Below are 72089 nucleotides of genomic sequence, written 5' to 3'. Positions count from 1 at the left end.
CTATAATTGGAGATATAATACAATAATGTGGCATAAAGTATACCTTAGAGATGTCATGGGGAAGGTTTTTGGACATTTGTCAGAGAACAATAGCTCTATATTGGATAATGATGTGGCTTGATACCACCAAGTGGGTGATAGAGTGAGAGCTATTGACATATTGGATAGACTTCATACATCATCAATTCTCGATGGAAGTTTAATCATTCTTATATCTAAATTACTGTGTAGTATCAAGTGAATATAATAGCAGGATAGAGCCTGTTTTAGAAGGTAATTACACAGGGGCTCGTGGCAATTTTTCCCTGCACCACCCCCCATCCCCAAGAACCCCTGAAAAACTTTTAAAAAAGAGCCCATGAAATTCCCCTAGGCTCCAATTTTAACTGTAAATACCATGTAGCAAATATCAGCAGTTCATTAGCACAAGTAGTCCCAAAGTATTTTTTATTTCTACTGGATAGAAGTTGAAGAGTATTGATATTGTTCAAGAAAGAAACCAAAATGGCATAAATTGGTGTCAGCTTTCTGCTTCTGCAGTATACACACCAAAGATATTCAACACTGCACAAAGGGAAACTTGTAACATGTAGATGAATTTGGACAGTTTTTTATAGCTGCTATGTATAAATCAGTTTTGCAGTGGGTTTTAATAAATGCGGCATCAGTCATGTCAGTCTAATTGAGAACATTAAATTTTAAACGAGCATGACTGATTAGAAAAGGACAATGGCCTTCATAAAACCTCATCTACTCCTCACAAATTGTGCGCATGCATCCATGAACAGAATTTATGATCGATATCCACACTCAAGAGAAAATTTCACACTGGAAAGCATATTGGTAACCCAGGGGAGGGGGGGGCACTCAAATTATTTTTTTATGGGATAGTGCCTCACGGAACTCTGAAATGGGGGTCTAAGGAACCGACTAAAAGGGTAAAGTACGGGGACTTGGGAACTAAATATATACCACGCGGTGTGAAAAACCGGGTCTACGGAAAGGGATCGCGGCACTGCAGGTATGTTGCACTAAAGCGCTGTGCATGGAGCAGCTACTACTAGGGAGTTGCGAAGCCATACATGCATCTCTCGCATGCAGTGCTCGTGATTGACAATTTCTGCAGGGCTGGGGAACTTAGATGTCTCATAACAGGGGTCTTGCAAGCGGGGCCGGGTGGCTTCTGAACTGAACTTTTGTCATTCGGAGTATCTAGAGAACTGAATATTAGGTCTGAAAAGGGGGGGTCATCCAAACGGTATGTCCCCGTACCACCAATATATGTGAGTGCTCCCCCCCCCCCTGGTAAGCTAGGGTATACCACTTTCACAGAATAATGACCTTGGAGGACTATTATTAAATTACACAGCTTATGCCTATGGTTAATGCCTGTATAATGATGACCATTCTAAGAATCACATACTATGTCACCATCAAATACACATGTAGCAGAGAAGAAACAAGAAGTTCTTCTAGAGTGCCTTAACCCTTTTTTTATGATCCGCGATATTCATCATACTCAATGAAATGCCTCTACTCTATAAGATTTAAAGAGAAGTGTCATGTTCCATTCTCTTGCCAATAATTAAGAATACTCCCAAAAGGTCTTCACTTTATAATGATTTCAGGAGAAAAAAAATCACGTTCCCTTCTTTTGCCGACAATAGTATTAATCAAGAATACTCCTGGAATGCCTCCACTTTCAAGGAGAAAAAATTCTGTTCCATCCTCCTACCAACAATATTATTAATCAAGAACACCACTGAAATGCCTCAAATTCATTAAAAGTAAGGAGAAAACATAAGTTCGATCTTGCCAACAATATTATTTAATCAAGTATACTCCTGATAATGTGAGAAAATAAATCTCATTCACATGCCAGTCAGGCATCAAGTATACCTCCTTGAATTGCAGGAGAAAAAAATGCAGAGAATCCAAACGTGACAATCTATGAAAACAAGACTCATTCAGACACAAAGAGAAACCATAAGAGCATGAAATGATGCAAAAGCCCATGCAGGTACAGAGAAACGTGTAGAACTCCATAATACATTAGCGTTTCCATGGAGATGACAGTAATCATAAAAAACAGGCAGCACGTCTTTTGCATGTATTTGTGATTTTGACGGAATTCAAACATTCTTGACTTTTATTTTGTTACTTGAATGATGAACATTTTGAGGGGAACGCTTAAATGACACACCACACATACTTCTAAGGATTACCCTTTTCCTTGTAATAAAATTACTTTTATTTCCAACTGATCATCAAAATTTGTCGCATATAAAAAGCTTTAGAACCTGCATACAGCTAACAGAATATAGGGAAAGCAGTTTGACTTACACACATACAGGCAAAAGTGAGAAAAGGTAAGACAAAAACCTGAAACTGTAATCTGACGTAGCCAGCAAAATCGGGATCCCGTTGCATAAAAGTTACTATTCTGGTAACTTTGCCAAGCAATGATAACTACCATGAAATCCTTGATTTTGATTGGCTGTTGCGCATTGTTACCACAGTAGTTACAATTGGATGGCAAAGATACCAGAAAAGTAACTTTTTATGCAACAAGGTCCAGAACTGCAGAAGTGACGAGGAAAGCTCTTTTTTGAGCAAAAAAATTTTTTTATAGAATCTTTTTCATTTGTATACCTTTTATTTTAAGAAAAATAATAAAAGGGAAACATGCAAGCAATGTGACAAACTGAAATGCTTACCCAGCTTATAATTACGCACATGCGCCAAACGCCATTCTTTAATACTTGACGTACATATTAACCCTCTTCCATCACTTAGAAAAAAATCAATTGGGGGCCCCCTGTAGCTTGACTTCACCTTCATGAACAAACTCTACATACAGGCCTAACAATATGATAACATTTATCTACTTGTTACATCATCTCTGCAGGGGACTTACAACCTTTAAAGGCTCCCCTGAACCTTGTCTTATAGCGTTACATTTCATTAACCATCCAGGAGTGTTCTCTCCCCTCTCTCTGTTTTTCTATGCCACTTCTTTAATAAACCATGAAATTGAACCACTGTTGTTCCGTTCCGCACATTACCGTGACCCTAATTTCATTGGCATTATTTTTCTGACATCCATCCACACAGGTGATATATAAATCAGAAAGGTATCTGCTCAAAACTACACGTACACTGCAGTTACAGCGAGGCAATTTAACACAAATACAATCCGCACAATCCAAAGCAGTGAGAGCTTTATTAATATCAATATGAAACAAAACAACAACAAAAAATCTTTGTGATGACATGTTGGGCCCATGTGCAAAATCCTTCACTCAGGAAAAGTGGTCTGAATATATGCAACCTAAAATCCATGGCAGTGATTTGGGCACAGAACTGGTCCCTCTCATTCTGAAATAAAACAGCAAGTTGCATATGGGCTACTGCTAGTCTTGTTGTGCAAAGGCCTACTTGTTGATCAAAGTTTAAATTATGGTCTGAGCCTGCAGACAAAGCATAGGGCCCCACATGTAGGCCTCTATGCAAAACTGCAATATGACTAAGCCTTGCTTGGAAAAATCTACATTGCTAATCAAAATGGTGGATTGGACAATCATGAAATTGTGTAAGATCATCTGACATATCAATCATGATTTTTTTTGTTTATTTAATGGGGGGGGGGGGTGTTTTCACGTTATTTCTCATAATGTATGTACAATATGTACATGTATGCTCAACAATTAATTTTGACTTTCAGTTGACGCCAAAAGTTTGACCTGGCTAAATCCCTCTGCCCTTCGGTCAATCCCTGCAAGCAAAGGGGACTCTCACCGACTCAAGGACAAATTTGTTATTGTCTCTCTTTAGCCACTTATCTGATTATCATTCAGCTAGATGATCAAAATGAATTCATTAACTTCACAGCATTTAAGTCCATGTTTAATTAAGACTTGTTTTAACACTACAATCACACTTTTCAAAGATGTTTAATTCAAATCACCATTGCATGTAATCATTTTTTTCATTGGTCATAAAATAAACATCCAAGGAAATAATATCACGCACCTAAATTCTAAACTTTCAAATATTTGACTTCTGTGACCTCTACATGTTGATCCTGTGACCAAAACCAAAATAATCTGATCCTAAGTCATGAACCAGGTTTAAAATTGATTTGAAAATGAGACAAATAAATAGATAGATGGAAGGAAAGCCCAAAATCATAATGCCTCTCACAATCATGCATGGTAGACAGATACCCCATTCATAAACCCAATTATGCAGCTAATAGCAGCATAATTTGGTCGTAAAATTGGAGGAGGACCAGAGTTATCCGCATTATTTTTATGCTGCTATTATCCGCATAATAGCAGCATCAGGACAAGATTTTGAGTTTATGAACGCATTTCCAAATAATGCGGATAATTGCCATGGTGCGGTCACAATGTCACCCTTTTCCAACACAACCGCATCGGAGGGGGCGTGTCCAGTTGTCATGACGATTATCCGCCTTTTTCAGGACGCGTGCTCGTAAAAATAATGCGGCTTATTTTTCGGAGTTTGTGAACGCAATTTTTATTGAATTATCCGCATTACTCTTAGGCGGCTAATTGGAGGATGGGTTTATGAAAAGGGTATTAGACATGAACATTGGAAGATAAAAGGTAAAAGAAGACAAAGTTGTCAGTTATCATTCCTCTACCTCTCTTTTTCTTTCTTTTCATTAGGGCATGCATTGCCTTCTAATCGAATTAATGGTGAAAAGTAATTATGACAATGCCCTTTATTAAAGTACATGTTCAAACATGGATGGAGCTTTGTCTTCTCCTGCACTGGCATTATATTACTGATTGGAAAGTGAATAATTTGATAGCAATAAATGTCCATGGCAGCTAGAGAGGAAATATAAAGCCAATGAAATATATCTTGTATTCAGATGTGACCTTCAAATCTTCCCATTCTTTATTCTCCTCCCTGCATCATGTCCACTGCTATAACCTTCACTATGGCAATGACAATTATCCGTAAAATATATTGACTTGACAATATATGTATTGACAAAAATCAACTTGCATAAAACATTAATTTGTAATGGTTATCTTTCAGTGCATGGCCATTATCATTTAGGGCGCATGGAGGTATCCTCCCTGTATATCATGGAGCTAATTAGAATTAGTGGCTTATGACCGCGGATGCTTTGCCAATTTCCGCCGATTACTCTCCAACGCCCTACACCCAAGGACGAATGATAGATATATCTGCATACGTGATGACCATGACTTACGACCCACCTTCCCCCATACATCAAAGCATCAGCCTCCTAATCACCGGCTTTCATATTTTATTATGGTGAAAAATAAACTTGAATGAATGAAAAGTTTAGTTTACACACGTTTCCATCATAGTCAGAGCTTTGAAAGAGAGAAACGGTGAACTTGGGCTTTGAATAGCTTGGTGGGGGAGATCTGAGGTTAGGTTATATTGTCAGATATGACGATCAGGGCTATTAGTGGATGGTTGGTTGGTTTAATACCAAAGTGAAATAGTAACTTCAAATTAAAGAAATATTGTCAATAAAAAGATATTGAAGCATGCACAAAGCACTTTAACAGTTTTAATTACTTATACAATCATGCACCATTTAAAAAAAATAACTTTTTGTTACAAAACTAAGATGAAATTGAAAAAAATTGTTTTCTCTGCGATTTTCTTTCATGAAAAATAATAAGCAAAGTTGTGGAATACACATGTACCGTACTTTTGATTGACAGGAAGCATTAAAATTAACAAGAAAATTCAGTTGCTCTCTACCCAGGGAAGGCAATAAATGGAAGAAAAATCACCTGTAAGCACAATCATTCCTGCACTGTATAAAATATGGTGGCAATACTAAGAGCAGTTGGTGTCCCAACAGGGTCAGCCTTGAGATGTTTTGAATTACACCCTAGAGACTGAACATAACACCAAAGGGTTACAACCAAAGGTGTTGTAATAAAACTGATGGATAGTGCACTAACACCACATATTGAACGCTAGAGTGAAGTGTCGGCGGGAGTGTCGGGTACGGACTTGAAGATACACCAGTCAACCCCAGTTTTTGTTGTGTGTGTCTCATGCTTGCAAGTGACTGTGCAAAATCCATTGAGGAGCATTGTACCATTCAGGTGTGGTCAATAAGTAATTGGTAACTAACAAGTCATTGATATCAGCGGTTATCCTATACAGTGCATATGCTTCTACTACTAACAATTCTGATCAGCCATAGTCGGCAGAGGCGCCAAAGACAATAAAATATGCATGTCTACGCTATTGTGGAATTAATAATTATTAACTCCAAGACAAAAAGGCAGGCATGTCTACAGTGGTATTTAATTATAAAGAGTTCTCATCTCAAAACTAATTTTAAAAATGAAGATAGTGTGAATGCGCCCTTTACAGAAATCCATGGAGCATTTTTCTGAGGTAGAAGATGAAAGAGAATTTTCAGTAAAATTTATGAGCAACGGACCCCACCCTTTAAACTAGTGAAAATGGGGTGCATTGTGCCATCAGAGTCAGTGACTTGTACACTTGACCTACAGCGGTATACTAATATGGGTTGACGAGCTTGTGAGGTTATGGAAATTGTGCCAAAGAAATTTGGTTTTCAATACACATGGACATGTCAGTGATGATGGATCTTCCAGTACTGTATCATACTATGCATCCCAATTCAATGAAGGGTCTATTACTAAGTTTTATGCTATAAACAGCACCATTCTTAATGAAGAGATAATTAATGACTTGAGCTGATCATATATAAATAAGTGGTTTATTTCATTTCACAAAAAAACACTAAAAATCCAGCAAAGTTTATCATACCGGTACTTTAGAAATATTGTAGTGATATATTGAAGCATACAGTAGTTTTGTGAACATAAATTTGTGTATTATAAGAACAATAAAGCTTCAAAAGTTAGGGGGTTTCGAGGGGGGGGTATTTGGAATTTAATTCCAGTCACGAACATCCCATTACTAAATATTAAACTAACGTGTCTGTGTTCCAAGTAGTTACCAATTGTTTCCAGTAGACTTACATTTTTACACAAGAGGGACTTCCTCCAATGCGAATACAATTTCCAATGTTGCTATGCCAACAACATATCTGTAGAAGCATATCTAATATTCATGAAAAGACTACAAATAAAATATCGACTATATGCACTTAATTCACTGTATAATGATACATACATTGTTGTAGTGCTGTTGTCGATAGGCCTCATATCGACATTGATGTCGACATACAAAGGATTTTCAATGTTTCCGACATGTCGACATGCACGCACCCACATCGACATGCAAACATAAAATAAAAAGGGGTCTAGCCTAAAGTCACGAGTCTAAAGCTTAGCTGAAAAGTTAGAAGCTTTTATCCACAGTAATTGGCGCGATTAAAAGGTTTATTCAGCTATAAAAGGGCACATTAAATGAAAAAAGAATACCTGCGAGCTGCGCGGCAGCAGAAATACGTCAGTGCCTGAGTGTGGGCCGGCCTGCCCGATCGAGCTGTCCCTCGACGATCGCTCTAGATCTAGCTAGCGCGCGTATAGCGTAGTGGCATTCACCGTACCCATCGCTATTCACCGTGCTTGATAATACGTTGCTCCTCAATGCATTACTTTTCACATAAACGTTTTTGTCAAAGTTGTGACCACCGCAATTGAACGCTTATTTCAAATCACGAAGTCACAGAAAACTTCACTTCCTTCATTTGGAGATCATTACACGGATCGCCGCGGCAGTAATACTGAAATTATCGGTCGATTTTCATTATTTTTTACTGTCAATTTGAGGAGCTTGCGTTTGCAGCACGTGTACCAGCGTATAATACGCAATGATCACTATTGTAATTGGTGATTCTCAAATTGGCTCAGAGTGTTATTGCGCAATGCTTTCGAGACCGGATCGGGTACAAAACTTGGGAATGATTCTCCAGAAAAAGATGTGGATTAAATCAGTGATTTTGAAAGTGAATTCACTCTAGCTTAGTGAAAATATGTTTTCCCGAACTGAGCCTGTATTATATAGATCTAGATCTAGTGTGGGGATATCACTCGTGTCAAGGTGAATACATTTGATTGAGAGTGTTATGTTCCACGATCGAATGATTTTTTTTGTTAGGGAGACTAGGCTAAATTACGGTCCCTTTTTCATGTCGACATTGTCGATGTCGGGATTAATTTTTAAGCGGCATGTCGACATGGATTTTTGTTCCCGACAACAGCACTACATTGTTGAGTATAATTCATGGTTGAAACATGAGTCTCGTCTCAGGTAAGCAGAGGAAAATAATGTCTACAATTTCTCAAGAAAATTTAAATGTATATTTTCTTTTACATATTTATTTAAACATATATAGTAGACTCTGAATTGGCTGGTTGGCAATATACACAGCAATAATTGTGGTGTTGATTGGTTTCGATTGATGTACATTGAGAACCACATCAGTCATTTGAATCCCGTGTTAAATTTTGGGTGCCAGTTCAACACCTGCAGGTGTAATTACAACACCTTTGTTGTTACTTTTTCTCTCTTTGGTGTTATATGTTCAATCTACATGCATAGGATGTAATACATGTATCAACACATCAGGGTGTGGTCTTCAATAGACACCAACTGGTGTCAGTTTAAACACCCCAGATTTTACAGTGTTCTGTATGCAATATTTTGCCAAGACACTCACAATCGATCTTGAGCAAAAATTATTTTGTTGTACTTCAACACATACAATATGTAAAAATCCTCTTCGTATCTTTGCCTCTTCATATTTTACTCAGTGGTTCTTATTTCTTCCTCGCTAGACCTCTGTTGTGAAGCTTGTGGGCCAGTGCAGAACAATGCTTTTGAAGTGTTGTGCCAAAATTATAGAGTTCATTAAAATTTGGCATGACAAATTATGGGGACAATTTCTGTTGTGAACTATTCATAAACTGTTCGCGACTTCATTGGAAGTAAAAAAAAAATTGTACAGGTTTCACAGTGCATACTCTTGTCTGCTTTGATCGAAACATGTAGCATCCTGCCCAATCGTTAATGTCTGCGGGTCAAATATAGGTGGTTTCAGACCGCCTCGAAGTTCGTCAGTTCCAGGTATTCTCTGATCAGGAAATTTACCCCGATCAGAAAATACCAGGTATTTTGGTAATGTGAAAGCAAACTACGCGTAATTTCCCCGAAAGAAAATAACCGCTAAATAGTAGGTACTTGGCGAAATTACGAGAACTTTCGCAGGGATTTTTCCAAGGTCGCAGGTATTTTGGCGATGTGAAAGCAAATTACGGGAACTTTTAGCCCAGCGTGTCGTTGGGCGCGGCGGCGTGGGTGGCTGATGGGCTAGTGATTTTGAATCTCGCGCCTTGCCTGCTTATCAGACCATACTACATGTATGCTCATTCTCGTAACTTCAGGAACTTATCCCGAAGGGTATGTTTCGGGGTGGTGTGAATGCAGGAATAATTAATGGGTATTTTTTTAGCCGAAAACAGTTCCCGTAATTTAACCAGGATTCTTGTGATCGAGGCGGTTTGAAACCACCTTATGAAAACAAAAAACACCCCAAAAGAGATGGAATGTCAAGATAAAACTGGCAATGATAGGCATATTCACACCCGTCAGATCAAGAAAGTCACTTTAAGCAGCAACATGGAAATATTGACATGAATTGGATGAATCGCATTGATCCAAAACAGTGATAGCTTCCTATCACGATTCATAACAATAATGTTAGTTTCTGGGGTAAAGATATCAGACCTTATACTTCTTCCCATAAAAACACCTTCTATACAAACACCGCTACTGCACCAGACTGCATCGATCGAAATAGCACTACCACAACTTCAGCAAATACTCGATTTAATAACTACTTCAAACACCGCTATGTTTGGGAAGCAGAAGTTGAATAGGGGTGGATGGAGACAAAACACCATGACAAGCTTAAAACCCTAAGATATCCCCTTCCATAACAACTGAAGATTACAGAAACTGGAACTAACATTCACAGTAACCTGTATCTATCGTTGACATGTTAAAGTAAATTCATGAGATGAATACATGGTTACAGTTTCCTATCATTTTGTTTGCTGTAGCTCCTCTTTTTTGTTGATGTCAGAGAGCATTGTTTGCATTGAGAGAAAACTATAACACTAAACTCTGTTGTATGATTTTAATGAAGTCCATTTCGGGCAAATAAAAGGACACAATTTTATCATTTATATCATCTTCTCTTTGGGGGTGGTTTGGTAGTAGAATGTCCATTTCATGAACGGAAGGCTGCAGGCTCAATTTTTACGATTGATTGTACATAGTAGTCAATGGAATCAATCGTAGAAAAATATCATTGCTAAAGCTTTGTGTTACTGGCCCAAGATCATACTTAAAACTTCTTTTGTATTTCATTATAAGAAAAATTCTAATTTTCTCCTCATTGTCATGTGAAAACAATTTTTTTCCTCCCTGAACATGTGGAATTACCATTATTTTAAAGTTTATGGTGAAGTCAAGTTGGTCTCTATTGCCAAATCTGTATAAAATTGAAATATTGTTAAATGCAAAAAATAAAAACAAAAGAGATAGTGAGTGAGGAATATCATCGACTCTCATTTGCATCACTGAGTTTAGCATATTAATTTACATTTTTCGTAATATGTAAATTAGTCATTGATTTCACCAAATTGCTATTACAGGAAGAATCCAACCTTATCCTCTCATTGTATTACACAGACACTCTTGTCAGTTTTTTTCTTTGTGTAAACACACCTTACAGACTGCTAAATGTTAATTGATGTTGACCATGCACTAGAGATGTGTTTACACTATGCTTGGAACAGTCTGCTGGATGGTATGATTACTACAGAAAAGAAACATGTACAGACTACAAATAAAATAATCCCTGACCAAATAAAGATGGAAAAGATTTGAAGATCTAAGGAAACTATAATCCTATACTAAATATAGACAAGAAAGACCTGGTGTTTCTTAAACTGAATTTCTCAACTAAGGTATCAAAAAATACAAGGATATTAGTCTAAGCTATTAACTAATATTTCTTTTCATAAATATTCTTGCCTTAATCTTTTTTTAAAGTAGCATTTTTTTCTACAGTGGTCCCTTCAAATATGTTCTATTAAAAGTGAAGTTAATTAGTTAAGTTCAGAATTCTCACTTAAACCTAAAATGCACTACACATAACAGAATTCAGAATTGGCAGCAACCCTTTATCAAAGTCTCTCCAGACTTTAAATGAAAAAGAAAAAATCCCACAAGACATAAAGAATAAACTGATTTGGGGATATATAAACTATAAAACTACAATAAATATTTATGGAAACCAGACTTGTCTCTGTTTCATTGTTAATTTTTCAAATTTACAATTTATAAAGAAATCCTTTCAAGATGAATGAAGTTTCTTTTCATTAATAATTCTTGCTTATATCTTTACATTTAAGATATATGCAGAATAGTTTCGTACATATAATGGAATTCAGCCAATAATTAAAGAGAGCAGGAACAAATTTTGTACATGTATATCTTCAGTCACTAATGGAGTTTTTCCCCGAGTTTTAAAAAAATATAATGCTTTTGCTATAAACCATTCAACTCTAAATCACATACACAGCAAATCTGATGTTAATGAATGATTGTAAACAATTCCTGCAACTTATACATTTTAAGGAATTATATAAAAAAGCAAGAGCACAGCCCTGCAGTTTTCCATTAACAATTTCTGGGTATATTACAATAAGGGAGCATTGGTAAAAATTCTTTTTGTCATGACAGATTTTGATGTTGCAGCACTTGTGAACATGTGTGTAACATTATTGCACTTCTGTTTCTTCGTTTTCATTAATATTCACAGTACACCAATACAAATAAGTTGAATGCTTTTGTACACCCTTTTAATATTGATTCCCCCTTTCTGGCATGATTACTATTAGGGGTATAGCAAAAGTGAATCTTTAACATTAATTTCCCTTTTCTTTTGGTGTGACATCACTAAAATTCTAACACTAGAAAGTCATTTTGTCTATTAAAGCTGCCAAGAACAATTTAAAGTGATCTAAGTTAAGTGAATTACTGGTAGAGTACACTCTGTTAAAACTGATACCAGTTGGTGTCGCTATAGAAGGCCACACCCTGAGGTGTTAAGGGTGAGGTGTTAGCATTTATCTTCATCATCTTGAACCAGCACTTACTCTGGAAGAAAAAATACACCATACAGATTGAATATAACACCAAAGAGGGTAAAAATGGCGTTGATTCTGCTTTTGTGGAAAATTTGACCTACCTTTGCTTCTGGATGAGACCGGGTGACCCTATTGTCTTTGGGGTTGTAAGGGGGAGGGAGGGTGATCCCGGCTCTACCCGCAGTCACCCCTCCCCCTCCGTGCGCCAAACGGCCAGGCATGAAGTCAGTTCCTGGCCCCTGCACGGGCTGTGCAAACACCCGCAACTTTTTACTCATTGCAGAAGTGGTTTGCACGATATATCGTCATTGCAGACCTCTGAAAATGTACGTTCTCAATCCCAATTACCAATTTCGAAATCATCTTGCTGATTAGTGATGTCTCTTGATGGCCAATGTCATCATACATGACAAGGTAAAGGACATTAAAATTCAGTATTAAAGGTTAATTTCTGTCTAATTAATTAGAAGTTCTTGTCACCATGTGACCATCATCCATGGATGAATGGAATATTTGATGAAATATCCATAAAGCCTAAGTAATTCTTTGAACTTCAAATCAATGATGACCCTATAAAAAATGTACATCCTTGTCAGAAATCCAAGGTCTTAGAACATGCAGTGCAGGTTATTGATTGAACGTGAGTAATGATGCATCATTGTGATTGAGACAAATCAAAGTCCTCTCAGAAAGACAGAAACAAATCACACTGTGATAAATGTCACAACCCCAATCCAGTGATATTCAGTTGAAACTCTAATACAAATATGAATAAATTAATTCCATTTGATATCTAGAGATTTGATGAATGCACGATCATATAGCTGAATATCCACTTTCCTCAACCCGAAGGTCAACAGATGATTTTTTTTTTTCAATCCAAAATATGAACGCTCTTTCATACTCCCCAGAAAACTATATCCTGAAAAATTCAATATTTGTTCCTGGAATCATCAAGTCATGGTTGAGTTGAGAGGAAAACAATTTTCGTTTCCAAAATAGCACTGCTTAAAAATCACAGCTTCGATGAAAGCACTGATGAATCCATCACTTGATCATCTGATGAGATATATGGCACACAAGGAGGAGCCGAGGAAAATGATACTTCCAGACAATTGAAATATAACTTAGCCAGCAGATCAGGGAGAGAGAGACCGAGGGAAGGTGTACGGACTGCCAGTGAAGCATGCAAGCGGACTGTATCGCAGTGGACTCGGAGCATTGATCACGTCCTGGTGAATGAATGGTTGGATTGAAGGAATGAATGGAGGAGGGATGGGTGAATTGTCTCCCAGTCCTGGCATGCACTGTGTGGATGTGAATGGATGCCGTGAATGCAACCAGGCTTAGCAGCCCATCTCATTGGTTGAGTGAACTCAAGCCAAAGCTTTCTTTCTTCCCTCCGCTTTAATAGGTCGTCATCAGCAACCAGATAGTTTACAGTAGCTTAGTCTATTCATGCCAGGCTTTGGAATTTCAGCTTGCCATGGTCAGTGGGAGGGATAAGATAGCAAATTGGGAAAATACCGATTACAAGGATTGCTGGTTCTTCTCTTTCTCTCTCTCTCCCTCTCTCTGAGAACCCAAATCCTCTACCAAGTTCAAAAATCAGTTGCAGAAATTTACAAATTCAGTACAACATACGTTACAAACATTTCAATAGAATACACAATGAGTCAGTTCCAAAACTGAAATATCAGATCCAAACATTAACTCTCATATCATTCATTATTAGTTTTATGTTTTCTGCTGAAGTCCCCCAAAGCATTTTAAATTTCTTTACATAAATGCTATCTCTTTTCTTCCCTCTCTTGATATCTTAATTTTTTGTTCCTCGGTCATAGTATAATGTGGAAAAGTGATCATTCAAAAAATACAACAACTCTGATATCCCAAGGAATATACAAAATCATAATTTGATTATCATACAGTCAATTTCATGAAATCACCTTCCCAGAAAGTGACAATACCATAATATCATAAAGCACCTAGATCTACAGGTACATGTAGCTGCATTGGCAGTGCTTCATTTACCAGCCATTTTTCATTCTCTTTTAGCTGAGTTCTGAGAATACAAGAGTCATATATTGTGGATGACGTCACACGCAATGCAAACCATTGCATCCTTTACATTCATTGTCGTCCCCTTTACACGGAATTCCAGAGAATAATAATACAGTACTCATTAATGACCTTTTTGTTTGTTAATCTCTTGCCTATTCAAGTAAATAATTAGTGCAAGGATGTGGACCACTATGTCAGGTTATAATCATCATGATTACATGTATGGCACTGCCCACAAAATCAGTCAAAAGCTGGAGAATTCATATCATTACTCGCTGGTATTACGGCACATGTTTCAAATGTCACAGTATAGTATATGAATTTTAGAATTAAATTCATTCACTCATTTCTCCACCTAGCTACCACTGTATTATCATTATTTGAAACATGAACTGACATTAATTTCATAAAAGATAAAAAAGAATTGTAACAATTTTGTACCTTTTAGGCATCCAACTTTCAAACAAAAGATAACCACAACCAGCAAAATTATTTTATTTTCGGGGGATACTTTTCACATTCTACTCAGTAAATCTGCAACATTGGATAAGCTTTAACTTTGCAGTAAATTGGGATTTTTGAGGGCTCTTTTGAGCCCCCATGTTATTTTTCCCTGACCACTATGTAAGAGAAATGTACATCATGACCCTTTCATACTCCCTCTACAGTAACCACCATCACCAACAAAAAATATTGATTTTTCGCACATACAACCAGCCCACCCATTTTCCAATCATAATCGCCATTACCCACACAGAATTAACTGTCCATGTAATGCTACATGTAACAGGACACCAACAATGTGTTACCCATGTGATAGAAAAAAAATGCTGCCTTTCTGGTTCTGAGGCTGATGTCAAATTAAAAGTGGATTACTGGGAGTCATTGACATTGGAGCCCACTGTTTCTGGTGAAAAAGAAACAAAGGAGGATATAAGAAGATTTATGAGGAATCCATTGATTTCTTTGCTTGGGTTGGTGTATTGATCCAGAACAACAGGTTGGAAAGAATATCTTGCATTCAGTGTCTTTTAGTTCACAAAAGTGGCAGACTAATCAATAAAGACCAATATGTGGACATGGTCAGAGATCCTGCTTAGCCTAACACTTCAGACTATATAAGGACGAGCACTTGAAAGTCAAGATGGGTGACAGAGATAGAGAGGATACTCTGTATATAAAGGAGGATGGTACACCAGAAATGCCCTTTTTACACAGGATTTTCTTAACCCCGGACTATCGCTAACCCCGTACTATCCTTAACCCCGTACTATTTTTTTTCCTTTTCACACATGCCAAATTGTTATTGCTAACCCCGGATAAGGAATGCTTGCTTTTTACACACGAAACTCGCTAACCCCGGACTAGTGGTTTTTGTCGATCATTCGTAGTACAAGTGCTTCACTCGCAATTTCCTTAACCCCGTACTATTTAAGCTTAGCCCACTTTCGTTTTACACATGCGATCTTAACCCTGTACTATTGCTCTTAGCACCGCAATTGGTGGGATAACCCTGCTTTTTTGCAGGGCCAAATAATCCCGTACTATAGGTGGGGTTAGCCCACTTTGCAAAAACGCTGTGTAAAACGAAAGTGGGCTAAGCTTAACCCCGTACTATAGGTGGGGCTAAATTGCCATTTAGCCCCACCAATAGTACGGGGTTAAGGAAATTTTAGCCTGTCTAAAAAGGGTATTATATGCTTTTCACATTGCTTTTCCTTAACCCCATACTATCCTTAACCCCGGACTATCCTTAACCCATACTATCTGCTCAACCGTGGTTAATGCCCTAACCCCGGACTATCCCTCAGCTCATGAATATTGATGATTTTAGCATACAGAGCGTGATTAATGTGCAATTCGACTTCTGTGATTGGCTAATGCTTAGCCCCACTTTCCTTAGCCCTGTTTCGTTTTCACACTGCATCTCTTAGCACCAGAATTTTGGTGCTAGCACCACAATAAGCCGGCTAACCCTGCTTTTTTGCAGGGCCAGATAGTACCGTACTATTTACCGTGCTAGCCCACTTTGCTAAAACGTAGTGTGAAAACGAAGTAGGCTATAACCCGGGAAATTGGTGGGGCTAAGACCCCCCTTAGCCCCACCAATTTAGGACAAAAAGTGCAGTGTGAAAAGCATATTAGTGTCCCAACAGGACCAAACCCTGAGGTGTTAAAATTAAACCCAAGATTTTGAACAGAACTAATAACTGTGCAAAAGAAACTACCAAAAGTGTTCTAATTAAACAGCAAAGAGAAGGTTGTCAAACTTATACCTAAAATTCAACCCTAGAGTAAAATGATTGGTGTGCTCCTCTTTGTACACCAGTTCACACATTTTTTTTTTGCAGAGTAATTACTATTTAGAAAAAAAAAGATGCAGTACTAAACAAGGAATTTAGAAATGGAAAATGAGCAGCCTGTGGAGTTCTTCATGGAAACATGATAATCATGATTTTGACATTTGACAAGAACATTCATACAATCATAGGCAAAGATTAATATTTATCTTGAGTCTGCATAGAAAGACTAGAAAATGGGTGTTGCCCACAGCCTTCATCATACTCACTGAAAAAAAAAGAAGACAAAAATGATGTAAACATAGGAAACGTGTGAAAATGGATGTGACAAAAACCATACCTGACACTTCTGTTATCTAATACTCTGGTACAATAGTTCTATGCTGGTACATCAGTATACATCCTATTAAGTTATCAACAATTTTACAAAGTTCCTTGTTCCTTTTTTTCTGGTATTAAAAAACATTCCAAATTCAACTCTCATGAAGAAAGTGAACTTTACTTGGTAAAGCTTCAGGTTGAATCCCATAACATATACGATTGATGCATTCTGGTATTGATTCAACAATCTCTCTCTCTTTAAAAAAATCACTGTTTAATCTAATTATTTCTACAATGTTCTAAATGGTGTAATCATTTGAAATGTCCAAAATCACATGCATTTCAGCAAACCCGAAAGCTAAAACATTTCAACTCCACCGTACACTTGTTCTCCCCCCTCCCCACATCCCTCAATCTTTGCAAATCTGCTCTGAAAAGGAGTCTAATCAGGATCCATTATCAAATGGCCTTACCTGTAATTGCCCTCTTCTTCAGCACGCCCACACCTTTATTATTTCCTGCATTCAGTCTATCTCTTGCCATTGTTTTATAATTATATGCTATAAAAAGGTAATAAATAAGATCACCACTTTCCGCATGCAAGCTATTCACAAAGCTGCTGGAGGGAACTGGATGGAGCTGAAGATTGAAATGGTGACATAAAGGTCATATAATTGTTTTAATTTCTAATTTAAAGATTACCTGAAATTCACATTTTCTTCATTTGTATCAAGAAGATCTGTTGCTGATGCTAACCAAAAAAAATTTCATTCTGAAAATGCAATTCTACAGTACAGTAATTACAAATCAATTGAATGCAACAGGAATATCAATCATAAATCTATGGCATCATGGTACTGACATTCTCAAAGTTCGCACATGTATGCATTGCACACACAAGCTCAGTCAACCTGTGCAATATGATGTGCAAAGGCTTTAAAAATGTGTTGGTTAAAATTCACTAGAACGTTTTGCCACAGTCACTGCATTTTCTGTTTGCATGTTGATTTGTGATTTTGTGGTAGTGATTTTAGCTTTTTAAAGACCGGCTTAAACACAGGCTTTGGATACAGTGCCATTGACCATTAAACCACTGCAGAATTACTCCCCCCCCCCCTTGGCATGCAAATACCTGTGGAATTAACCACCCAAACAATGAATTTCTTCCTAAATCGTCACAAAAACAATCAATTAAATTTTCTTTTTATAAATCCCCAAAACGAGCTGCAATATTTCACAACTCAGATTTACGAGCTCTCTGCAGGAGGCAGCAAGCCCCTCAAGTTCGCCCCGGTTGACCCCCCTAAAAATGTGGGCCATCTTGACAACATACTTGACATCAGGTCTATCAAGGTGACTGGTACCATACATCATGGAATCGCAACCACATGTGTCCCATACCTCATTCTTCGGGTGTGATAGCAAGGATTTTTCCTCCCTTATGTTTTCATGTTTAAGAAAAAGAAAGGAAAATGCTTAGAGACAAAGTTCTGTCCTTCCACAATAATGCCAAGTAATAAACCTATATGGTACCCCCCCCCCCCCTATCTCCCAGTGAATATCATTATAAATCAAAATGAAAGATATGACATGAAAATGAGTTTTAACTTTTCATTTAGTAATGTTTGTAATTCAACATGAACATGCATATTGATTGGGTGCTTGATCAAAATAAAGTATCCTGATAGTTCTTTTTTTATTATTTTTATAACCACTCACTCAATGCATTTGAAAGGTGCACTGCATGCAATTTCTAAAGTGAAATAAAAATCATTACTGAGAAAGGGCCCCAAATACCTTACAAAATTTTCACAAATAATCAATGGTTGAAAAAATAAGGTTTAACTGACACTACATTTTTTTGCAAGATTGGAATCTTACACACGGTATAATTCAAATTATTGACCTTTTTACCAATTGAATTTGGCAGGCTTTTCAAACAATCTTTTAATCATTTTCTTCTTAAATAACACAGGATCACTTGGAGGACTATTCAAATATTCAAGAATGAGGAAGGAGTTGTCATCATGTTCCAAGAACATTTTGATTTCTTTAAAGCTTTTAGCACAAGGGTGGGTGTCATTCAACACCAGGGATACTCAAAAATCTTGGTTAAGTTTACGAAGTTCTTCTAAAACAACTGAATAACTAGATGAAAATCCAACAAGAAGTGTGCAAGCGTGTTCAAGTATTCAAATATCGTGGGAAATTCCAATTTCAAAACAAATTTCAAGCGAAAAGAGTTCATGGGTTAAAAACTCTGTACTAAACACATAACACAATATGCTCATTTAACACTGTTCCAAATGAAATGAAAGGTTTAAGAAATGCTGCCCTGCCACACCCCCCCTGGCCTTATATAGGGCGCATGTGAACTCAATCCAGGGGGTTAAGGAACGCAGCTGGAAAGATTTTGTGGTTAAAATTCATGTTTTCCATCTTAAGTGCATTCTATTTAAATCTCAGCTTGAAAAGGCTACATAATTGAATGACTAGACAGTCTAAAAACATTCACATTTCATTCAAATATCATTATGCCATTGCTTAATTTTATCACTTTCAAATAAATGTGAAAATGATTTTGAATTGTACAGGCTGCTGTTAATTACTGGTATACGTTTTGTTTTTGTTTTTTCAATTCAATGCATAGTTTGTTGATTTACGATGTTCCAAGGTCTACTTTCAATATTGCTGTATGAATTATTACAACAATAATGATATAGATTTTCAATTCAATTTTTAATGTTTAGCGACAGACATGCATTAAATCTTTGCAAAGTTTTGATAAAGATTATCAAAATATTGGAATAAAATTATTACATTCAATTCTTATAAATGACAGTTGGATCAGTTTGCTTTTTGCTGTTGTTTTTTGCACATTTTTTATTTGACTTTTGGTGGGTTTTTTTGCAAATTTTGAATTTGACCATTAAATCAGTGATCTGTTAATATCAATCTGACCAATTGCTTTATAATAAAGACCCTATGGAGATGTTTCTTCCATCAGGCATAATCATTTGAGATAATAAAATACTGAGGAAAAAACAATTATCGGAGTCTGGTCAGACAATTTTGTACACTTACACTTGGTTTAGTAGACAATTTTGTAAACTCCACCTTTTTTGATTTCACATCAAATCTTATAACACAACCTGCATGTAATGGTATAATCTGACATTGATTTTTAACTCTAGGTTTACCAAAATTGATATGGGCCCTAACTAATAAGCCTACACATTATTAAAGAGATTAATTGCCTCATAAGATGAAAGAAAACAACATTGCAGTATAGTATGTAATAAAACCTTGACATTCAACAGAATTTAAACACACCTCAATATATCATGGCCATTACTAACACCTGTTTCATAGCACTGCAGGGGTCTATATTGCATGTTACACCTCATAATTTTCCAGTCTGTCACAAATGTCTAAAGCTATAACACCATGACGAGTTTAACAAGACACATGGTTCTATGGTGCGGATGCTTCTGAGGGAAAATTTTTAAAAAAGATTATGAGACTGTGGATTTACGCAAAACATGATACCAGAATCATTCTCATTACCTATTCATGAAATCTTTTTTACTGAAATTCAAGCAATTGAAATATCAATTAATTTATTTCTGGTGCAATATACTTTATGCTTATGAAGGGTGGTCATCTTGACAATATCGTCTGGGTTTTTATGACTGCCCAATCAAAAAACTGTGCTATTGTGTTTTTACTATAAGATTGCAATTGTCAATGTCATATGGCAATTGTAATCTTATACTTTATATTGTAAATTGCTCAATTTTACTCCAGTTTTGAGACAAGTGTAGAGTATCTGTATGCTCTTTTTTTTATTGGAATTAAAGTTGAACTGAATTGAAAATAATTTTGGCATAAGGCAATCATGAAACTTTGGTAAATACTGTTTTTACCAATTCTAATTGTGATACTGCATATAGCAGTTGATGATATTGATGCACATTTCTAATTCCTTATTTTTACAGAAACCTGCCCCTGCATATATCAGTTCACCTATTGTATAATCATGAGGGCACAGAATATAATTGTTTTCATAAAATATTCCTAAACTTTAAAGGTCAAGTCCACCTCAGAAAAATGTTGATTTAAATCAATAATGAAAAATCAGACAAGCACAATGCTGAAAATTTCATCAAAATAGGATGTAAGATAAGAAAGTTATGACATTTTAAAGTTTCGCTTATTTTCAACAAAATAGTTATATGAACGAGCCAGTTACATCCAAATGAGAGAGTCGATGACGTCCCTCACTCACTATTTCTTTTGTTTTTTATTGTTTGAATTATACAATATTTCAGTTTTTACGAATTTGATGATTAGGACCTCATTGCCTGAAGCATAAAATGTTAAAATGGAATTCCACGTGTTCATGGAGGAATGAAACTTCATTTCACATGACAATGACGAGAAAATAAAAATATTTCATATAATAAAATGCAAAAGAAATAGTGAGTGAGTGATGTCATCAACTCTCTCATTTGGATGTAACTGGCTCGTTCATATAACTATTTTGTTGAAAATAAGCGAAACTTTAAAATGCCATAACTTTCTTATTTTACATCCGATTTTGATGAAATTTTCAGTGTTATGCTTGTTAAATTTTTCTATTTTTATTCAAATCAAGTTTTTGTTGGGGTGGACTTGTCCTTTAAATTAAATTAAATAACATTTTTTATGTGTTATCATTATTATCATTATTGTTTTCATTCAGATATTTTACTTTCAGTCTGGATTGCCATTTCAAGCTTTCTATTAAAGTGAATGCATGTTTATCCATCATAGAAAAATGCACAGTTCATATAATCATTGCAAAAGTGTAATAAAAAATAATGAAGATAAACTACCTAAACATGAAAGATATACCATAATCTTTTGGATAGCAGCCAAGAAATACCATACCTTCTTGTCAAATTGTTATAAAAAAGCAGCTTTTGATATACAAAACAACTTAATGTTAACTTAATACTTCTAGCTGTTGGTATAATTTTTGTTGTTATTCTGTGTTTTGTATATTTCTTCATGCAAATAATATATAGGTAAGATTTCATGAATAGGTATAGAGTAAAAAGTAAGAATATATTCACTTTCCAGCAGAATAGTGACAAACTTTCATTGACTGCTTCTTGTTTTCGATACCTCATGAATGCACATAACTGGTGCCATCATGCAGTGTCTTTATTACCCCCAATTGTATAAAATATAGACCTACAACAACAAAAAAATCAAACCAAACGTTAGCACAAATTACCTTGTTTTCATTAAACATTTCCACGATTTCATCCCATCAATGAAAACAGACCAACAAAAAGATATATTGGCCTGACTGGGCAGGCTCAATGCAGGGAATCAGAACAAGTCACAATTGGTTTCAATAGGTCTCGCTGGACAATGGGGTAATAAAAATGGATAACCAGTGTCATTTTGGCTGTTTTGGACAGTTATTTCTGGTGGATTCTTTGTTGTTTTGGATAGGAATTTAGCCATGGTTATCCGTAAACAGGTGGCAAACAAATGGGGATTTGGGGAGACATTTTGATGTTTACAAAAATAAATGACTTTATTTCTCACAAATAAATGATTCTTTTTTAAAATTTCTTTTATAGCTATAACATATTATGCAATCAGTTTTGCACTCAACTTGAAAAACTGATGATAATCACGAGTGATATTGTAACAGAATTCACTTTCATAGACCAGGGATATCACCAAGGTTTTAAATATTTTGTGATAAGAATTTTGTATCTGTTTTCAGAGATGTTAATCAGTGATACATCTTTACATCAGTTGGGTTTTAATGACAGTAATCTTTGCATTAAAATTGAAAACACATCTAATTGCATATATTTTAGATGTTTCTTTTCACCTGAACTTTTCTTGACAAGAATAAGCAATGAAAAAAAAGAAGAAAAGTGTATTATAATGAATGATTTGGGATGCCAGCAGCCAATGGTCTAAAAAAATCTTTCATATCTTACATAGACCCCACTATTTACCATGTTATGCAACTTCTACTACAATGGAAAGTTGTAAACATGATTTTCAAGAAAATTGAACAAAGTAATACAATTCACAAATCATTTTGAAGCTACTCTGAGAAGTGCTAAATGGACAATTTTCCAAGAGCTAAAGGCAACCACAGCAATATCCTTATTTGTCACCATTAGGGCTTCTGACACTATATAGAATTTCGATTCTATTTTCTGCTGTTTTGAAATGCCTCTTGACATATTTTCTTCTGTAACAATTAAATTCCTTAGGCATTGTAATGGAAGAAGCCTAAAATATCAATGACCTGATCAAAGAAAATGAATCCTACTTTTGGCAGGCATTTGTTCCTTGAGTTATGAATGGAAATCACTATCCTACTGGAATAAGATCCACCCATGGCAAAACACACTTAACAGTTATCCCATTGGACTGAAACCTACAAAATATTCCTCATTTCAAACACCTTGGAGCATGCATTCAAACAAAGTGATTTAACACCTTACTTATATCACAAGCTTCACAACCCCAATTGGCTGGCTTAATTCTTAACATTAGGATGGAAAGGGTTAAATCAGGAGCATACCTCACTGGACGCTCTCATTTATGATAGGGTAAATGAGAGGTAGACAGTAGGCGGTTTCAAACCGCCTCGATCACAAGAATCCCCGTTAAATTACGAGAACTTTTTAAGGATAAAAAATACCCGTTAATTATTCCTGCATTCACACCGCCCGAAACACATCCTTCGGGATAAGTTCCCGAAGTTATGAGCATGCGCAGTATGGTCTGATAAGCAGGCAAGGCGCGAGATTCAAAATCACTAGCCCAGCAGCCACCCACGCCGCCGCGCCCAACGACACGCTGGGCTAAAAGTTCCCGTAATTTGCTTTCACATCGCCAAAATACCTGCGACCTTGGAAAAATCCCCACGAAAGTTCTCGTAATTTCGCCAAGTACCTACTATTTAACGGGTATTTTCTTTCGGGAAAATTACGCGTAGTTTGCTTTCACATTACCAAAATACCTGGTATTTTCTGATCGGGGTAAATTTCCCGATCAGAGAATACCTGGAACTGGCGAACTTCGAGGCGGTCTGAAACCACCTAGTAGCAGGAGCATACAAAAACAATGAAGACCAAGATAGACAAAGAAGACATGTGAGTGCATCATTTATCAAAAGCATTGGATTGAATGGATCCTTACAAAGCAAGGATATATGTCTATCCAATGACAACCTTTTATAATAACCAACCCAAAAGTTGGTTAAAATATGAAGTATGAAACAACCAACACCATCACATTTCACATCGAATCCTTTTAAAAATGACACCCAAACTTCCTGAAGACAATCATTTCAAACTATTGAAATTTCTTAATTGCTGAGCAACAATGTGGTGATTTTCTTTCTTTAGCATTAGGGGTGGGGGGAGTTCATCTACCTATATGCACAAGCAATTTGAACAAGTCAATACATAGAGGCTCACAAGTGAGATAGGAATATGCTAAAAAGACACAGTATAAAACTGAAGTGCATGCATAACACAATTAAAAACAGTGCTTATCACCCCCAATAAATGCATTTAATTGCCCCACTCTGGAGTTTTATAGTACCATTATGAAGTTGATAATCTTGGGGGAACTCTTCATTTGAATTTACACGTAGCAAACAAATAACTTGTCTTATACATTGAAACTTTTCTGAAGCATTGACTATGAGGCTGTGCTGTACAAAAATCGTGTAGTTATGATTTTTAAAAAATACATATCTAAGAGCTGTCTTTGGACAGCATTCAAATCAAATTGTAAAATCAAATGAAATTCAAACCACATTAGAAACCAAAATGGCATCATATAATCCAGCAAAAATTGTACATAGGATTTGTATAGCGCGCGTATCCACCTTGCTAGGTGCTCCTATATTACCCCGGCTAAGCTAGTCTACCGATTCTGGTGCACACAGCTTTTTGAGGAATTACTCCTGCCGGTACCATTTACCTCACCTGGGTCGAGTGCAGCACAGTGTGGATAAATTTCTTGCTGAAGGAAAACACGCCATGGCTAGGATTTGAACCCACGACCCTCTGTTTTAAAGGCGAGAGTCAGAACTACTAGACCACGACGCGCCCACACATTATATGAATTACAAATGAATGTTCAGTTTTTGAAAAGATTTCAACTAAATATTAAACCACAAATCATTACCCTCACACCCTTCTAAAAACCAATGAAATGCAAAATTTTCTGCCTTTACATTGCTTTGGTACAGATATTTCATTTCTTTGCCATTTAAGTAAAAAATCCAGTAAAAATCAAGGTGACTATGATGATGGAGATGGTGTGATGTTGGTATTGATGATGATGGCGGTGGCAGCGGCGTCGACTTAGGCCGTGTTTATGCTTCCACTTTTCAGGCCAGAATCAGCGTTTCCAAACGTGATTAGTCCAAAACACGGTTGCGTCCATGCTTACTTTCATTTAAACGCCGTTTCAAAACGCCGATCGTAAACTCACAAAAAGGTGCGTTTGTAAACGTCGTTTGACCAGAATCAGGCTTTCTGGGGAAGTATAAACAGAACCATGATCGTAAACGTGTTTAAATGACGTCATTTGGTACATGCTTCCGGTGAGATGAAAATCCGCGGGCAAATACAGTCGTTTAGCTCCATGTTATCTCCACGTAATAACAACAATCGGAAAAAAACTTTCGAAAAAAGGCGCGCCCAATTTGACCTCGCTTTACGATGCGAAGCCAGCTGGAGACCATGATTTGCTCTGAAAAGTTAAGCATAAACAGCACTCCCAGAACCACGTTTACGATCGGCGTTTTGAATCAACGTTTGAAATCGCTGATTCTGTCCTCGCAATGGAAGCATAAACACACCCTAAGACTACTGCTGCTACTACTACTACTCCTGTACTACTGCTAATATTATAATTATTGCTTTTGTAAAATCTAACAAAGTGATTTTTTTTTCCAAAAAGATCAAATATCTGAGAGCTTGTGACGAAAGAGAAAAAGATTTAGAGAAATCAGCTGTCAGTTTTAATACAAGGCATGTCTTTATTAGTACAGAGTATCAGAAAAATAAACATTGTCTAACAATAACAAGTGTTTTGAGTATGTCTTCAGAAGCACTCTTCCCATCTCAAGTGAGACTTGGGATCAACTAATCCACTTGTGAAAGGTGAACCTTTCCACTTGGACCTTTCCTTCAATCTAGACTATTCCTTTGAGGGTCTTCACAGGAATGTGATTTTAAATATATCTAATGAAGATTTAAATGGTGGATAGAGCTGGGAGGATTAAGCCCATTGTATGGTAATCTGTTGCAAAGATTTGTTTTTGAGGCAACAAAACACAACCAAAAAGATTTTAGAGGCTTAAATACCAGAACGATTAAGATGTTAGATATGGACAAGTGTCTTGAAAAAGAACACTGTAAAATTCTGGGGTGTCTAAACTGACACCAGTTGGTGTCCCTAAAGGACACCCTGAGGTGTTGAAATTACACTCTTGGTATTGATTATAACAGAGTAGCTGGTTTCAAACCCGCCTCGATGATTCAAATCCCTGTTAAATTACGAGAACTTTTTTAGGCTAAAAAATATCCATTAATTATTCCTGCATTCACACCGCCCCACAACATACCCTTCGGGATAAATTCCTGAAGTTAGAAGCATGCGCAGTATGGTCTGATAAGCAGGCAAGGTGCGAGATTCAAAACCACTAGCTCAGCAGCCACACATGGCGCCTGGGCCAACTACACGCTAGGCTAAAAGTTCCCGTAAATTGTTTTCACAATGCAAAAATACCTGCGACCTTAGAAAAATCCCTCTGAAAGTTCTCGTAATTTTGCCAAGTACCTACTATTTAGTTGGTATTTTCTTTTGGGATATTATGCGTAATTTGCTTTCACATCACCAATATTACCTGGTATTTTCTGATCAGGTAAATTTCCCGATGTTGGTGATCAGAAATACCCGAAACTGACAAACTTCGAGGCGGCCTTAAACCACCTACTGTTAAAATGACCTAAGGTGTTGTAATAACACCCACAGGCATCTAACTAACACAAAATATTTAACAATGAATTAAAATGGCAAGTGTGGCCCTCTTTGTCTACACCAATCAATGCCACAAGTTTTAGCTATGGAGTGTTTCATTCTTTTTACTCAACATCTCACTAAAAAAGTTGTGTAGTTCCATTATGACGATTGCATTGTCAAGCTAAGAAATATGGGAGAAAAAAAATGGTCAATATACATAAAGTCACATTATCAACTTAGATTTGAAAGGTCATCAAACATAAACAAGTATTTCTGAAAAAGAAAAGAGCAACAAGTAATGTCATTCCCCCCTTATTATTTCCCCTTCAATGATCTTTTGTGTCACAAAAATGTTACAAATTTCCCAAAATAAGAATGTATTGATTAATTAAAAAAAATGTCAACACACAGCATGAACAATAAGCATTGACAGGTGCAACAAATCAAATTTAACAATTGAAATATAGAATTTATTGATTGAATAATACATTGAAGAACACACAATGAAATAATCAATGGCCAGTCACTTTACTGGCTGGAGAGTTTAAAAATCAGGTGCAAACAGTTATTTTTCATCTTTGTATCTGATCACAAGTTTCTTAAAAGACAGCATATGAAAAATTAACCTTTTTATAAGATTCATCGTAATTATAGTGACTTAAACATAATTTTTAAGATGGATAGCCAAGGATTTTGTTTGTTGAATGGTGTCCTTACTTATTATAGATCTTAATATTCATTGCAAAGCAGGAAAAGAAGAAACAGAATAGTACAAATGCATCTCCATTTTAATTGGATTTCAATACTGATTTATTACACGATTGTCAAATAATTTTGTAGTACGTATTTTACTACCTCTAATAAATTAGCTGTTGAGTTACATGTAATACTTTCAAAGAAATGAATAACATGATTATTGCACATGAATTGTTTTAATCATGACAAATTCTAATGTATGATATGTGTATTTCATCCAACTACACAAAACAACATAGACATGACTTGTATGGATGATTTCAAGATTTTCATCTTTAAAATGTCAGTTTCATAGCTACATCTATGCTCTGAAGAGAAATTAAATGAAAATACAAAAAAAAAACGCAAATAGAAAATAAAGCTCTTCTAAAGTAAGGACAATATTACAGATATAATAGCAAATAGATAATGTGTGAACATAAAATTGTATTATCATTTACTTCTTGGAAGAAAATAAACAAGTTCTGTTCATATAAAAGAGAAACACGATTTCACATACAAACATAAAGATTAGCAGCTAATAAGCTCCTTATTCTCTGACATCATGGATAATATCCTGTATGAATTTTCTCTACATAGGCATTTTCCATTTCATCTTTCTTTAGTCTACATGTATACCTTAACAAGTAAGAAAACTTTGTACTTTTTCACAGCATACTGTCTTTATGTCACCAAAATAGGATATGATAATTTCATAATCATGAACAACCAAAACAATTGTCATAATTGGGTTTTATCATAGGAATGAAACTATTACTATGATTAACAAGTAAGAAAACTTTGCACTTTTTCACAGCATACTGTCTTTATGTCACCAAAATAGGATATGATAATTTCATAATCATGAACAACCAAAACAATTGTCATAATTGGGTTTTATCATAGGAATGAAACTATTACTATGATTTTTGTTTCATCACTTTCATAAAAACTATGTATAATCATGTGCATTTTCTATTACGAACCATACTGTATCTAGTGTGTATAAAATGTTTTACTTTCATTCTGCAAAAATTGAAAACTATCAAACAAGATATTATTACTGTGAAGGAACTTATAGCATGATGCTGCTTTCATACTCATAGATGTGACCTTGTGATGATTCTATAAATAATAAGTTTGGCATATATTTTTTATTCATACATACAAACAATTTGGTGGTAATTTCATTGGATTATGTTCGAACTCATTTTCAGATCGTTACCACAACTCCAAGAAGTGAGACAAACTGCCCTATTGACTATCAGAAAAAGGGTAGGAGTAAAACAAATTTTCATGCAACAGTATTTCAAAGGAGAAATGCATCATCAAAAGAGTTTTTAAAAAATGAATACATTATCTATGTAGAGTCAATCTTAATTAGTAAGTATATAATAGAACATGTCTTCAGAGGTTAAATGTTATCTTCGACAGTCAATCAGAGATCAGTGTTTTTCATGGTGTTTTTTTCAATGTAGCTTCCCTTTTACATTTAGTCTTCTGTTTAATCTTTCATTTGCTGTTGATATAAAAGTGCAACTTGAAAAAAAAAAGAAAATGAGCATGTCTTGATTCATTTGTTGGTTCCAAGCAACTTTTCAAGGTGTACATAATATCAATCATTTGAAATGAATATAAACAATGGGTATTATCCAAATTCAATACTTATATTTTGTTCCCTGTAACATAAAAGATTCAATCGATTCCATTATATCAATCAGTGTGAACTTACTATATGCCTACCACTTTCAAGCCCAGTTCCAAACATGATTGCATTTAAGATCAGAGTTGATCCAAATGACAGTTCCGAGAAAGCATAAATGTAACATCAAGTCCTGATGTCATAATAAATTAACGCATTTCCAGTTCGATCGCAAGAGAACAATATATTTATTCGAAAAGGTGCACACGGTAACTTAAATTCTTGTAGTCACTATTGGTTTACACACAGGACCACAGGAGTTATTTTACTTCGGTATCAAATTTTTAGTATGAGTGCAAAATGTATATGGTGTTACAAGTTTATTTTTAAATGCTAGGGTCTAATTTTCATACCTTTGGGTGTAGGTTTTTCTATGGACATTCACTGGAGTAAATTTCAACAACCCAATTTCCCTGATTGGACATTGCACACATCTAAAAAAAAGGACTCGGTGGAACAGCATTATGAGTATTAAGTGTTTACGAGTATCTAAGACACTTTTTTCTAAAAAAAATTATCCCTTGATTTATTCCCTATTGCCATGACATGTACAGAAAATTACAATCATTATCAATAATCAATGGGGAAAAATGATTGTTATTGTATGTGACATCCAATTCCAAAGACATTATGCCCCAAAGTTGCAATAAAAATTATGATTAAATATATCAAAAGGAGTATGACAAATTTATTTTGAGAGCCAGTAATATTACACACTCAAAATCAAGTACCTGCATATCTTCATGTTCCAAGTGATTTGACTTAATATTCCCAGGGAATTCCTCTTGTAATTGTCAAATTGTCAGCACATTTATCACATTCATGCAGTGCCGGTCCAGGCCATGGAAAACTGTAAATTAAATTTCAGCTCTTGATTTGAAGGATAAGAGAGATGAAATTATTAAAGACAAGAGATACATGTACAAGTAACTCAATGTATTGGGAGACTATCCTTGACATTCAAGGAATGTTCTCTTGAAAAAAAGGCAGTTTTAATAAATATCATAGTAAAAGAGAAGGCATGTCTATAGAATGTGTGAAATAGCCTGCTGATAATGATACATTTGAAAATGGCATGAAAGGCAGTCATAACTATAATTTTATATTTTCATTTATTTATTTTTGATTGATTATTCTTCTCTTCGGTCCTGTATTAATTTATAACATTATGTATCAAAATATGACTGCTGGGATTTCAGATACAAGACTCCCTGAAATCATGAATGAATAATGTGGTCTCTCACATGGTCCTTCAAATTTATGGCAGATAATCTGACACTATTCAATCTGATCAATATTGATTTTACTCACCATATTAAATAAAAGCTTTTACACATTAAAGAGTATGATGCAGGGGAAAGATTACAGTGGGGCTCAGGGCAATTTCACCCTGAAATGTTCAAAAGCTCTGGAGCCTCACAAACGGAAGTTCAAAAACCCTATTCGTTGCAATGTTAAAGCTAATCCACAGCTGCAAACTTGGACAGTAAGTTGTAAAAAGCTGACCCCTGAAATACATTTAAACAAAAGTAATTTTGGCCTTGTATGATATTCAAATCAAATAGAAGAATAGCACGACTTATATTTGTATCAAATTTGAAAATAAAACTGCCTGAAATATTCATTGTAGCCTATCCTTTTCCAAAATTATTTTTCAAATGGACTTTCTCTCTCCCTTACAATCATTTCTTACAATGCATACAGAATTTAATTTTACCAATTTTCATGTGATATGAAAATATTCTACCATCAAAAGGTGAAGGGATTGTCATGGAGAGGTAAATAAAATATCAGTTTTCTGCAAATAATACTCACCTCATTTCCTGTGGATCTATCCTTAGGCTTTTTGAAAACAATAGCATGATCCATTCTACATAAACTTGAATTCCTCCTAATATACATTCCAAATGATCGATTAAAATCGTACCAACACTCTGGTACAACCAATTAATGTAATGATGGTGAGATAGGTCTTTACATTGTCTGTATTCTCAGATAAGACGATAAGCTGCAAGTTTACAAATGATGCCATAAAAATGATCTTGGCGTGGCTCATAAAACTAACTCCATCCAGACTCCTATAGTATAACCTTTGATGGTGGAATTCACATGGTTCCTAGTTCTACTGATATAATCTCGGATCAAAGAAGGAAGTCATATTCTTCAATTAATCTCCATTTGTTCTCAGGAAGTAAGCATGCCAATTTATGTAATCATGATCCAGAATAGCTGACAATTTTGCAAACACCAAAGATATTTATAAAGTAACATGAAAATCCTATTACCCAAACGTAAGATAGACATCGCTTCTATATCAATTGTTCCTCAGCAAGTTCTCATCATGTAGAAGGATCTACATTCAAAATCTATATGCAGAATGGCTTCCAAGCATCTATCAGGAAGAGGAACAATCAAGAGTGAAAAAATCTGCAAATTTAACTCTGGTTCTTGAGTTTTACGACTGGTCCTTTTGTGTCTGTGCATCTAGTGATTCAACAAATTACCCCAAAACAAAACTGCATTTTCTAAAAAAAGAGAGAAAAAAAGATGAAAAACAGTGGTTTACCTGGTGCAGACTGCCACTATTATTGAGAGTAGTGATATAAAATCAACCTAATGCAATGACATATGAGAAAAAAAATGTAATAATATCTTATAATCTTACTTTCCCTATCAACTTTTGCCTGGATATCCCAAATATAGAAGTACAGCAAAGTAGTGGTTTTGATTTTCCAAGTTCTAAGTCACCAAGAAATTTGATAACACAATTTTAACTTGACATGGACAAAGAAAGAATTGCATAATAATATTCCAATTTTAATATCACATCTATATCGATATCACAGCGATATCTTATTTTTTGTTTCAGATAAGGATGAACTGCATGTACAAGAACTATAATCATTAAGATCTGTTGTTCTAACTTATCAAATGTATAGGATAAAAAAACAAATATATAAGGTCTTTTATATTGAAAGTATAGAGAGCATTATTCATCCTCGATTGTACTGAGATAATTACTATTTTAGCCCCTCTGGAAAAATAGTAATGCCAGTCAACATTGGACAAATAATTCCCGCAATACTAAAGCCTGGTAAACTAGTATTTGTACACTATACATGAATAAATCTCATTACAATTTACATTTAGAAAATATATAGGCCTATGAGGATTGCATAATGCACATACCACACTGTCTAGAATATCCTTGCAGGTATCAAGTACGTTTCCAAGCAACGTGTGGGTACATTAGCAATTGCATGATGATTAGTACGGCTTCTCCTTGGATATGAAGAAAACAATAAAGCAGTATGCATGTAGGCATCAAGGTTTGCTTAAAGATGTGGCATACATGTATGTATTTGTGGGACAATGAAATAAGACGAACATTATATAATGAGAGTCAAATCATGGCAAACAAAGACAAAGATGTAGATTATCTAAGGTTTGTGCTCAAGACTAATTGTGCATCCTATTCTTATTAAGTTTAATAATTCATATTGAGCAATGCACTTATGATGGTATCAGGAAATCAGGAATGGTTTTAACACAAGTATCTCACATTTAGGCCCATATTCTAAAAAGAGGTTTACATGTATTTGTATCATGGTACAAAACCGTATACTAAAAGGGAAGTGCACTCAAAAGAGAATCTGCATAAACTATTGTTTTGAAACCTCTTTTTGAGAATATGGTTCACAAGGTTTCATAACACATACATGTATAATTGTACAAACTATAAATCACAATTGGTTTAAAGTAAAATGCTGTAGAAATAAGGTCGTAGATTTTAAAAGGAATGTAGCTCTCACAAATCAAAGGTAAAGTCCCACTCTTCATCAGTGCCCATGATTATGTATTATTGTACATGTAAAATTATGATGTATAATTGTACATAATGAAATGTTATGATTATGGATAAGTTTAATATAATTACACATACATGTCCATAATGTACAAAATTTCATGATCATTGTATGATTACCATTATGTACAATTATATGCATGACAACAGAAATTAAATGTCAAAATCATGGCATTTGATTGCCAGGTAGCAAGTTTGTCTTAAACATGTTAGAAGATTAGTGAAATACATACCCAAGTTAATTTCCAAATATATAATTTCACATCTTATGCTGATATCGAATATCTTTGTATCTGGAGAGTGCTTTAAGCATTATTTGGCGAATAAATGCATCAAAAGAAGTTTTTCAAAATCATCATCATCATTATTTTCACCACCTCCCCCACCAATATCATTATGACCATCATCATCACCACCACCACCTACACCACCATCATTATGATCATTACCATATCACCATCGTCATCATCATCATCCTCCTCATCACCAACAAATCAACATAATCATGACCATCACCAGCACTATCATCACCTTAACCATCACCACCATCACCACCACTATCATCACCATCATCATCACCACTGCTACCACCACCACCACCACTATCATCATCATAATCACCTTCATTACCATCATTATCCTTCAAAACAAATAATGATTTCCTGAAGCCAAACACATGTGTATGGTAATAAATAACATGCTCCAAGTCCAATGACCATCAAAATAATTACGATGACACTGCACACAGCAGACAGCTGAAAGGAAATTAAGGGACAATGCCAGGAAAACGAAAAAAAAACAAAAATCATAATCTTATGTACAAGCATTGGTCAAATCATCTTTCAATACTGCCAATCTGGGGATATGGAAACAAATAAAGAGAATATCTGCTTGATTGCATGTAAATTAGTTTTCTCAATCAAGCCTTGAAAGGAAACATAGGGGTGATATACGGTAGAACTCAGCCAACTGCAAAATTTAATTGACAAATATAAACCAACAAATTTTTATGGCCCCAACATTTACCCAAACAATAAAGCAATTAACCTATTAATTAAATTTTGATTGAATGGAGGTAAGACAACCAAATCAATGTATTGCCTTGTACTGAAAGGCCTGCATACAAGCACAACTTTGTTCTAAAAATATGCTGCAAAAGGTCTTATACAAGGTCTATGCAGAATTTTTTTTTTTTGGGGGGAGGGGCCTCGCTTCAATCCCCCATCTATGTATAAGTTGATAGTTGAATATGATTTGTAATAGAAACAGTGCATTAGAATCAAGTCTTTATGAAACAGGACCCTGAAGATTTCGTTCAGCATTGCCAAAGTTCAATGATCAATTAGCTATCAATACTTAAAAATATCTTAAAATGATGTGACACCTGTGGGAATGTTCAGGACTAGTAGCATCAGGTTTTTCAAAGCTATAACCATGGAGATGAAAACATGTTATAACTATGGCCTCTCTCTTTTATTACAGCTAAAGAACCTGTTGGGCTGGTCACTCACCAGCATATGCTTACTTTGTCACAAAATTAGAACACAATATTTGGCCAGGTACACCAACTGAACCATTTAATATGTTTGTACAGCGTCAATGTTGACCAGCATGTCACTCCAAATTTGTTGGTTTAATATCAATTCCCTTAGGATATGAAAAGGTGCTTAAGGGTGTCAGTGTTTGACACACTTGATAGAATTTCTATTCAATGTCGGCCAACTTAAGTTGCAAGTGTGAGTGTCTTATTTCCATGATCAAAGTCAAATTTGTGATGACAAGTGGATATACATTTGGTATTATTTTAGAGAAAGAATAGATGAGAGGGAGAGAGTGAGATCATGGGGAAAAATGGTATTGGTTATTTACACATATGAAACATGAATAGCTTTCAGAAAATAAGATCAATGAGCTCCAATACTAGTCTGCAGATGTACAGACCCTGATTGGAACTTAGATCAACAAATGGATATTCACTCGAGACTTTAACAATCCTTATGCACACCAGTCATTGTTTGTGACTTTAGACTGCATATTCAGAGCACTTTTCACAAGTTAGGGGTTTGCACAGCAAACTCACAGAAGACAGTCATGATATCAATGCATTTCTTAAAATTCATGTGATTAAAAAACACAGTAGGCTACCGTATATATTTGTGCTAAAAAAAATTGTGAATCCTATGGAAGCTTAAAAGTGCCGAGATGTTGAGATAATTATCTTGGGAAGTCGAAATCATGATAGCAAAAAATCAGATGACGAGATCCCGGATCTCATCATGTCCACATCTTTCAGAAGAGATGATCAGATGACAAGATCCTGGATCTCATCATGTCGACATCTTTTAGAAGAGATGATCAGATGACAAGATCCCAGATCTCATCATGTTGACATCTTTTAGAAGAGATGATCAGATGACAAGATCCTGGATCTCATCATGTCGACGTCTTTTAGAAGAAATGATCAGATGACAAGATCCTGGATCTCATCACGTCGACATCTTTTAGAAGAGATGTTCAGATGACAAGATCCTGGATCTCATCATGTCGACATCTTTTAGAAGAGATGATCAGATGGCAAGATCTTCAATCCATGATCATGTCATCCGATCATCTCTTCTAAACGATGTAGACATGACGAGTTGCGAGATCATGACATCTGATCATCTCTTCCACTGGACGTAGTATGACGAGATCCAAGATCTTGTCATTTTATCATCTCTTCAAAAGGATGTACATGTAGATATGATGAGATCCAGGATCTTGTTTATCTGATCATCTATTCTACAAGATGTCGACATGATGAGATCCGGGATCTTGTCATCTGATCATCTCTTCTAAAAGATGTCGACATGATGAGATCCGGGATCTTGTCATCTGATCATCTATTCTAAAAGATGATGAGATCCGGGATCTTGTCATCTGATTATCTCCTGTGAAAAATGTTGACATGATGAGATCAAGGATCTTTTCATCTGAATATCTCTTCCGAAAGATGTGGACATGATGAGATCCATGATCTCGTCATCTGGTCGTTTCGCTTGCATGATGTCGACTTCCCAAGATAATTATCTCAACATCTGGGTGGCACTTTTAAGCTTCCATAGAATCCTGCCACAAAATGCGCTCCTTCATCATGTTCATGCCGCATGTTGAATGTAGACAACTTTATTGAATGTAATATTTCATCACCTGACTTCACAATTAAATATCTAAAACAAAGCAGAACTTGAACACTTTATATGCTCATTTTCTGGTGGGGTTCACAAACATTTGAGCAACACTGTATTATAATATATATATTACATCAAGTTGCATAATATTTGCAAGCAATATGATCAAGAACTTTCTGTATTTTCTTAGATTCTAATCATCAGGATCACTAATTAAAATATGTATCCAGTGTACATATGTATGATGGAATAGCTTGCTTTCTGATAGAGATCTGTTTAATCATCACCTTACATAGTGACATAGATGTTATAATTTTCCTCCAGAGAGTTCTTCTAATTATTAAAATTTAATGAGCTCTATGTAATAAAGTTCTAATGGAAATTTTATGATAACATCAATATCTCTTTCCCAATAATGAAGAAAATTATCAGCAGTCAATTGCCACATCATAAATCATACATACTACATTCTTGGCTGGTATTCTATGAACATCTGAAAATATGTCCGAAAAGATGACACAACATGGACCCTATAAAAACTGGACTGCATAAATTCTATTACACCTCTGAAATTGAATTAACCCTTGGACTAATATTTGCAAACATTGTTGATTCTTACCCCATTCTGTTATGCCAAACGTCTGGCTCAGCAGGCGTGAAACAAAAAACGGGAGTTCATGTTCGAGAGGTCAAGGGGTGAAAATGAAGCATTACCCACTAGTGTTATTTTTTTCTTTGTTTTATTCTTTGGGGAGGGGGTAGTTTCTTGCGTAGGTCCACGGTTCTTCGGTGTCTTGTATAGTCCAGATTGGATGCAGCTCGAAACAATGCGGCTTAGCAATACAGACTGTGTTCATGAATTCAATAATTTTCTACATTATTTTTTTAATCGTACATGTATAGTGAGAAAATAGCACGGCTTATCATCATAGTAAAATTCAGTGCAGTGCCTGCACCTGGTGAACCTAAGAAACGAGACCTTTGACCAGAAAGTAACTAAATTTATTTGACAATCCCATTCATAGATCGGATGTGGATCCAGTGCAATTTGAGTTGTCCTACTAGCATAAAGGATCGAGGACTCAAATAATGCAGCTTACTCTGATCGACCTTTCATAAAATACTATAACTCGCATCCATTAATTAATCATGTTTTTTTAAAAAGCACAACATCCTATCCGATACTCAATTTGGTTTCCGAGAAAAGAGTAGCACTTCCCATGCAATACTTTCTTTAGTTCAAACAGTTGCCAAAGCTTATGACATGTCTTCGAATACGATTGGTATGTTCTTAGATTTTTCAAAAGCATTCGATACAGTTGATCATAATATTCTCCTTTATAAACTTTCTCATTATGGAATTAGAGGGGAACCACTAAAGTGGTTCAAGAATTATCTAACCGGGCGTTCACAGTTCGTTTCACTTGATGGTAATATTTCTGAACGTAAACCTGTTCTTTGTGGAGTTCCACAGGGCAGCATTCTTGGCCCACTTTTGTTCATTACTTATATAAATGATATTGATATGTCATCAAGATTGCTTCAATTTATACTTTTCGCTGATGACTCTAATATATTTCTGTCGCACCCCGACCCAGATCAATTGACGCAAATATTCAATGACGAACTAAAAAATGTTTCTAATTGGATAACAGCTAACAAACTTTCTCTTAACCTAGAAAAAACTAGCTACATGCTATTTAGCAACAAGATTACGACTGTACCAAAAGATATAATTTTAAATGATACTGTTATTCAAAGAGTGCGATCAACTAAATTTTTGGGACTGATCATTGACGATAAACTTTCTTGGAAAACACATATTGATAATATTTGTAAAATCATTGCTCGCAATATTGGTGTCATTAGAAAATTAAGTCACTTCTTACCCCATTATATTTTGTTATCATTATATTCAACGTTAATTTTACCTTATCTGAATTACGGAGTTGTTGCGTGGGGTAACGCAGCGAATTCTCAAATTAATAGACTTTTTATATTACAAAAAAGAGCGATTCGTATTATTAGTCATGCAGATTTCAGGGCACATACAAATATTCTGTTTTTGAAAAATAAAGTCTTGAAGGTTAAAGATTTATATTCTTTTCAACTCGGACAGTTAATGTACAAGTTTATTAATAAACAATTACCGTTACCGTTTGATAATATGTTTGTAAAAAATGATACAATTCATAAGCACTTCACTCGCCAGGCGAGTTCCTTTCATTTACCTCTGAATAGAACATCGTTTGCACAGAAGACATTTGTTTTTACTGGTCCAAAATTATGGAATTCTTTTTCAAAGGAAATTATACAATGTAATTCAATACAAAATTTCAAAGGAAAACTTAAAAAATATCTTCTGGATTCATATTAAATTATCGGTTTTTTTTTCACAAAGTTATGTAACTCAGAACTTAATATGTAAATGTGTTTGTTAATTTCTCTTTGTATATATGTTTAATCGTTTTATGATTTCTGTATACAGTGTATACTGATTCATTCATTTTTATTTTTATTTATTTCATTCTTGTTTATTTTTTATTCATTGTATATATGTATTGTTTATTTCTTTATTTTATCTTATTTTTATTCATAAATGTATTTATGAAAGGGGGCCTTCACCCTACAAGCTCTGCTTTTTAGTTGGTCTCCTTCTCTTTCGGTTTCATAGTATTATTGTATTATAGAAATGATTTATATATTATATTTTGTAAATATGTATATTGAACTATCATTGTAAATGTAAAAAAGATTGAAAGAGAAAATAAATGAATTGAATTGAATTGAAAAAAGGGGGTAGTAGAAGGCATCACATTATATTTGTGATTGGGTAACATCTTCTAGGTTTTACAGAATGTTTAATTCCAATACCTGGGTCCATTTACATGTAACACAAAGGTTTTAGAGATTAATTGTACTCTTGATTGTCATGTTTAATTGAACATTGTAGTCAATGCAAGCGATCGTAAAAAACAGTTTTACGATGATTGCTAAGCTTTGTGTTACGCGCCCCAGGAAATGGTTTGAACCAGCAACAATGCAACATACCGTAATCTTTCCCTGTCATGGCTTGAAAATGTAGTTGTTATGCACACAAACCAGATATGAGAAACTATATTACTTGAGTTTACCAATTGATGGTTTCTGACAAGACAGGGTTTGAAATGTCACAAGTTTCGGAGTTGTAAAGATTACTTTTGACAAGAGCCTTCTCCCAATTCACTCTATTCCCCAAATTTTACAAATTACATGTATATTTTCTTTCAAGAATACTGTAATCATATAACTGATACCAACTCCTACTCCTGTGAGCATGTATCAGATTTTGTATGGCAGTAAAATCAACATGAAAAAAAAGAGTAATTTGATTCTGATAGTAGTGGGATTTGTTTAATACTCTATTTTGTTTTGAATTTGAATGACAAGCCAAGTATGACTGTGCCATGAAAGGATGTTTCATGTCAAGAAATTGTTCCATCAAAATGCAGGAAAAAGGGAAGTGGGTTTTAAAAGAAATTAATATGAATGATGATAACATTGTGAGGAATAACCAAATTATTGTTGTTCTAGGTAATGTAGATTAGTGTAACATTGAAAGGTTATCAATGTTGTTGTTGGTAGTTAATCAGCTTGTATGATTGGCAGTGATAAAATATTTCAATAACAATATTTCTTATCTCTTCAAAAAGAACTAAATTGCATTAAAAAATTGTCTTCCATTCTAACACAAATCAACATTTTAAGCAACATTTAACACTGGATCCAGTTGAGTGACAATGGTTTTCCTGTCCATTATTCATGAGGATTATACTATAGTAGATACTGTACTATTATATTCTCAAAGAAATAGCAAGAGTAATCCTTTAAACTATTAATCATATACAGTGCACTGACAACATGATGCAAGATGCAGAAAGTTTGTCAACATACCTCAAACATTGAGAAACTAACATTTATGAGGTTGATACTGTTTGTCACTTTTCATAAAGGAGGTATTATTCCTTACTTATATCTGCCTCCAGATATTTGCATGTTCTTGAACTATCTTTATCCGACCCTCTGTAGAACTATAAGCTTTGATTGACATCAAGTATCCAAGTCTATAGACACATAATTGATGGGATACCTATGAATTACTTTCAGTGACAGCCCGAGGGTGCTCCAAAATAAAAGTGCGGATGATACTCTTCAAGAGCGCATAGACTGGGAACTTTTTTTTCCTTTCAGGAGTACATGAATGTGCTGAATCCCCTGCGATAGGAACAGGTGTGTACGGTAATGCCTCCCAAGTGGTGGGATCAAACCAGGTGGGATAATACCACGGGGTATAAAGGGATCACTCTATGGGGTAATGTGACTGAGAATATGGGTGCAGAGGAGGAGGGCGGGGCAGGGTAGCATTCAGAGTCAACATCTGAGATCCAAATTTCCTACAGGATTTTCTCAAGATCATGATATAGATTACCTATCATACTAGTAACATATGATTTCATAATATTTGAAAGACAACATAATGAAGAAGCTATTTATAGGGTGGGACAACTAAAAATCTTGAACTTCAAACTTCTCTCACAACTCCTATATTCCCCAAGGGAAAGGGGGTGGGGCTCTCAAAGGTGGGTTCTGTTGGGTGTTTAAAGCTGAAGTTACAAACCATTAAGAGAGAACTCATTACATTCTAATTATCGATAAATTACCCTTTTAAAAACCTTTGTGATGAAATGAGCAAAAAATAAACAAGCAATACACAGAAATTTTGTTTCTGGACCATCAGTTAAAATAAAAATAATTGAGAACAAAGAGGCAAAATTTGATGTTCTGATCGTCTTTCTCCCTCTTTCTCTGTCTGTCTTTACTGCAATTATTTTTCTGATTAATAATATGCCTACCTTATTCTTGGTCTGTGGAGGGGCATGTAGAGGTTTGATCATAGGAAGCATAGTACGATAGGGGTCCCTCCTCTCAGAACCAGACCTACAGACAGCAAAAACATTGAAGAAAATATATTAACAACAAATCAGCGATGACATTAAAATAACATTAGTGTTAAACCTGAAACAACAATGACAAAGGGAATAATAACAATCAACAACAATGATAATACTCTAAAAAATATATTTAAATTTGAAATAAGATTTTTTAAAAAGGATCGGTCGAAATAACCAATGTCTAAAAAAAAATATGTACCCCCACCGACAAAAATGGAAATCAACCGTAGATTATCTACCAGAATACTAATTACTATGACCAAACATTTTTTTAGAGTGTAACTTATCACAGACACTTAAGGGCATTGTTTTATCGATTTAACTTCTAAAAATCAGAGCTGTAAGTCCTGCAGGGCCACAGCTTACAAAGAGTTACGATTGATCTGATCAAGCACAACTATGTAAAGCCAGCAACGTCAACATCTAAAATGCACGTTATTTCAAAATATTTTCTAGATGTGACGTATAATTATACATGTACATTCATTGCTTCCTTGAAAATTCAGTGTGCTTCTCTTTGTTTTACAAAGGACATTCTTCATATTTCCTGGAGAAAAAATTATGACAATGTTGGATTTCCTTATAGTTTAAGAATTGTAACATTGCATCTCAAAATCATTATTCAATCACTTTAAGAAAGTGTAAATGTACAAATGCCTGAACATACCATCCCAATTTCATTATACTAAAGAGTCCCCAGCAAAAAATAATAAATTATGAATTTTTAGTCTCAGATATCTTGAAAGTCTCTCTCACACATCTGATTTAAACATCTGAAAGTAATTTTATTTGTGTAGGGGATACATTATCAGGTGCATCATTTCATACCCCCTTCCATATAGAAAAAATATTCTTCATGTTCCAAAATAAAATGGAATTCATTACATGTATATCCGAGAGCTGCTTGCATATAAAACCAATTAAAAACTTAAAAAATATATAACCATGAATTTTAAACTCCCTTGTACTTCGATGGATTTTTATAAACTATTAAACCAACACCAAAATATTGATCTTTCATATATTTTTTCATTTAGTATTTCTTTTGATGAAATGAAAACCAACTTACTACCAAAGTTAACTTCCATTTGAAATTCATATTGCTTTCCTCAACAAAGAGTTTGTGCAGTGCACAGACATAAGTACTAGCATTCTGCCCCATGGATTGATATAGCAAAACCCATCTTAGCAATACTTAAAGGTACTGTTTAACTTTGTGAGCAGCCGATTTTAAAAATTCTCAAACCAAGATGAAACATGTGTACAAATGCATATATCAGAACTAATAAACCCTGAAAACAACCATTATTGAGAATAAAAAGCTAATACAACTTGCAAGGCAAACCCCAATTTTGTAAATAGGCGTCTTATAGACACCTAAATAGTACACATAAGTGCATAGGATGAAATTAAGATGGTGTTTCCGGTCACTTTATATTTCAAATTTTGAAGCACTAAATAATCATTTTCGAACGCAATTTTTTCTGGGCTTCATTTTTTGGAACATATCACAGACACAGGTGACAAGTGTGACCTTCTAGCTCAGATATTTTTAAAGTCAAACCAATGTTAACCAATCACTTTAAGAGTGGAATTTACTTACCTATTTTTCACCTCTATTACTGATCTATCTTTACATACAATATGAGGTTAAAACCAATATCCTAATCATATCTTTGGGCTATGTATTGGAATTCTAAAGAACACCACTTAAGGTCCAACAGATGACGTTAAGGTATTTAAAAATGAATATCCATTCTTTTTTTTTTTTTTATTTATTCATTTTCCAACACATGGGCTGGATAGCCCTTTTCAGCCTAGCGGCTGTTCTTAATTATAAAAGAAACCTTTTATAATGAATGTAGGAACAAGTATTATTCAAGTAATTGTATATTAACTTCTTAATTACAAGAGCAACAGATCTAATGTCTACACATAGAATGCTACTATTAATACAATAGGAAAATTATGGTAGTTGTTTTAGAGTTTAAACAACCATTCTTTATTGAGTGTAGATGCTGTATGCATAAAGCTATGTAACAGACCATAATGTTTGCTATGACAGTAATATGCAAATGTAGTCTTATCATCCTGACCAAAATTATACACAAGTTACACTTTATTGAGTTTATTCATAATGTATGTGAAAGCATCATGGTCGAGTGGTTCAGACAAGCCCTTTAAATCAGAGGGTCATTGGTTTGAATCCCAGCCATGTAGCTACAGTACATGGAGGTGTTTCATGGGTACAGATCTGGAGCTAGCTGCACCAGACAAGTGGGTCAAATTGACTAGATCATTGGTCTACTGGGTAAAACTGAGATGTCATTGTATTTCTACTGTATCCTAGTCAGAAATGACTGTGATTTGGCTAGAAAATAGTGAATTAAAACAACAGTTGCAATTAGCAAATCTAGTCACTTTTTATTGATTTGTTTAAGAGTGCAGACTGTCCCATTTTACAACCATTTCAACTCTATACAAGTCACAGGATCCAGCATTACTATGGAAGCACCTGTATTTACAGGAGCAGATGATAATCTCTTTGAAGTTTGTTTGCTATCTTCATGTAATCCCTTTTGCAAAGTCATTAACATGCTTATGCAGAAATGGCTTCACAATTTGTTATTAGTGCAAGAGATTTTGAAAAGAGCTATTACTTTTACACCAGAATTTTTTAATTGTTAAATGCTTGTCAAACTGTAGTTTTTTTTTAGTGTATTTTTAGAAAATTGTGTATATTAAGGATGATCCACCATTGTGTGTGTATCATGATCTGCGCATATTTTATACTCTATGCGCTAAGGTCACAATAGATGAACAGGCAATTAATCAGCTATAGGATTGAACTGATTTTCTCTTTATCTGCACTCTAACTGCAGATCCAATGTGTTACTTAATTATGAAGCTAATAAATTGTTATTATTCCATGGACCATTTTTTTAAATACCTCTTCAATCTCAAAATACTTTACTCTGCAGTGCTGCAAAGTATGACAAAAATGACCCTAAGGTTGAATAAATGGAAGAGTGGTTTGGAATTTTTCCTAACAAAGCATTTGGCACGTTTTTGGTGTATAAAAAGCATATTTTGGCTCTAATAAAAGTGCCGATAGTTTGAAAACAAGCACATAAACCCCTATCTTTTAATGTTTGCACCTCTTAGGTATACCTTCCTCCACAACTTTGCAAAGTTTGGTGAAAATGACATGGGTTTTGAATAAAGTGCAGCGTTTATTGTACTTCTCAAGTTTGTTATTGAAATTTCACATTTTTTAGATTGGGTTTTTGTTATCTTTCACAACATCTTTTTGAGAAATTAAAGTGCTGTTAGATTTAAAGGAGCAAACAAATAGCAATATAAATAAATTATCCATCTTAAGGATAAAATTATTTACTTTATTGCAGAATTTAATGAAACTTTCAAGGATTTTGACTGAGGTGTAAACTAACTGTAGTGATCTTGTGAGGTCTAAAAATGCCAAATTCTTTTGAATGCGCAATTCTCAAGACTTTCCTTTTGGGTGAACTTTGAAGCTCTTGTTAATTATTGCATATTTGGAATATTCAGATGCCTAAGTATCTACTGCAAAGTTTGCTGAAAATGACATGGCTTTCACTTTAACTGTGAAATGTCTATCTCTCCCATGGCATGTCTGCCTGCCTGTCTGTGTCTCTTTATCTCTCTCTTTCTCTTTGCACATGCTCTGATGTGACCTTTGCAGCCAAAGTTTTTTACAGTGACAAGCTTCTAATATTTTGGCGAGGAAAGCATTAGTTATTATATCAGCTCAATGAGTGGAAGTTAAGAGCCCTGTAATAATTTAATCACCACCTCTTCTGTAAAAAAATCATGAAATTTCCATTTAGAAATTGTGCATATATGCACTTATACTCTCCTCCTCTCACTTTCTGCTTTGTGACACAACAATCTTGGAAAGCAAAAAGAGCTTTCCTTCCACTTCCAGTTAATGACCCACACGTACATCATTGTAAACATGTATGAAAGAATACATAAGTCATGGGTTTCCATTAAAAAATAAGTTTTCAAAGAAATAATTCAGATTTTCTTACTTTAAGTGGATGTGAATATATTCCAACCGAGTTTAATAATGCAATACTTTCTCAACCTAACACATGTATGAACATATAAAAGACAAAGTGCCTCTAAAGTTTCTTTCAACAAATACACAGTTGGAAAGGGAAAATCTCATCCATGGGATAAGTACCCACTATAAAAAAAAAGTACGGCAAACCACTAAATTTTAGATTATCGGCTTTGTGTCAAAAGGAAACCCCAAACTGATGTGAAAAGCCGATTATAGAGATGGTTTGGAGCTGCTGGCAAATGGTTGCCTGGTTACCAAATGCCAGGGACTATGCTGAAAGAGGAACTTTGTTGGGGTTTCTTTCAAATGACAGAAATTCCTCAAAGATCTAAATCATTCAGAGTTAATTTGGTGTTTATACATATTATTGATTTTGATATTTGTACTTTGAAGGTGGCAAGATACTATCAATTATCAGTATACATGGTAATGGAAAGGTTGTCATGGCAAGAGCACAATCATTTCTAAATAATATTTTTATACACCATGACAGGGTCAATTCAAGATGATTTATCACTCCAATCTGATATAATTCATACAATTGAATAAAATATGAATTAAATTGTATGATTGTGTATGGACCATTAGATGTTCAGCTATATATCATCAATACAATATGTACACTGTACATTTGGTGTTCTGCCTGTACAACATGTATCCCCCAACTATCATATGCACTCTAAAAATAAGCAGTTTTTTATTATTATAATTAAGATTATTATCATCAAAGCTCTATATACATGAAAAATACAGATAGAGGGTGCTGAACAGTATTGTTTTATTTTTACCTAATACGTTGACCAAAAAACATACTCCTTTCTACCCAGCATTGGATGTTTTTTTTAATCAACCACTGCTCAGAGTGTGCGGCCCTACAATTGATTCACAGTTTAAAAATGTCAACATGTTGATAAAAGACTACTATCACATTTGGGAGTCTAGACAGTTTTCTTTTGTCTTTCAAGTTTCAAGTAATGAAATGATGATATTTGATCATGGGTGCCTGTGTCCTAGTCTACCAATAATGTCTCGACTGTACTTCAAAATGCCAATCTAAAGACTTGACTTGACTTCGATTCAAGATGATATTTTTAATTAGATTTCAAGAAACATCTTCTTGAATATGAGAGAATCAGCAATATCTGGGGGTGTTTCACAAAAGTTAAAGGACAAGTCCAGCCCAACAAAAAGTTGATTTAATTAAAAAGAGAAAAAACAAACAAGCACAACACTGAAAATTTCATCAAAATCATTTGTAAAAGTAAGAAAGTTATGACATTTCTAAATTTCACTTAATTTCACAAAACAGATATATGCACAAACTGGTCAGTATGCAAATGAGGGGAATGATGACGGCATATCCTTGAGTTGTGCATATAACTGTTATGTGAAACAAGGCAAAAGCGATTTTGTGTCTCCCCCACTTATGAAAATACCAGAAATATTGTGATTTGCGAGGGCACGCAAGAGAATTATATTGAAACTTCATTGGGAAATGACTGGGATGGAATAAAACTTGTCATAAGAGCCTTGCACGTAAACTTTAATGTTGACCTGAAAATGACATTAGACCTTACCATGTGACCTCCGACTGCAGCATAACATGCAGGTCGCCTATTAAAGTATATCTACCATCCAAGTTTTGTTGAAAAGTGACTTACGGTTGCGGAGTTAGGTGTCACAAGAGTCTTGCATGTGAACTTTAACGTTGACCTCAAAATGACCTTTGACCTAACCATGTGACCTCCGACTGCAGCATAACATGCAGGTCCCCTAAGTCCATCTACCATCCAAGTTTGGTTGAAAAGTGACTTACGGTTGGGGAGATAGGTGTAATGACCTTTGACCTAACCATGTGACCTCCGACTGCAGCATAACATGCAGGTCCCCCAAGTCCATCTACCATCCAAGTTTGGTTGAAAAATGACTTACGGTTGCGGAGTTAGTCGTCATAAGAGAGTCTTGCATGTAAAATTTAACATTGACCTGAAAATGACCTTTGACCTTACCATGTGACCTCAGACTGCAGCATAACATGCAGATCCCCCAAGTCCGGTTGAAAAGCGACTTACGATTGTGGAGTTAATATGTGTCATTAGGTCTGTGACGGACGGACAACGGACGGACGACAGACGACGGACAACATTTGGATCCCTAAGTCTCGCCTTCACCTCTGGTGGGCGAGACAAAAAATGCAACTAGCACATCAATGATGTGGAGCTCATCCGGCATCTCGCAACAAAATTTAACACAATTTTAATTTCAGCCCAGCTGACACTGTAGTGAATTATATTGGTGACATAAATTGAGGATATACTGTAGAATTGAAATTGATGAAGAAATGACATAGAAGCATTTTATGTGATCTATTTATGAATACATTTCATATGAATTAAGTATTAATAATTATCTAGTCAACGTTTCTTAACTCTGTGTAGAACCTTGAAGAACTTAATGTAGCTCTCAGATGGAATAAAAATATTCAAAATCAATCTACAAATAAATAAGTAATTTTTGTGAGTTTTGAAAAATATATGAATAAATTAGCATATTTAATGAGTTTCAAAATTCTATGTTGAAATTTTGTATCACCACCTCGAGCTATCATATAAAGCAAACACAATTAAAATTGATCAACAAATGAAGAAGAAAAAACATTTTTTTGTGATTTATGAATAAATTTTGCATAAATTGGAATAAATAATTTTCCAGACAAAATTTCTAAATTTTGTTTACAAGTTTGGTGAACCTCATGCAGCTCTACCAGATGGAAGAAAAAATATCAAAATCTGTCAACAAATAAAGAAGAGGCATTTTCTGTGATTTCTGAATACATTTTGCATAAATTAGCATAAGTAATTTTCTACTGAAAATTTCAAAATTTTGTGTAGAAGTTTGGTGAACCTCATAAAGTTCTACAAGATGGAAGAAAAAATGTAAAAATCGGTCAACAATTAAAGAAGAAAAAGCATTTTATGTGAACTTTTAAAAATATGAATAAATTAATTTCGCATAAATTAGCATAAAAATTGTTCTAGTCAAAATTTCAACATTCTGTGTAGGGAGATTGGTGAACCACATGAAGCTCTACAGATGGAAAAAAAAAATCAATATCGGTCAACAATTAAAGAAGAAAAAGCATTTATATGTGAATTTTTAAAAATATGCATAAATCAAGTTCGCATAATTTAGCATAAATATTGTTCTGGTCAGAATTTCAAAATTCTGTGTAGAAGTTTGGTGAACATCATAAAGCTCTACCAGATGGAAGAAAAAAAATCAAATTCGCTCAACAAATAAAGAAGAAGCATTTTATGTGAATTTTTAAAAATATGCATACATTAATTTTGCATAAATTAGCATTAAAATTGTTCTGGTCAAAATTTCAAAATTCTGTGTAGAAGCTTGGTGAACCTCATGAAGCTCTACCAGATGGAAGCAAAAAATTCAAAATCGGTCAACAAATAAAGAAGCATTTTTTTGTGAATTTTGAAAAATGCGCATAAATAAGCATATTTATTGAATTTCAAAATTCTGTGTAGAAGTTTTGAATCCCCCTCCTAGTGCTATCATATAAAGCAAACAGAATTGAAATCGGACTTGAAATGGCGAAGAAGTAGCATTTTGAAATTGTGGATGGACGACAGACGACGGACGCCACGCCACGGCATAAGCTCATCTTGCCCTTCGGGCCAAATGAGCTAAAAATTCAAAATATCATAACCTTCTTTCTTTACATCCAATTTTGACGAAATTTTCAGCATTATGCTTCCTGATTTTTCTCTAATGATTCAGATCAACATACTTCTGGGGTGGAATTGACCTTTAAGTGTGATTTTGAGTCATGCTCAAATACTGATGCGCACATGAAATGTCACATGCAACCTTATTAATTAATATGCAGTATCATGCATCCTCTTCGGCATGATTTGAATGCAGTGATGTCTTTTATACCACACAAAACTGGGAAATTAGATGTGACTTTTAGTCACACTTAACTCATTTTGAAACACCCCCTGGGTAAGTTTCTTCTTCCTCTTTGGAATAAGAGTCTTTTTTCAAGATTGATCATATGATTTAATATTGAATGGAAAAATGAGAGAGTGGTCATTGAATTAATCTTAAAATTTCAAAGAGGACTGAAATTTCATGAAAGTCCTCAAGAACCCTTGAATGAATACCCTCCCAGCAATTAGAATACAGACATCCTTCACATGATAAGCATGGCACAACAGAAGCTAAAAATATATGCCATGATCCTAGATTTTTGGAGATTAGACTTTTCATTGAATAAACCTAATCTGTTAAGATGTAAACACTCATCTTATCTGTATAAAGCCCTTTTACAGTAAATAGAAGAAAGATTTAATTCTTATCAGTAGCAATAAATCCTTCCATCTTTGCCCATCAGACAGGAACCTTTTCATGTTTTCGTAATATCCTTACTCATCTTCTCTACTTCACAGTTGAATTGGGGCAGGTTCATAACAATGATTTGAGCCCAAAACACAAACATGAATGTTTCCTTGGCGAGATGTTTCCTTACACCTCCAATTTCAACAATTTGAGGACAGCTCAGAGATAAAAGTACAGTAGCTCTATTTTAGAGGTTTGACTTTAATACAGGCGAAGTGATGGTTTAAGGAAAGTTATTAGAATTCTAATTTTGTTTAAATTTAAGACGTCATTTACGAGCAGCTGCCCCATATGTCATGTAATATAAATTTCAATGTTTCAATAATACATACTGACTAAAATGTTCGTCTTTCAGGATCGGGTGTAAAATAATTTGTCTGTTGATTTACTGAAGGTACAATAAAAACAATAAAAGACATTTTTTTAAAGAAAAATCACATTTCATTGGTTATTCTCATTCACAATACATAGACGCTGCTTGCATATGGTGTCACAAATAAAAAAAATTACAATTCTAAGAACTTTTTAAATCTTTGATGGATTTCCCTGAAACCTTCACCAACATTTTTTATCATTATTTTATTTTTACTGCTACATGTATCTTTACAATAAACTTTTTGTCAGGATGAACTTCCCCTTTATAAAGCCTATAGTTTTGAGAAATTTCCAAATATGTTACTCTTTTGATTAAAAACTGGAATGTGTGTAATGGTGTATTTTCCCTTTAAAAATCACAAATCTATTCTGCACATAAAAAAGGCTCTCAGAATTGGACACAAATGATCAATAGACTATATTGTAGGCCTGATATATACCAATCAAGAATGAGAATGAGAACCACTAGGCAAATCCAGATCTTAATTTGATCTTGAATAGTTCAACTGAATAACAGACTTTATGTAAATGTCATAAATAGCTATATAACAACAAATGAATCATTTAAATGGGCATGTTGCAGACATGCATAAAACGTATTGGACCTTGATAAAGTAATTACTATTTATTGATTCTACAGGTATAGTTCTCTCTAGATTATTTTAAGAAACCGCTTTACAGGTCTGTGCACAATCAAAGATATAGTGTGTACTTTGTGGTATTTATTGGGCAATATTGATATTCCATAAAATCCTTAAATGTGATTGCATGCAAAATAACACGCTATGTGAAAATAGGACCTACAAGGTAAAATATAGGTAGAGGCCTACAATTTCAATGTTTTGCCATCTTATAAGTTGGCCGATTGCGCTAAATCTCAAGATTGAGCAAACTCGGGATGGTGCAGCACCGCCTAATGTTCTCTATGTGTCTTTAACATGACTCATGTCAAAGCAGGGTGTGAATAGCTAAACCTTTCATGCTCTAATAAATGTGATACGACTGCAAATCACGTTCTGTATCATCTGTTGTGCAAATAGACCAAATAAAAAAACCTGTTGGATCAACTCTGTTTTTTTACCTTTATTTGGCAATTGGCCCAGGCAGACGACAAGGTATTTGATCAACTCAAAATGGCAGGTACTATTGTTGTACCTGTTGCCATAGTGATGAGTCATGAGTGTAACTCAAGAAGAACTGTGCATCACAAGTTTTCATTTTCTACTTCTTATTTGAAAATGAAGGTTAGAATTTTGTTGCTGATCACTGTATATACATTCAAAATCAATCAAGGAAAAGCAATTAAAGTAAAACCTTCAAGGCTTTGACGTGAGATACAAATCTAAATGTTTATGCCAATATGCTTGCAAATTCAACACCAAAGCTTACTCTGGCAAATTGCACTACTTAGCAACACATTCTTAATGATTAGTTCTGGTACAAGGTTCGTGATGGTACATTTAGGCCTAATTATTATCAGAGTAACCAATAAAATTATGGTCTTTTGCAACAATAATCAAACATCACAGCAATAAATACCAATATGATTTGTTTGTCCCCCCAAAATATTTCATTTACTTATTATATCTAAAATGAAGTTGATAAATAAATTCCAACATGTACATACATGTATCACACTGCGTGATGAAATGATAATAATTATGACATCCATGCCATTTTTATGAAAACAATACTTTTGATCAATTGAATTCAACTAGGTATTCTATTTTCCTTTCAATAAATATCTTCAGGTGCATCTTCCCAAAATGTTTATTGGGGGAAGATGCACCCTTATTCAACCCATCCTTAACAACTCATGCCCAGTCTAGCGAGGATCAATTACAATAGCCAACCAGTCATCACTATACATCCATTGTCCCCGCCCCCCTTCTATTGTTTGAAGGGGTGCACCAGCAACCCCCTTAGTAGTACCACCAACAATTACCCCCCTCACAAGCGCCAGACTATAAAAGAAACCCAATACCAATCAGCATTCTTCTTCTTCTTTTGTGCCATCTACCCCTTTCTCTTCCTTCAAATGTACCTTCTTTTATCATTTGACTTCCCACTTGTTAACAGTAGAGTAATTTTCAAAGGATATATTGACATCTCTGCTGATTGTGTTGTGTTCCCCACCAAAGGTTTGTTTAAATATTAGCAACAGGGAGATGTGACATGTAATTTTCATATTGATTATTTCTTGGGTGTTGTTGCTATAGAGACACTGGCCAGTGCAAGAGATTCAGTGGGAAAAAAATATCTTTAAAAATGACCCCACCTTAAAGCTCAAGTATTATTTTCTTTAACAGAATAAAATATATCAATTTAATTTTTTTACATTTTAAGTCATTTTTTTACTTGTTAATGACATCAAGCAATTGTACTAGAAAAAAAAAAGAATTCCAAAGTGATTTTAATTGTGATGTAAATTAGGTTCTAAATTTGTTCATGACATTATATATGCCCTTCAGAGTGTTATAAAGTGGGAATAATTGTATCCAATTTAATTTGAATGTAATTCAGATGTATTAAATTGCCATCAAAAGATTCCATTATACGCTACGAATAAATCATGACTTGTGAGATGGTTAGTGTAAATGATGCATTCTCTAACCTAGATATTCTTAAACACTCTATTGTTAAATGTCATCTACATAAACACTGGAACATTCGAACAATGGCTATAGCAAGTAGCAACCAAATTGTTATCCTTTCACTGGAGCAAAGGAGATGACAGGCTGTGCAATTGTGGAATAAATGCATATTTGATATAAATTCACCATTTCAATTTCTATGCATGAGCTCTACTAGAGTTACATGTATAAATAGTTTTTAGAAAACATACATTTTAATGCACGCTTCCAAACATTTCTGATTGAACAATAAAGAAGATTTTGCTTACATAGTTTAATAGCATTAAAAGAAATTGCTTTTTTCTATAAATGTTCATAGTAATATATTTGTATTTTAATAGGAAAGTTTTATCTAAACAATAGCTCATAATCCTAAAGTTCAGATTCCTTACTTTATTAAAGTTCAGAAAGGTTGTGATGCCTAAAATGCAATGAACAAGAATTTGAGTTACTGAAAAACCTGTACATGCTTTAGAAAAATAAACAGTATGGGAGGTATAGGTACATGTACATGTATGCACAGCTTCATTCAAAGTTTATAAATGATGACATTCATATGTCAATGAAACATGCATGTTTGTAAACTAGACTGAATACTGTACATGTATTGTGCTCTTGATAAAGTAACTGATCATGATGTACAAGAAAGATCTCTCTATGAAAGTATAAAATTGACTTCTCTATTTTCATGGGTATTATGAAAGACCCCATAGAGAGCAGAACATGAAGTTGATTCGTACTGCAGTATTCATGACTGTGGCATGCATCAACATAAATATTGTCAAGAATTATGAATGACATACATGAAGTGGTACATGTATTATTCAAATGATGCCTTCATTCATCAGTCTCCAGAGTACATGTATTTACGAGGAAGTTTCTTTGCAATAAATGCATCTGAATCAGAATGGTGGTATTTTTTATATCATAACATCTATTATATTTCAAACATACAATCAGAGATGCCACCCTTCTCAAAAAAATCTTTTACGGGATTTAAAAAAAATATCCCTCTATCAATGTCGGACGGCCTTTCAAAAGGCGGTTACTGTTAAGGATCCTGAACGAAGCATACATTTGTAGGTGCTGCTGCTTCATCTTCAAAAAGCAGCTCTTGCATGATACATAATTAGTCTGCTGGGCAAACCCTTCACTCGAAATAAGGGTCTGAATGTGCAGCCTTGTGTACTGAAGGCTCTCTCGCTCAGGAACAGCAAGTTTTGTATGTGCTAGTCTTTGCGTGGAGGCACACTTGTTGATCAAAGTTCCAATCAGGGTCTGTGCCTGCAGACTAATACATAATTACGGCACATGACCAGAAATTTAAAGGACAATTCCACCCTAACAAAAAGTTGATTTTAATAAAAAGAGAAAAATCCAACAAGCATAACACTGAAAATTTCATCAAAATTGAATGTAAACTAGTTATAACATTTTAAAGTTTCACTTAATTTCACAAAATAGTATCCTGGTTGGTATGCAAATGGAGAGACTAATGACGTCATCCACTCACCATTTCTTTTGTATTTTTTTACATGAAAATATTCATATGTATATTTTTATATATTTTCTCCTCATTGTCAAGTGAAACAATGATTAATTCCTCCCTGAGCATGAGGAATTAGCATTGTTTATACTACATGGTTCAGACAAATTGGCCCTTTTTCTCAAATCTGTAAAAAAGGAAATAATGTAGAATTCAAACAATAAAAAACAAAACAAATATTGAGTGAAGCACATCATTGTCTCATTTGCATGTCACTGAGTTGTGCATATCACTGTTTTGTGAAAAATATTAAGCGAAACTTTTAAATGTCAAAACTTCCTTATTTTACATCCAATTTTGATGAAATTTTCAGCATTATGCCAGTTTGATTTTTCTTTATTGATTCAAAATAATCCACAATTTTCTGGGGTGGACTTGACCTTTAAACAGAAAAGCTATTAATCTGGTAAGATGAGAGGTGATGACTTTTTACCTGTTTGCTAGACAGCATGAATGCTCGTAAACCAGCAACCAGAGGACTGAAGGTATAAAGTCCTCTCCAAGGGACCTGGTAATGGGAATGCACACCTTTAAAGCTAAATGACAGTAATTGCAGTAAAACACTAATTTCCTGAGAAAGTCTGTAAAAACAAGGTTAAGTATTACTATATCATCGTCGATCTAGATCTGGTACAGTTACATGAACTGAACTTTGTGAAATCATGAAATCTAAGCTGAAATATGATCACACTGAAGAATATCGCCAACACAGATAGGCCCACGTAGGACAGTGTATTATTATTGCTGGAATAAAGACCCGACGGAAGTGACCGAATCCGCGCTTATTTTGCTTATTTCTCAGCAATTACACAATTTCTTCCAGAATCCTTTGGCACATATCTTTTATTCACACAAACAGACACTTGAGTGGTCATTATATTAGATTCTGTAAAAAGTCATTTTGATATCCTTACCAGAACTGGAATTTACCTTTAATACCAAAGGGCACTGGAACACTCATTGGGAACTGAAACCAGGTTTAATCTGAAAGTTTGAAACTCCCTCCCTACATGTATATACCTACTGAGTTTTAACAAAACCTTTGGCATGATAGCTCAGTCGGTAGTGAGGCTAAAGCCTTTTTGACCCCTTATCGTAGGAACCTACAAAGTAATCACTGCCAATCAGAGCATCAAAGGAACATTTATGATAAATATCTGATTGCCAAGTACACACAGACACTTGTATATTATTACACAACTAGAAATGTTTCATTAATGATTAATGACACTTGATTTTCAATACATATATGTACAATGCTCTTATCAAACTAAGAACAATGACTTAATAACACCTTCATATTATCATTAATCTATAAGCTTTTCACACCAATGATAGCATTCTGCAGTATCATCCAAGAGTGAGCACCAACTTCCTTGAGGTACCACAAAATAACTTTTTTCTAGATTAAATAAACATGAAAAGATAGTTAACTTAAAAATTACCTTGCTTCATCATGCATCAATGAAAGTAAAATGCTTAAAAAGGGAAACACTCAAAGATATTTTCATAAACCTGCTGCCATATCTCCCAGCTACTTCCTTTCCTTCCTCTATATTCATTGAAATTCACCCACAAGCCTCATTTTTTTTTCAATTCTATTTCACAGAGCAGCATAAAACTCTGATAATTATGGGCCTGCATGATGCCAAAAGGATAACATTTCTTCTTGCCTCACATCAAAAGTTCTTTCAATTTGCTTTATAAGCTGCAAATATCTCCATTAGCTCAGTGAAACTCAAATTAAAGTTCTGTATGAAAAGCTAAATGTAAGTTTGAGTATAGAAATCTAATTTTGATGGGAGTGGTTGGAATCAATCCTACAGTTTATCACAAACCAGAATGCTTCAATAGGAACAACAAAGTTAGAATAATTTAGGCTTGCTTGAAATTGTATTGATTTAATTTCCAATCTTCCATGCTTTTCCTGATGTAGTAAACACAGGAAACATGTGAGACAAACATCAACCCATATTTCAGTAATTTTCTGATCTTCATTTGCCCATTACATTTTCCATGAAAAAAATCATTTGACATATTATTCCTTTATAGTTTTTGTAATTCTGTGTAAGTTTTGTTTAATTCTGTAAAAACATTTCATTTTCTGTTGTTACTGGTGCCAGAGTTTATTAAAGCATTTTTGCAGTTTTTTCCTTTATTAAAGGCATAAATATTGCAAACATTCCAAGTACAGTACTTTGTTTCACATTGGCTCAATGTCTCCTGAATGAGATTGAGTGGAAAGACCACAAAAAGATGGGTCCAGTTTAATGCATAGAACTGTTAATTTCACTTAAATAAAGCCCAGTTTATTAATCACAAAACTCATTGATTTTTCATCTGATTTTGATAAAATATCATTATGGTATGAAATTATATAATATTATTTTTTCCAGATTTAAGAATAAGGAAACTGTTCATTGAAATCCAATAGGTTCAAGTATGACAATTCCTCATACACAGAGACAAATCTCACTTTATTTTACATTACAATGAGGAAAATAACAAAATCTAATAATTCTTTTTATGAAATATGAAAAAGATTGAATGGGTAACATCATCATTTCACTTTACATTCTGACCGGGACGTGCATCAAGTCTTTAAGTGAAATTAAGCCAAACTCTAAAATGTCATAACTTCTTATTTTACCTCCAATTTTGATGTTTTCAGCAAAATGCTAGTTTCAACATTTTTATTTGATCTATTTAAAAAATGTTCTCCTTTAATTCAAATAAAGATTTAGTTAGGGTAAACTTCCCTGAACGGTACAAATTATTACAGGGTTATATACTTGAAGAAACCTAGCGACAAAAGAGTTCCAATTTGCACCAGTGTTCAAGGCATCATTAATTATATCACTGGCCATTCAATAAAGAAAAAATAATTTGCATGCAATTATCAAGTGTATAATTATCCTATAATGAAATAAAATGAATGAAACAGTACTGTATCACCACTGGCAAGATGTTAATACTAATGATACAGGGAATGTCATCATATTTGATGTCTTACTTGGTTCTAAGGATGGTGAAAAGGAGGCGGCTTTGATTCTCAACTGGATCATCCCCAAGGTCCAGATTTGACCGCTTTCCAGACATTGTTTGATTATAATCTGTCTGTACTGACCAAGTCTCATCCTTATGATATGTACATGTATACACTGGGTAGTCTCAATGTGATCAGCAACAGCCTCCTGCCTGACTTCAGATGTCAACTATGAACTGACATAGAGCCATTTCCTCGATTCCAAATGATCCATCGTTTAAATCTTAAATGTGCAATAGCTGATGAAATGTCATGAAATGTAGCAGTAACAGCAGAGCCGTTATATTGTCAATTGTCCAGTAAAAAAGGAGCAATTTCCAACAGATTTTCAATCTCCAGAAACATGACTTGATGGCACAACCTTTCAATTATCCGTACTGATTATGGGAAGAAAACAATTAAGAAATTGCACATCTCCTGTAAAGCTATATACTTCTCAACTGTTGAAGGAAAAACAAAATGGGACTGTTTAACGTACATTAACCAAACACACACCATCACAAAGTTTAATTTCAGGAGCCATAGACAAATGCACGAAACTACAATGAAGTTGTTTCTGATGCAACCATTGCAACTGAAGCAATACACACTCTGACGATGAGCTCCCTCTTGCCACGAAACAAATCCTTGTCTAATCACCAACTCTTGTTAATCTTTTAATTAGAGTGAACAACCACCAATTGTAGAAATAGATAATAAACATGTAAATATAGGGTTCAATCCAAGTATCACAATTGAGACAACACATATCAGAGATGGGAAGATATCATTTACATTGTAAGCTTTTCCGCAAACACTTGTTGTGTGATACCTTGAGACTTCAAACAAATTTTAACACTTTTTGTTTATCATCTGATATCCTTGACAATGGAAAAATATGTTCATGCACACGACATACATTGCACATGGACATGTTCTTTGCTTATCAATGCTGAAGAATTATCATGGTACTTTAATCCTCATTCAAATGATGCGATTGAATGATGTTTGAAAGCAGAAGCAAGTTCATGCAGTAGGGGAAGGCGGGGTAAGTTGAGCATAGGGGCAAGTTGAGCCACCAGCCCCAGGCCAATAATGAATGAGTCAGACATTGTGGTGGTGTCATGTATTGATGACCCATAGCATAACCCCTAACCCCACCATATTGTTTTCAACTTTGAAACAAAAAGTAGTTTTTTAGAGGGAAAAATATGAATTTCAGCCAAAAAAGTAAAAAAAGAGTGTGAAATAGATAAGTGTTTTATAAACACACAAGTCTTTAAATATAATAAAGACATGATAACAACATTATTAGTCCAGGTATGGATCTTCATTCTTGTCATAGTCTTTTATATGATGGATGCATAATAAATGTGTGGATACAAAATTATCGCACTAAGTTCGGACTGGGGTAAGTTGAGCCAAACAGCATGGGGCAAGTTGAGCCATGGTAATTCCTATGGTAATGTATCTTAAGAAACAAACAAACCATAAAAATCGATTGAAATGCTGGCTGAAAGGAGCAAATTTACATGACTGCTCTTTTCCTTTTAAAGGATGTTAGTATTTATAGAGAATTAGCAAGTGAAAAAACTTTAAACAAAAAATTGACATGCTGGTTCTCCCCTCATACACTTTGTACATAGTTTTTGTGGCTCAACTTACCCCAGAAGGTGGCTCAAACTTACCCCATATATGGGGCAAGTTGAGCCATTTGACATCGTTTTTTTCAAAGGTCACGATGACTTTCAGTGTGGGGATAGAAAGTTATATATAGGTGGAAAATATTTCAGAAGAATTAAATTTCAAGGCAAGGTACTTATTTCGACAAGATTATTAATCATATCAATTCTAACATGCAAAAAGCAAAAACTGTCACAACTTACCCCGCCTTCCCCTACATGTAATCACAAATTTTGATTTGTCAAAGAGATTGGTGCTTGCATTTCAGTAGTTTGCTGTGAAAACCCTTCACCCTGGGAAAATGGTTTGAACATACATTACAGCCTAAAGTCCCTGGCAGAGGGTCCCTAGACTTCTTCTTCTGTCCTGTGGTAATGGCAACCAGTCAAAAAAGTGACTATTTTTGGATGAAAAGCTTCTTTCCCTTCATCCTTTTTCTTCCATTTTACATTCTTCTTATTTCCTTCTCATCAGTTTTTTTTTCATTTTTTTTGTTTTCTTTTCTGTTAATCTTTCTTTTTTCTTTCTAGAAAGTTGAATTTGCATTAGTCTTTTATCAAACCCACTTGTTCATCAAAGCTTCAATCAGAGTCTGTGTGACATGCAAGGGAGTATTTCAATGATGGGAGTAAGGTCACTGTTCCACTCTTTGATATACATGGGCTTTTCACAGAAAAATACTAGCCATCAATCAAATAGAGAATCTCATTACAAAAGCCCCTCTAATAGGTCAATTAGGCAGCAAGCACAATTCATGTAACTCATCTTTGTCATTTTGGGGCATGATCATATTTATTTTTTAGAGGCATAATGAGCATTTAAACTTGGTTTCCAGAAATCTAACATTAATGTGAAGGGAGTATTGTATCTGGTTCATATGCCTAATTATTTATGTATGACTTTCATATTCAGCATTCAGAGATGGTCTACAAAGCAAAAATATTGAAGTGAAGTTTCATTCATGGGCATTAATTGAACACTGCCATATGAAACATAATACAATGGTGTAACTCAAATTAGAGTAAACATCAAATCTCATATGAAAGTTTAGTGAGTGTACGTGCGTGTTCTACAGTGCGTATCAAAAAAAGTTTACACTTTGAAAAAGCTCTGGGAATTAAAAAATATACAACTTATGGGTAATTTTTTCACAAATAATCTTAGGTTTGGTTCTCATCTATCCAATGAAAGTAAAAGTTTTGACAGAATGTTACACTTGAGTGAGCACTGTCCATTTTTGTAAAGCTCGCAGAAATCTGTTTGCGCAGAAATGCATGTTTTCACGCAGTGTCAAGGGGAAAGGGCGAAATCAAACTTACCCTGCGATACATTTTTCCTACATTTCCCTTGCACTTTTAGTCAATTAAGATAAAACAGATATATTCAAGCATTTTAAAACAAATTTGCCGCCCAAATTGAAATTTCAACACTTAGTAAGCACAACTTTTACCTTTTTTGTGCCAGCTGGATCTGAGGAAATAACTGAATCTGAACAATACTCTACATCAGACATCTCCAGCACTTTTTCACTAAGTTTTTATTATTTAAAGTGGGTTGACATTTAATTTTTCATTTAATACTTGTTTCTCCACACTTTTCCCAAGCTTGACAATGATTAACAAAATGAAAATCAGGCCTAATTCATTTTATGTAAATCACAGCTCAGTGTAAATCAAATATCGTCTTGATGGCCTTGGTGTGTGGGGAGTGGGGCGGGGCGCAATGCACTCTTCGAAGTGTATTGGGCAAGGAAACAAGTTAAAAGAGGTCAAAGGTATCTTCAAATCAACTTTACTAGCTAAATTCTACGTGTTCTTCATGATAAAGGTTTACTTTTATTCGCATAGCTATTTCAAAGTTCTGCGCAAATCATTTTTCACTAACTTTACAAAAGTAATTGGTGCTCACTCAAGCGGAAATATTTTTTGATAGTAATATCGTCATTTGCTTAAATGGATCTGTACCAATGTTAAAATGTGGAAAAATCTTCAGGATATTACAAATGTATAATTTTACAGGATTTTTTCAAAGTGTAAACTTTTTTTGATACGCACTGTATATGCAGATCTTATATTTCAAATATCAAATTAAGAATACAAGTTTAAATAAGAATCAATGCATCATTAAGAGTGTAATAGCTGTTTGAAGAAAAAAAAAGAAGGAAAAGTATTTGTTTTCCCCACATTCCTCCTCCCACCCCCAAATCCAATAACTGTTCTAGTCAATCAATGTTTATTTTTATTATAATTTGTTCTTTTTTGCTCTGATGCAAAAGTACAAGGAATCAATCATGGATCCTCAGTGGTAGGGCCCACATCATGTACATGTACAGGTACTCACTTAGCAAAAAAGATACATTACCCCTCCCAATTACATGAGAGTTCAGGGTAATCTTGCCCCCAAAATGCTCAAAAGAGCCTTGGAACCTTTTGTAAAGACCCAATAAATCCCCACTCAATGCAGTTTAAAGCTTTAATATCCAACATTGTATCTTGGCAATATGTGAAAAGTAGCCCATGAAAAATAATTTGATTATTAATAACCCTTGAGACAATTACAGATAAGAAAATCTAATTTCTTTCGCAATCTAATAAAATATAGTGTAGCATATCAACAATACATCCATCTAGTGCATAATGATAATGATAATCTAATCTTCAATTGATATTAATGAGCTAATAATTCTGGGTAATTAACCCAATTAATAGGTCATTCGAATAGCTTATTAATAATTAATCATTTCCTCAAAATACATATTAGCTTTCAAAATTCTAAAGGTGATAATTAAATGGTACTTGACAACACCAATATATTTACACTTGCAGCAATCAATTGATGTCATCAGCAAACTAGAGATGCTCGGCGGTTGCATGGCCGAGCACATGTATCCCCCGAACCCACCGCGTCATCCATCATTGCGATATATACAGCTCACCACAGGAATTTGACAAATAAATACAATTGTCATGGCAACAATGACCCTGCTCACATTTTGCCTATGGGTACCAAATTTGATGACAATAATATGACGTAGCAGCGTGACTCTGCAGAACCTAAAGTATTGTCCAGTATCAGCTGTTGGGGAATACAACTTAAGTAATCTGGATATATTTTGTAAACTTAACCCTAAGACCTCCACCAAATATGATAGGCATCTTCGCTTTACCTTCTAATATTGCTTCTGTGTGCCAACTACGACAAACTGGAAAAAAAAGCAGAAGTTACAGGTTTAACCTAAATTTCCACAAAAATATGTTTACCATGGCAACCATGTCTCCACCCACTCCAAAATCATTAGGCGACTTTGCTTTACCATAATGGACCTTCATGAAAAAATTGAAGATAATTAGAGAAGAAATGCAGCTAATAGAGCAGTCACAAGGAAATCTCTGCTATTTCCACAAAAACTCTCATTACCATGGCCACGATGTGTCCGCCCACACTAAAATCAATAGGCGGTTTTGCTTTAAGGACCTTCATGCCACGTTTGAAGATGATAGGCGAAGAAATGCAGCTGGTAAAGCGCTCACAAGGACATCTCTGCTATTTCCACAAAAACTTGTTACCATGGCAACAATGTCTCTGCCCACACCAAAATCCATAGACGGCTTTGCTATACCATAATCAACCTTCATGCCAAATTTGAAGATGATCGGAGAAGAAATGCAGCTGATAGAGCACTCACAAGGAAATCTCTGCGGCGGAGGCGGACGCAGCGCGACAAGGCCAAATCCATAGTATCCCCTGTTCATAAAATTTGATGCATCTACAGGCAGCTATCAAAAACAAATTTAAATTTATCTACAGTATGTATATCTCTTAAAAGGAAAATAACATTTGGACCTTGCATATCTTCAGTTTAAAAAAGAAGAAACCAGACAAAATTTTTCAAAAATTATCTGTGTGTTTGCCAAAACTACAAAATCAAGAGTTCTCGTTGAAAATGAATCTCCTTTTGCATTATCCTCTGGGGAGCAGCCCTGGACAGATCTTATTTTTTTTAAGACTGGCCATTATCTTGTGTATCAACTGTCTCCCATCCACAGAAGCTAATAAGCATTATTTCTCAAATCAATCTTTTTTTTGTTTAATGTTCCCTCTAAATCCTAGAATATTACCTAAATATAATAACAATGCCTCAATCTGCTGAGTGACAAGTACTATAAAATCAATATTCATAGACAGACTGCTGTACCTGTTCCCCCACATATTGAGCTATTGTCACAATAGGTGGTTTCAAACCGCCTCGATCACAAGAATCCCCGTTAAATTACGAGAACTTTATTAGGCTAAAAATACCCATTAATTTATTCCTGCATTCACACCGCCCTGAACCATACCCTTTGGGATAAGTTCCTGAAGTTACGAGCATGCGCAGTATGGTCTGATAAACAGGCAAGGCGCGAGATTCAAAATCACTAGCCCAGCAGCCACCCACAGCTCCCGCGCCCAACGACGCCCAACGACACGCTGGGCTAAAAGTTCCCGTAATTTGCTTTCACATCGCCAAAATACCTGCGACCTTGGAAAAATCCCCGCGAAAGTTCTCGTAATTTCGCCAAGTACCTATTTAGCGGGTATTTTCTTTCAGGGAGATTACGCGTAGTTTGCTTTCACATTACCAAAATACCTGGTATTTTCTGATCGGGGTAAATTTCCCGATCAGAGAATACCTGGAACTGACGAACTTCGAGGCGGTCTGAAACCACCTAATGAAACATTATTTTCTTCTCAGGCATATGGGGATTAAGGTAAAAAAATGGATATGGACTATTTGGGAAGTTGCAAACTCAACCTTTGGAGCTTTGCCACTGATGCCTGTCCATAACAAGAGTTTAAAGCTAAATGAAAGTAGTTGCAGTAAAACACTGATTTTGTGAGAAAGTCTTACACAATTTCTTCCAGACTCCTTTAATTGGCACATATTTTTAATACAAACAGACAATAGGGTGGTTATTATATTGGATTCTGTAAAAAGTCATTTGGAGATCGTTACCACAACTGGAATTTATCTTAAAGTGTGATGTGAAAGTCAGTCAAGGTGGCCAGATGTTGCACTCAATTGATCTCTTAATGAGGTCTGTAGTACATGTATGCACTTCACATTGACACCAAATTGATCTTTGCACCCTCATAATGTGTCAAGTGTCTGCCACCATTTCACACGATTCACGCTCAACTTGATGACACGTCCAGTCCCATGACAAACACAGTTGTTCTCCAAGATATGATTTCAATATCAAACAAATAGCTCCATGATCAAACTAAAACCCAGTGAGATCATTAGCAAACTCATTCTCTCTGACAAAGGGAGACAAAAAAGTGGCACTTTCTCATATCTTACATAAAATCGTGGCATCCACAACAAAATCCACATGAAATTTTCAGCATTATCCTCATTTGAATTTTTTCCACTTTACATTCAAATCAACATTTTTCTGGGGAGGACTTGACCTTTAAATTAATGATTTTCAGTTTATAAAAAGTATGATGTACAATGTAGCTTGCATATTACATAGATTTGCAATGTGGTCATTTTAAAGGACAAGTCCACCCCAACAAGCACAACACTGAAAATTTCATCAATATCAGATGTAAAATAAGAAAGTTATGTAACAGTGGTGCATTTTGGCCCATTCCAAGTTTGATTTGTCTATCATGGCATACTAACCCCCATTTTTACATCCAGGATCTGAGCAGGGACAGTTCCCTAATCATATCTAGGCTCATCAAATCATAAACTTGGGCATGTTCAGAAGGGCAAGAAACATAAAATCAGTGCACCAACTGGGAAAGAAAATGTGAATGATGGATCGATGGGTAAAATAAGCTGATAAATGAAGATGGAGGTGACTTGTGTGTAGAAGGTCCCTCTCAAAAAAGAAAAAGTTGTATTTTGTGCTAGTCTTGTGGGTCTGTGCCTGCAAACTAGGTATGATCCAGTCTGAAGCTTGTTCCAGGGTTTCAAGATAAACGCTAAACAAATATTACATGTACTTCAAGTTCAAAGCAAACTACTCCAATGTATTGAGCTTTAGACCTGAATGTAAACATGTTTCAACAGGATTTACTGATTCTGAAGTTCAACTGCATGGGCACTTGTATAAAAAAAATATGTAGTATCAACTTAAGTACTTATTATTCTCATGATGTCCAAAATTATCTTTTGATAGTCTTTCAATGAACTTTCTTATTAGTCTTTCCATGATCTTTCGGCAGTCTCTCAAGATTTTTGTGAAGATCACTGTAAGCAAGACTGACGAGAGATCATTGAAAAATCATTCAAAGATCATGGAAAGTCCAGATGTGGAAAGAATTCTAAAAGATCACTTGTTGCATAAAAGATCTCTGAAAGACCACTGAAAGATCTCTACAGGACTAGTCTAAGACCAGATATACAAGAAATATCCATCAGTCTTTCAGAGTTCTTTCATTGATCTTGGAGACCACGACCTTGCCAATTTTTGGTCTTTGAAAGGTCCTTCAAGGTCTCCCTAGAGCTGTGGAATGGGGGCCATGTACATCCAGATATTGGAATTTCACTTTAAATGAGAAAATTACCTTCTGATTTCCCTCAATGCTCAAAATATGCTACATGTACATACAAATTAGTTTGAGGTATCTTTTAAAAAAGTTCATCTTTCAATAATTCTCAGTCATTCAACCTATTCAATGGGGGGGGGGGTAAGGTGTAGCTTTACCTTTTGCACCAAATACAAGGGGATATCATGGAAAAAATTCCTTATCATGGTGACTTTTAATATGATTTACCATTAACATCAGTTATTTTGCCACTTTAAATGTCTCATTCCTTTCTCTCTCTCTCTCTCTCTCTCGCTCCATTTCTATCTTTCTTTTTCTTTTAACCTCCCTTCAGTGCCAGTGCCTTTTTGATTATTGCACACAAAACAAAACTTCTGCCTCTCTTGCATCTTTTATGCATAACTTTTTTTATTTTTTCCATCTTCCATTTTTTTCCCCTCCTTGATGGATCACATTTTCCCATTATTTCTCTAAATTCCAAGGGAAGACAAGACTTTAAAAGCATTTTGATTTTGAGGACGGATCACTCCTCTCAAAAATCTTGGGAGACATCTACCCCACACAGCCAAACTCTGACCCAGATGTCATCAGCTATCAAAAACAACAAATTTTGTTTCAATACAACTGGCATGTGTTATACATCATGACCCATGTTACAGGTGAAGTTGTATTCAAGAGATCGCAATTTGTTGAATCAATTGTATCATTTCATACTGCATATCAAATCAAACTACTGTAAAGTACAATTACTATGTGCATGTATTGCATTATGAAATTCTTCAAGCTCCTTAAAATTATTTTTACTCACACACTTCATACATACATGTACTGTTGAAAAAAAAAACCTGTAGCCTGTATCAAACCATTACAATTTACAGACAGAATGAGGAGTCATACATGTATGGAATTGATCTATATCAAGCAATATAATACTCCAGATAAAGAACTTTATTGCAATGATGTACCAGTTAAGTGATTCATAAACTGAACTTGCGATATTAATTATTTTCAAATAAATAGCTATAGGGAACAATGTACAACTATAAAAGTGGTACAACTTAATTCACTGTTAAATGTACATTATATGTAGGCACTATGTTATTGTAAAACCCATTCAAATTGTGAGGGTCATGGTGTTATCAACTAGTAATTCAATAACCTACAAGAAAAAAAAACATTTGTGTACAAAAAAAAAAATGATTTTGAAATCATTTTCAATTCATATATTCATATATTCACAGAACCATGTTGATCCTCTAATGCAACATGTTTTCTAAAATTGATAATTTTGTAGGATATCAACCAAGAGATGGAAACTGAAGATTTTAGCTTAAAGGGATGGTCCGGGCTGAAAATATTCATATCCCAATACATAGAGTAGAATTCACTGAGCAAAATGCCGAAAATCTCATCAAAATCGGATAACAAATAATGAAGTTATTGAAGTTTAAAGTTTAGCAATATTTTGTGAAAACAACCGTCATGAATATTCATTAGGTGGGCTGATGATGTCACATCTCCACTTTCTTACATTATTACATAAAATCATAATTTTTTTCATTATTTCATGCTTGTGTGAAAAATATGTCTCCCTTATAATGAAATAAGTTGCAGCAATAAGTATCTAATGCACTAAATCAGCTGTCAATCCAATTTTTCTAGTTCTTGAAGGAAAAAATTGAATAAACCTAATTTCATATAATAAAATGCAAAAGAACAAGTGGAGATGTGACATCATCAGCCCACCTAATGAATATTCATGACGACTGTTTTCACAAGATATTGCTTAACTTCAAAATTCAATAACTGTTATTTGTAATTCGATTTTGATGAAATTTTTGGCATTTTGCTCAGTGAATTCTTCTCTATTTATTAAGCTACACTTCCTTTCAGCCCGGACCATCCCTTTAAGTCTCAAGTTACTTGTAAAAAAAAAAGGGACAAGGGGGTATCTATCATCTCAATGTTCAATGTTAATTTTTCTTAAAATCATTGTACAAAAAATATATATGGATTATATAGGTCTAGGTCTAAACCTCTTTAGTCTAGGGCAAGCATGGGAATATGATATTACAAATGATATTGAGGTGTCCAAGGCAAAATCACAAACCAGAAATGAAGGTGAAATGTAATTTCAAATAATCAGTAAAAGATGGAAATGACATGAAATAAATTATTTTGAAATCTTGTTAACATAAAAACCAACCAAAAACAAAGCAAAAATGAGGTAGATCTGAAATCGTTAAACCTAACAATAGCCTACTTACTCTTTGCCCCCAAACAGATGGTGATGATGGTAGCTGCTCATAATGTATCCTTTCTCCTAATCCATGATCACCTCCAAGTTGGCAATTAATTATTTGCAAGGTATCCTGATCATGGCATTGTTACTATGTTAGCTTGAAAAGTTGTATTTAATCACGATGCAAATAGTATCAAATTGTACTGTCACTAAATTTGTAACTTATTTCTGAGTAGTGTTATTGTCCAATTGTGACTCTGCCATCGACAGTGACACTGACAAAACCAAGGCAAAACAAAGCCCAACCTCACTGTCCTTTTAGCTTCATCAATTAGGAGGTACGAATAAAAAAAATATAAGTTCAGAATACAAAATCAAACACGGAAAACAACACAACAGGAACAGGAGAATTAGTCAGTGTCAGTAATAACTCAAGTGGAACAAATCTGAATGAAAATTATATGAACGGTTGGATAGCACGCGAGTCAGACAGCTCAGAGCAACGCTTCCTTGACAACGAGGCCCCCCGGTCTCTTCCCGTGGTGGCTGAGTCTGTCGTCGAATGGTTGTCAGCCGCTGAACTCGGCATCCATTCATGTCATTAAAACCAAACTGCTGAACATCTTAATGCACTTACATTACGAGTTCGTCGTCGTCGTCACGGTCCAAAACTCCTCAAATAATGAATGTCGTAAACTCTTGACATTTCAGATATTTGGCGACAATCTAAATACGACGAACAAAAGGGGGACACACATCATTTGGCGATTCCAATTGATTATCGATAACGGATGCGCGATGCTGATGTTGATGATGATATCGCCGTGTTTCTCTCTTTTTAGGAATTTAGCTGAGAACTCAGCCCAGGCCCAAGCTTTTAAAATACATGTTTTGAGCTAAATGCACTTTATTTTCTCATAGTGACAGGGATCATAGGATTGAATGATAGCAAGATGCTGGTGGAGTGATAATGGGGACTAACTTTCCTTGCCAAATTTCAATGAGGTTTTTGATTTTCTCAGTAGAAAACAGACAACTACTCAGCAATCGACTAGCAGATCATATACGTATACTGTACACAAAAGTTAAAATTAAAAAAAAACATATAAAACCTGGTGTACATGTCATGGGCCCACCAGACTCTATCCAAGACTCCAGTAAGCCACAGTAAGCGTAGGATTGAAGAAAATAAAAGCTGAGGTCTTAAATCTGACCCTGTCGAGGAACATTGCACCTAACTTTCGAACTGGTTGCTTCTTTTTTTCACCAAGGCAGGCGCGTAGCCAGGGGGGGGGCGGTGGGGGCGGTCGCCCCCCCCAAAACGTCCCCAAAAAGAAAAAAAAAGAAGGGAAAAAAGAGAGGAGAAAAGAAAAAGGGAAGGGAGGAAAGGGAAGAAAGGTAGCTTTGTGTTTTTTTTTTCTTAAAAGAGAAACTCCATCACTCTTGCTTTAAATTTATATATGAATTTTTCTTCCGCGCTGCGCGCGGTTAAATGACAATATTGCAATTCTCCATTGTTTCCCCACCCGTTCTCTAACCCTGTTTTTCCACCTCAGGTATATGTGTTTCTTACCGGTTAAAGTTCAAATGTATCCATTATAGGGCATGGAATTAGAGTAAGGCTACGCCAAAGTATATGAAGTTATCTTTTTTTTAATTGATCGTGCAACTTCTGGTCGGGTCGGCTCCGGGCGGGTAAAATTTTATATCAATTTCTTCCGCAACCTCCATAAAGTCAACTTCTCCTGCTTTTCAGCTCATTACCAAACAACCATAATTCTGGGGCAAACAGGTTCCTAAAATTCGCGTCGTATTAAATAAAGAAGTACAATATTTTTTTTATCAAATTCTATTAAACTTCATGTCATTTCCCTTCACATTCATCTCCTGCCCTGTTTTGCGCCCTCAGTTTGAAATTTTGAATGACACTTAAGTTTCTTTATTATTCAAAATGAAGCACTTCAGGATGATAAGTCAAAGAAATTAGGAATCCTCTTTTTTTTAATTCAATTTCAATAAATCACAGAAGTTTCAACTTTTTGCGCACTATTTCCTGATAAAGAAGTTCAATAATCTTAGAAAATCATTTTAATTAGAGCCGATGGTGGTATTAGACGTATCTGCATTGTTTTGATGAAACGTCCGCCCTTTGAAATTTCAGAGTTTCATTGCTCTGCGCGGGACTGAATATCTTTCTCCCGGAATATATACACTTCTTCTCCTCTATTTTGCAAGTTAAAGATATGCACTGTCGCTAAATTGTTTGTAATCAAATCTGATCTTTCCAAGGGAAGTATTCAATATATCTTTGAGAAGACCCTTTAGTCGTGACCCTTTTCATGGCAAAAAAAATGATAAAACGCTTTAGCTTCCGCGCTGAAATAGGCACTAGAGACAAGAGAGACGGCTCCTTTTCATTTTAATTTATGAAACACCAAAAGCTTCGCGCTTCGCGCGGGAGGGGGAAACTCCCCCTCCCTGCACCCACCCCCTAGGGAGCGCGCTTCGCGCGCTCTGTAAGTGTTGGCACGCTTCGCGTGCATTTACCGCCCCCTCCAAAATGAAATCCTGGCTACGCGGTTGCACCAAGGGCCACAAAATTTGGGGAATGAAGTATTAAAGAACGTGTGAGAAGTCGGAATATAAATGGCGTATCAAAATTTGAGAGACGGGAGATGGGGTAAAATTTACCAAAAGTTGTGAGCGAGCGAAAAGTTGGAAATAGTATTTGAATAATGGATAATGAATTGAATTGTATCACATTTCATAATTCACAATTTTCATTTCATTTTCGCTTTCTGGCAGTGGAACTTAAAGGAGGCACCCCGCCCCTTCATCTATACACCCCTCTGCAAGTGACAAAGCAAACATTTCAGATGAAGTCACTGGTGAAATGAGCCACAAATTTACGGGCAAATTTAAAAGAAGTGAGACATGGGGTAAGGGGCAAAATTTATAAAAAGTGGCTACGAATTATATAGCAAAACCCAGAAGCGGATCTAGAGGGGGGGTTGCAACCCCCCCCCCAAAAAAAAAAAAAAAAAAATAGTGGTGTGGGAGGGGGGACACCCCCTCCCACAACCTCCCCCCTCGCTCGCTCCGCTCGCTTGGACTCGGTCGCTACGCTCCCTCGCATACCACCCCAACCCCCCCCCCTTTATAAACAGCTGGATCCGCCCCTGGCAAAACCTATACTCTTTCCATTTTCTTGACTGAGAAACTTGACAGTTTTACTCGATGATGATCATTTATATTTTCCTCTATATTTTGTATTATACATAATAATTTATTTTGCGGTCTCATTTTGGCGGGCCACAGTTTCAGAACTCGGGCCCTAGCTACCAAAGGGTGCACGTAATTTAAGTCACAACCATAGAGTTAAATACTAGTAACTCCATGGTCACAACTGATATAAGAATGACAATATAACACCATGGACCTATTACGAAAAAATACCGCTAGTAAAATGACTAATTATATAACACCACGGCCAAAATGCTGTGTGCAACGACCTTTGACACATTCTTACGGGCCTAAGGTAACAATTTTATCGATGTTTCAAAATTAATTATAATGATTTTATTTTCCCTTTTTTTGTTCAATGTCAGTAAAATCAAGCAAGAAGAGCCTCTTGGCGTTTTTTAATATATTCTGTTGATAAGTTAATCAATAATTGTTCAAATCAGGCCTAAATTGACTATTGTGCTATCTTGTTTATCAAAAACTATGCTTTCTGACCACTTTGCATGAAGCTATATCTTCGGTTCGACATTAAACTTGAGTATAAAAAAGGGATTTTGTGGCCCGACAGCTCAAAAGTTCCTCCACCGAGAAAAGGAAAAGAAAAACAAAGAAAGAGTAAAATAAAGTCTCACAAACTAAAGTTTTGATGTTTTTTTTTTTCATTTTCAAATACAAGGGACAAATCTTTTAATCAAATATCAATTTCCCTTTTTTTTTTGCTTTTTTTTGGTATATTTTGCACCCTCAAATTGCCTCTCGGGAACGTTTCCACCCCCCCCCCGGATACGACAGTGTCATCATTATACGCCATGCCTCATGCATGCCCGTCAAAATGTTTTGGATGACTATACGCCTTTGATGCCATACAATA

At 35.0% G+C, this 72089-nt stretch overlaps 1 long non-coding RNA gene across 1 annotated transcript; it reads right to left on the bottom strand.

The window, feature by feature from the left end:
- Positions 1-40642: 40642 nt before the first annotated feature.
- LOC121420695 lies at positions 40643-68200 on the bottom strand. Its single transcript, XR_005970800.1, has 2 exons — positions 68001-68200; positions 40643-41390 (listed from the first exon to the last, which is right to left on the bottom strand). It is a non-coding gene; the product is annotated as an uncharacterized LOC121420695 (long non-coding RNA).
- Between the last annotated feature and the right edge of the window lie 3889 nt (positions 68201-72089).

The sequence above is a fragment of the Lytechinus variegatus genome, chromosome 1 (genome assembly GCF_018143015.1).
Source record: "Lytechinus variegatus isolate NC3 chromosome 1, Lvar_3.0, whole genome shotgun sequence".
Taxonomy (NCBI): Eukaryota; Metazoa; Echinodermata; class Echinoidea; order Temnopleuroida; family Toxopneustidae; genus Lytechinus; species Lytechinus variegatus.
The sequence above is the reverse complement of the archived record's forward strand: the minus strand, read 5'-3'. Positions and strand labels throughout refer to the sequence as shown.